Raw genomic sequence first — 63,955 nt, forward strand, 5'->3', positions numbered from 1 at the left:
GGCTTGGGTGTGACCAGACTGTGACTTTAAGGTGCTCAGTGTTGGATCCAAACCACTGTGGCAATGTGATGTAAAACACTGATCTTGTACACACTCATTCCACTGGTTTACATTTGTTCAAAAAACTGTGGAAGGTTCGGCGTAGTGCTGGTGGGTTTTATGCTACATTAGGCATTGATGCTCTGTGCTGGCCTAACATTACACTGGATCCGGCATCATCTGCCCTTCGGCAGCCAGTGCAAAGCCAATGTTAACGCATTAAGCTGGAACAAACTCTGTGTCAGGAGCTCTGGCTGATTTGATGTACATGTCTCTGCTTTGTTTGGATTAAGTTTGTTCTGCTGGCAATCCAGTGGTGCAGAGATCCAGAAGTGATTGATTGCATTTGCTTAAAATGATGTCATGTAAGGAAATAAAAAGGGACTGATTAAGATTTTGTTTAGCAAATAATAAATTCATAATATTCTAGGAATATATAGAGTTTTTAAAAAGAAAGTGTTTAACTAATGAGAAAACAACCTTTTCATATAGTGTTAGTTTCCTCATTAACCTTTAATGATGATTCATATGTAAAAGAAAACCAAACTCAAACACCATGCTATTCTTACACTGCAGATAAAGCCAAAGCTAGAAATAAGAACAGGATTTTTAAACAACAGTATTGTGCAGCTTCTAAGAAGAGATAATTGGTGGCTTTTTCCTGTTTTGTTTTCTTTTTCTTTTTTAGTGACTAAGCATTACTGTCCTCATTTTACAGTTAGTTAAATTGGCAGCATATAAATGTTAATTGATGTTTCATATCTCAGAGCTGTAAGAAGAACCCCTACCCTCACAGTCCAGCCATCCTGCTCTGATGTTTACTGAAGTCAGCAACAGCTTTAGTGGGGTTTGGAACTCATCGTCAACCCCAAGGTCTTCAGAAAACTCATGACTGCGATGCAAACACTGTCCCATACTGTGCCAGATTCTCACCTGGTGTCATTCACCCAACTCCAGAGGCAATTCATCTGGACTATGTGCCTGGGAAAATTTATTGCCTGAGACTGAGCAAGTTCTAGTTTCTTAGTGCTTAATTTTCCTATAACAGGGTGCTGTACGTATATACCATTAGGACAGTGAAAAAAATCAGGTGGGAGTCACTTTCTTCTAATACTAAATTCACCCTTTTGCTGGAAGAAGGAAAACCACGTTGTCTTTAGAGAGAAAGAGAGAAAGAAGCTTCCGCTTCCAAAAGATGCCTTATTACCTTCAGAAGTTAATTGCTTAGGACTCAGATGTATCTCCTGGTATTCCACATTTTATTTTTTCTCCTACAGTTGGAATTCTCTTCCAAGCTGCTAACTCAATTTTTGCTTTTTAAAGCTCATTTAAAACCTTTCCTACTTTCCTATGTCTGTGATTAACACTAATCCACTCTATCCTTTCTTTTCCTACAGCTTTTTATATTCGCCCCTTGCTGCAGCCTGCAAGAATTCTAATTGGCATCTGCTCTTCTTTTTGGGTTTCCATTTTCTCCTTTTTTCCTGCTCCATTTTCTCTCTGTTGCTATCTGGGCTGCTCTATACCACCCTGTTATACTTTCTAGCCCAGATCTGCCTAGTGCTGTAAAGGATTTGATGATTTTCTTTAGGAAGGACTCTAATAATAGCCACAATCCTGCCCCTTTACAAATCTTCCTTACAGTGAAAAAAAAAAGTTCTGCCCTCCAGAGTAAATTCCATTGAAAACCAAAAGTTCTGGTAAAAAAAATATCCCTCTCTGTTCCTGATGGATTGGAGAAATTTTAAAGGAGCAATGTTGTAATTTATGGGGATTTTGAGCATAGATCTCAGAGCTCCCTATCAGACAGGTAACTTCAGCTATTATTTAAAGAAAGCATTTCAGTTTTCCTCTCTAATACAACAAGAAGCTACAATTTATAACAGGAAAATAAGTAAGCCAGAAAGTCCTTGAGGGTCTCTAGTGACTTTGCTGTTGTCAATCAAATTAACACAGAAGATGCTCAAACACTGCTACTTTAATAGGCAGAGGGACAAAACGACTGACACACTGCAGAGAGGCTTCTGAAGAACATGCAACTAGATGCCATCTGAGCTGGATGAGGCTAACAGAAGCCAGAGCCCAGGACTATAATGGGATGTGATGGATTTTGAGTTTTAACTGCCATTTCAGATGGCTTATGCCAAAACTGCCCCTATTCAGCTGGTGCCTCAGCCTGGCTGCCCAGAGAAAAAGCTTTTCCCCCTGAAGCCTGTGTCTGATGCTCGGTTCCTGGCCATGCTCAGAAGTAGCTCAGTTAAGACAACTCTGACAAGCTTGGAGCTACATTGTGCCTTTGACCTCAGAGCCTCAGAAGCCAACCCTCCCGGCACCTCCTTTGGCAATGCCAGGTGCTGCAATGCACAAGCTCCAAAGCGAATTGTTCAGAGCCCTCTCCTCTGCTCTCTGCCTCAGTAAGCAGTACTTTACCATTTACTTTTTTAACAGGCTTTACAGAGTCACAATGTTTACAGACAGAACACACTGTTAGACTGTTAGGGTAGCCTCCTGTACATCACTGAGCATTAAATACTGTTGTCACTTTTCTTTCTGTTTGAATAAAATATGCTCTGTTTTGACAAAAGCATTTCTTGAGTCAGCTCCTCATTTTCCTTCAGTATTGTCAGAAGATGGAGAATTCACTTTCCCTTCAATAGCTTGTTCCAGTGGTTACTCACTTTCTCTGTTACCATATAATGCCCAATATCTAATTGAATTTTTGCTAGCTTTAGCTTCTAGCAACTGCCTTTTGCTATGCCTTTCCCAGTTGTATTACAGATTCATTTAGTATCCTGCATTTTTCAACTTAAAGGTACGTATCCACTGTAATCAAGCCACAGCTTCTAGCTTTCTGCGCAGGCCACTGTGCCATCGCTGCTGCAGCTAGAGCCCTCACAGCTAACTTCCCGTTAGCAGAGGTTCTCCAATGCAGAATGCAGGTGCCCTTTTGTACACTTCCAAGCCAGGTGCTCTGAATTACTGCAGGGCCAGAGTTGTCATCTCTGGGACAGCAGAAGAGTGGACAAGAACAGCTGGTAATTTCTCCTTCCTCCATGACCGTCATCTTGACTTGCTTTGCCAACCCGACAATGTTCTTTGCTTTTAAATACAAAGCCGTACATACATAAGGAATAAAACGCTCTAATTTATTCTGCAGAAGTGCTCATCAAGTGAGAGACAGGACTCTGGGAAAAGATTAAGAGCTTACATTTTTCATTTGACTTATTTCACATAAAATTTCATAGAGGATAAAATGATGGGAGGCAAAAAAGCAATGATATTTCTGTTTTATCTCTGTCTAAGGACCATAAATCTTTCTGAAGTATCATTAATTATAGCAGCACCATTCACAATGCTGTTGTTAAGGGTCCATCAGCAGTCCCATTATAAACCCCTATTTTCAGGGGTTTATAACTTGGTTAGAAGAATTTCATTTCAGGCAAAAATTTTGCTGGGGCAATGTCTCCATCTAAGACAATTTTTTAAAGGTGTAAAACACAAAGTGTTACCTCTTTTGAACTGAATAAGGGAGAGCCCAGGAACTTTATAGGGGTACAAAGCTAGTGCTGTCTTGGATGATTGTAGCTGTACCATTTGAGAATTCATAAGACTGTATTCATAGATGTTATCTCTTAGATGAATTTAGATCACTCCTTTAAAATGCAAGTTTCCAATTACTACAACTGAATTCAAGATCTGGAATATTCCTCTAGTGGCTGTAATCAAATCAGATTTGATTTCTTCTTCACCTGCAGCCAGTCAAGCAAGAACTTAGCAGACCTGGAAAACAGCTAAGTTAAGAAAACTTCAGTGTCTTTAGGTAGCTTGCCTTTTTTTGTGCTGCAGGTATGACTTACATCAAGAATCAGTGAAGTTAATGGTCACATCCACCAAAGCAAGTATTGGCTTAGCAGCAACACAGAGGAATTGCTCTGTCAGGGCTGAGCCAAGGTGAAATGTTAGAGAGGCACTGAGTTTCTCCAGATGTGTAGTGAAAAATGCTCTTCCATAGGCACTAGTTAGACTGGGAGGGCACAGGGAAGAAAGGTCGCTGCTTCGCCTACATAGCAACACGACCAGGTGGCCTTTTGTCTGTAGCAACTTGTAGGTTCATCAAGGAAGCCTGAGAGATATGCCCAGTTGTGTCCTTGCACATTAGGAAAGAACAAGATGCTCAATAAGATGGGATCGACAAAATCATTGTGGCCTTTTTCTAAAGCAATAGATATTAATGAATGCTAACTCCTGGGCAACTTTTTTTTTTTCCTGCTTTAAAGTAGAAAGATTAGATGAAAATGTATTTTGCGAAGAGTGTGCTGACACCCTCAGGTAATCTCCATCCTCTGTCCTCATCAATAATCTAACACTTTACCTTCCCTGTTACATTACTGTCTGCAGTAATGCAATTCACTTTGGTCCCCTTAGATCCTATTAGAATCTCTCACATTACAAAATTCTTCCAGCTCTGCTCTGGGATTGTTTAGTCTTAACTTCTGCTGGCTGTTTTCCTCAGCTACGATTCTTTGCACAGGAATTGACTTTTGTGAATTGCACATTTAAGCTAGCAGTGAGTGTCCTATGGGGTCCCTAAAGCGCTCTGATTCTGCTTTGAACAGTTGAATGTATCTTGTGATAATGACTTCCACTATCTAAAGTACTTTCTTCTATCAGTTTTGATTGTGTTGTCTTTTAATTTCATTGCATGTGTCCTTTGAAAGGATAAATAGGCATGGGTAAATAGAAGAACCCATTTCTACATATCACTTGATCCCTTATGTACCTCTTTTGTATTACGTCTTATTTTTCTCCTCTCCAAAGTAAAACAGTCTTAATGTTTTGTTTGTTTGCCTTTTCTAATATGGAAATCTTTCCATATCTCGTAATTTGTTGCTATTATTTGAGCAGATGTCTTCCTGGAATTCTCTACAGTTATTAATAACAAGACAATCATACTCAGTGATGATATCTAAATAAAGGGCTCAATGTGCAGAAAGAGAAAGGTCTCTTTTGGCTGCTCCGTCAACATTAGGGGCTTAAAGTAGGCAGACATGGCTCGCTGACAGCACTCATAAGAACTGCAGAAGGTGGAAAAATGAGAAAGCTCCTTCATTTCCTCCATTCTTACTGCCAGAATGACTGTGCAATGCTGCTTTGCACCCAGCATAATGCTTCCTAAGTTTAAGGAGAAAACCATTCTTAGCTTCTTAGCCAAAAGTGAATCTCTGACAAACTCAGTGCTGTTAGACTTGGCCTCTGATCTCCAGTCTTACCTGATCTAATTCTGTCTAATGCACAGTAATTTTTTAGATTCTAAACGTTAGAATATCCACTGCTAGCAAACCTGACTCTTCCCATTTTTCGCACTTTACCCGTTTTATAGCATATTCCAATACATTGAAACTCCTGAGGCCTGACCCGCAGCCACACCGCACCAATACAGTATAGTTATTGTGATAATTATTTTAAACCAGTGCAACCTCTCTCTTTTGACAGTTACTCCTGGTTGGCAATGATAGAAATAAGAGCAGAATCGAGTATTTTGATGATACCAGGGCTCCTCCATAGCATGCATGTTGGAGGGGCTGGAGGGCAGAAAAAGTTGAAGCTTTTAAATGGAGGAGATTGCAGAAACCTTAGCATAATGCAGAGCTGTCATCCAGGCTCTTTTATTGCATGGAACTAAGTATAAGTAGCATTACAAGAAGATTTACTTTTGTAAAAGCAAAGGAATTCATGCGCTTTCACAGCAGGGAAACTTCATAGCAGTTAAAACCTCAGGTCTATTAAAGTAGCATGCACTTTTTGTGGTTTTGCTTATCAGTTTTGCTTATTAGCAAATGGATTTGTGCTGAAAGTCAGGGTTTCCCCTCATTGTCCCCCAAATCCCTGCATCATTGCTCCTGCAGTGCAAACATAAGACTAAATCACGCACTTCATCATAATGAGAAGGTCCAGATGGATCCCACACTGCTGCAGAAAGGGCTGGACAGGAAAAACACCGCAGCAGCCGCCTTTCTTTTCAAGGCCCAGCAGGGTGAAGTGGCAGAAACTCTGCAGGCCAGATGGATGGAGAAGCATCTCTGTGCAGAGTGCATAGCCCTCCAGTCTACCCCAGATTTTCCCAGGTTTACCAGAGAAAAGCACTGAAATTCATCGCTGCCTTATCACTTTGGAGCTTTCTGCCCTGCCTTGTGCTCCTTTTTCAAGGGTTATAAAGTACTTCTGTTCCAGGGCACTGCACATGGATATTAAATTTTCATCACAAACATGATGCCATTTTTTATTTCAGCATTTATCTATTTTCTGTTCTTATATGGCCACACTTACCATAATATCTCATACTTCACAATCTTTAACACATTATTTATCCCTTTAAAAAGCATGTATATAAAAGGTACCTGAAAATAAGCAATAAACCATTTTAATACTGTTACAATCTGAGGCTATGGATCTTTGAGAATTTTCTTCTCATTAACTCTGGAAAGCTATTCATAACCTTGAGACTGATAATGCATAGAAAGTTACTTTATCCAAGTGTAAACCCCTCCTTAGTATATATATTAGAGGACTGCAGTTCAAAAATGAGGGTTTCCAAGCCCTAAATACAGAATCCTGTCCTTTGCTAAGACAAAAAAACTTACAGCTGTTACAGAAGTCACATTAATGAAAATAAGGCCTGCATTCCCAGTCATTTATTTATTTTAAAAGATTGAAATTTATAGATGGAGTAAAGATCACTAGTAATAGTTGATATCACTTTTGCCTGCACTGGCAGACAAAAGTCTGCATAGATTCCTTTTTTTAAAAAAAAAATTAAACACTAAAATATTTTGAGAATGCTCTTGCTTTCCAGATCACTTAGCACTAGCTTTCTAGATCACTTGGCATGATTTTTTTTTTGAAATTGTAAAATTAAAATAAAGCAATCCATGGATTGCAGAATAAACCCCCCATAATCCAGGAAGACGCAGTTTACGACCTGATGCTCCACCTGGACGCTCACAAGTCTATGGGGCCGGATGGGATCCACCCGAGCATACAGAGGGAGCTGGCAGAGGAGCTCGCCAAGCATCATAATTTATCAGCAGTCCTGGTTAACAGGGAAGGTCCCACATGACTGGAGGCTTGCCGATGTGACACCCATCCACAAGAAGGGCCAGAAGGAAGATCCAGGGAACTACAGGCCTGTCAGCTTGACCTCGGTACCGGGGAAGGTTATGGTGCGGTTCATCTTGAGTGAGATCACCAAGCACATGCAGGACCACCAGGGGATCAGGCCCAGCCAGCATGGCTTCATGGAAGGCAGGTCCTGCCTGACCAACCTGATCTCCTTCTATGACAGGGTGACCCGCCTAGTGGACGAGGGAAAGACTGAGGATATTTCTACCTGGACTTTAGTAAAGCCTTTGACACTGCCTCCCACAGCATCCTGCTAGAGAAGCTGGCGGCTCATGACTTGCATGGATGTACTCTTCGCTGGGCAAAAAACTGGCTGGATGGCCGAGTCCAGAGAGTTGTGGTGAACAGAGCTAAGTCCAGATGGTGGCCAGTCACGAGCGGGGTTCCCCAGGGCCCAGTGTTGGGGCCAGTCTTGTTCAATATCTTTATCAGTGATCTGGATGACGGGATTGAGTGCACCCTCAGTAAGTTTACAGATGACACCAAGTTGGGTGGAAGTGTTGGTCTGCTCGAGGGTAGGAAGGCTCTGCAGAGGGATCTGGACAGGCTGGATCGATGGGCTGATGCCAATGGCATGAGGTTTAACAGGGCCATGTGCCGGGTCCTGCACTTGGGTCACGACAATCCCATGCGATGCTACAGGCTTGTCGAAGAGTGGCTGGAGAGCTGCCTGGCGGAGAAGGACCTGGGGGTGTTGGTCGACAGCTGGCTGAACATGAGCCAGCAGTGTGCCCAGGTGGCCAAGAGGGCCAACGGGATCCTGGCTTGTATCAGCAATAGTGTGGCCAGCAGGAGCAGGGCAGTGATGGTGCCACTGTACTCGGCACTGGTGAGGCTGCATCTCAAGTGATGTGTTCAGTTTTGGGCCCCTCAGTACAAGAAGGACATTGAGGTGCTGCAGCGTGTCCAGAGAACGGCAACAAAGTTAGTGAAGGGTCTGGAGAACAAGTCTTATGAGGGGCGGCTGAGGGAATTGGGGTTGTTTAGTCGGGACAAGAGGAGGCTGAGGGGAGACCTTATCGCTCTCTACAACTACCTGAAAGGAGGTTGTAGCGAGGCAGGTTTTGGTCTTTTCTCCCACGTAACTAGCAATAGAACGAGAGAAAATGGCTTCAAGCTGCATCAGGGGAGGTTTTGATTGGATATTACGAAAATTTTCTTTACTGAAAGCATGGTCAGGCATTGGAACAGGCTGCCCAGGGAGGTGGTAGAGTCGCCATCCCTGGGAGTATTTAAAATATGTGTAGGCGTGGCACTTCAGGGCATGGTTTAGGAGACGTGGTAGTGTGGGGCTGACGATTGGACTTGATGATCCTAGAGGTCTTTTCCAACCTTAATGATTCTATACATTTAAGCTACTGCTCTCTTTTAGAAGCAATTAGTACAGTGCACTGAGTTTCCTCCCCTCTCTACAGCTGCACTTGTGAATTTGGAAAGAATATTTAAAAGAGTAAAGCCCCTCAGACTGAGGCTGAAATGAATTGCAGTTCCCAAAACAGAAACTCAAGATTATTTTGGTGTTATACGTGACTGCAAATACTCTGAGAACAACTTATCAGCAAAGAAGTTGGGGAATACCCTTGATGTGGTCATAATGGGGATCAAGATCAGTGGCATAGATTTGAATTTGTCTAGTAGTGAAAGCAGAACAGTAGGCCTGAAAAGGCAGTTTCAGGTGTGTGTGTGGTGACAATTCTCTGAAGATGGGACCATGCAGAACATGCCATGTCCACCCTGTGTCTCGCCCACAGAGGACACTAGAACAGGATCCTCAGAGTCAAAAGGGCCCACATGCCTAAAACAGGTCGTAGGTGAAACCCAAGTATGCCTCAAAAGAAAAAAAAGACAAAAGAAAGCACGGATATTCACTCCTATTCAGCCGTTCAGCCCTGGAGCAGTGTAAAACTTGGCTGGTGTCCCCCTTTTCCGAAGGGAAGGCTCTCTTGCCACCTGTCCGCAGAAGGTCCAAGAAATCATGCAGATACAGACACGTCCGTGCGTCACGCACCCTTTTGGATGCCCCACACCAGCTCGCTGCTCCCGCAGCCTGGCCGGCTCCCTCCCGAGCGCTGAGGGGCGGCCGGCCGGGTCAGGAGGGGCCGGGGGGGAGCACGGCACTGCGGAAAGGGCGGGAAGCGGCGCTGGCGTGCGCATGCGCAGCGCGGCCGGGGGGAGCCGGAAGCGCCCCGGTTGCCGTGACAACGGCGTCGGCCCCGCGGCGCGGCTGAGCCGGAGCGGGCCGGGAGCCGGCGGGCCTCCGCTCCGTCCCGCCCGCCCATGCCGCGGAAGGCGCTGCTCTGCGTCCTGCAGCTGGATGTCCGCTCGGTGAGTGTCCGGGGCGCGGCGGGCCGCAGGCTGGAGGAGAAGCCGCGGGTTGCCCTTCCGGCGCCGCTTTCCGCCCCGCTTCCCTCCATCAGCCGCCGCCCCGCTCTCCCGGCCCGGGGGCTCTTCCGGAAGGCTGCTGCGGGCCCTGTTGCCCGCCGGGCGGCCGCCCTCCCTCTGGAACTCCAGCTCGGGCCGGCCCCTGGGCACCTTCTGCCCCTTGCGCGTGTGCGTCCTCCGGCAGCCGCTCCCTGTGCCCCCCGGTTGGTGTTAGCAGTAGCCGTGCGCCTTCTCAGCTCTCGCTTTCCTGTGGGAAAGGCTTTTTTTTTTTAAGAGACCCTGATTCTTGGAAAGCTGCCTGGTGTGGGAAAACACTCTTGGAAAAACAGAGCAAAAGAAATCCGGGGAAACAGCTTGTACGTGGCGTCTGCTCCCTGTGAGCGATGAGGTCCCTGTGAGGGGCAGGAGGTGGCACTGGGCAGCTCTGAGGTGCCTGGGTGTCACATGGGGTGGTTGAGGTCAATAGGTGTGAAAGCGGAAAGTTTTTACATTGATCATGTTAAGGCAATTCCTTGTGAACGTCGCGGAGCTCTTTGCTTATGTTCAAGGTGGGAGTCTTGTAAGGGTCTGTATCATTATCCTGATAAGCTCTAAGGAGGAGTTGAGGTAGTTCGTGCTCTGTTACTCTGGAGTTGTTGGCTTCAGAGGCCCTGGTCACTGCAATACTGAGGTTAGGCCTCCTCATGGGGCAAGTGCTGCTGGAATAATTGTTGCTGAAAGGCGACGCCAGGTGCCATCCAAAAAGTTCAAGTGCAGATCTAGAAAGTGCATACTGGGAAATGGCCCTGGTATTCCTGATTACATAACCACCTTTGTACCCAAACTTGTACAGCTTCTCTGAAACAGAGCTGTGAGTTTTTACACATAGATGGCTAAGGTATCACCCTAATGGTGTTGCTCCGCTGTCTCCTCAGTTAGTGTTTGCCTTCATAATGCAAAGGTCCACTTGGTTCCTGGGAAGGAGCAGACATGCTTTCCTTTTCCTACTGCCCTGAGCTATTCCTGTGTCAGGAGAGAGTACAAGGAAGGTGTTCCTGCAGGCTCAGGCTTCCTCAGTTGTCGGGTATTTGTTATTTGCCCTGCTCTGAAGGCTACAAGTAACACTGGAAAGGGACAGAACTGGAAATCTCCAACACAGATCTGACTGCCCCTTTCAGCACATGTGGGTCTTTCAGTCATATACCTGCCATGCTGTATAATTTCTCTCAGATAATTCTTTTAATAAGTCTGGTTTTGAACCACTTGTTTTGCCTTTTTTTCCCCCCTGGAGCTGACTTTGGCATTTTACTCCTATGATGTTTTGAAAACCTTCCAGCCTAAATTTCCTTCTGGCTAGTTGATGCCCTACTCTTCCACAAATGTCAACACTGGCCTTTCACTTAAATAATTTTCTTCCTTCCTTGGTATTTACTCTTTTGATGTATTTTTTTGGGCACCAGTTCTGTCATTTCACAGTTGATCTTTGTCAGTTAGAAAGGCCTGGTTCTTTTGGTAGTATTTTGTGTGATAGGCTCACCAGTCTTCTGATCAGCTTAGGGGGGGATGCAACTCTTCCACTTTCAATTTGCATTGATCAGGATCGGAATTCAATTCAGCATTCCAGATGGGGTCTCACTGTTGCCTTAGGTGATGTCAGAGGAAAAGTCGTCCAACATTCATCCTGTATGTCTTAATATTAGTCTCTTCACAGCTGCACTGCAGTTATGCTGTCATTTATTAACACAGTCACCATCTTCCCCTCAGCCAGCTTTGAAGGTTAGCCCCCCAAGTGAAAGCAAAAACTGTTGTTAATACACAGTAGGTGCATCTCATATCTATTACTGTGGTCCCGCACACAGGTTTTTCTATATCTTTTTGTTGACCTCTGATGATTTCTGGTTTTTAATTGGAAAAATTTCACGAGAACTCTCTGACTTCTTGTTTAAGGGTCATTAAAAATATTAAAAGGCATGGATTCCAGGATACATGGAGGAGCATTTTTGATAGTAACCCTCAGTTTGATGCCTCCCAGTGTTGCATGTTATTGATTCTACCCTTTCACGAGTTCTGTACCATCTTAAGACTTTCATACTAACTCCCATCTTCTATGTCATAAGTAATAATTTTTCATGTGGCACCATATGATATCCTTTGTTCAGAAAATAGGCTTTCAAGAAAATATCAGGATTTGCTTGATTGACCTATTTTTTAAAAAATATGCGCTTCTGGGCTTTTTTTCTGGTCATGTTTTCCTCCATATCTTTATTCTTTACTTTTGCATATTTAAAACTTCTGATTGATGGCATTATAATTTTTCAGATCTCTTTGTCTGCCTCACATGGGCCTTGCATTTGTTATTTTTCAGCAGATGGTACTGTCCTTGTTTTCATAATATAGGTTTTAGTTATGTATAGATTCATCTAGAAAAATTACGTTCTTTCAGAACCTGGGCTGAAATGCTGCAGTTATTTGCAGCATTGATATCCCTTTTCCTTAGCTGATTCATAGGTAACACTATTATAGTTTTTAAAATGGTCCCTCATCCTGCCTGAACAGTTTGCAGTCAGATAAGAGCTTCAATTTGTCTCCTGAGTATTATGCAGCTCCATGCATCGCATATTACAAAATAGATTTCATGAACTGCAGATATACATGTGTCATTCATTTTTGGAGCTACTTTAAAGTTACATGAACATGTAGATTTGGTGTTCCAGCCCAGGCAATGAATTGTGCAGTTTATCTCAAGGGTAGTAGAAGCACAAGTTTCCACATGTGCTATCTTGTCCCACAAGCTGATTTGTAAGAATTTATTTTCTTTTACAGGATAGCCAGAATAAAAATGGTGCCTGTTGTTTACAGTTTTGCCCTCTCCAATGTCTTCAAACCTCTTCACTTTTCATCTCAGTAAATAGGTAAATATTTGTTGCCTTCTCTAAGGTGAAAGGCACAAAACCTCAGCTAAAAATGATTGTAAATTCTACAAAAATGTCAAGAAGAAAAGCAAGAACTAAGCTAATATGACTTGTGGTATGTAGTTTGGGCGATCTTGCCTTGTATGAATTAAATCTCTCTTTCACTCACTCCTATTTGCACTTGAAACTGCACGAGTGTCATACAAGCTGTTTAATGCTTGACAGTCTGTTTCAATTGGGGTATCTATTATTCTGGCACTTTTCTTGCTGATTTGAAGCCCTCATTTACATGGAGAGAACCCCCTTTTATTCCTCCTTGGATATTTATGAGTAGAACTGTTTTTTAGTTTATACTGTTTCTGTAATGATCTACCACACATTGGTTTCTGTTATTTCTTTCACCTGAGGCTGTTTTTCTGCTGTTTATATAGTTTTCTTTTAGATCCAGTTAGTATTTCTCAAGTAAGATGCTCATTTGGGAGTAGGAGACTGTAACCAAAGCACTTATTTTAATTCCTGTCACTCTCGTCCTTTGTCTTTCTACCTGGCAATTGAAAGTCTGAACACTTTCTCCAGCAACCTTATGTTGGAAGAGACAACCTCATATTTATTATACTGCAATAAAAAGTGAGCAGTAGAACTCAAGTGAAAGGTGACAATTCACTGTCTGGGTAATAGAATAAAACCATGTGGCTTGGAGAAAATAGCAAGTAGTTTTGCAATGAGTTGTGTACATCCTTGCAGTGAAAACACCAGTAAGACCATCACGTGTTCATTGGAAGTTTTAAAACCATACCAACTTCTTCTAACTTAAAGAATAAGAATTGTCCAGAGAAAGTTGAGATGAGTGGCAGTATCTGGTAGCCTAATGAGGCGCCTTCCCTGCCGTGAATACCTTCCAAGGTGGCCAAACTTCTCAGATAAAACTTTGTGTGCCATGTGTCTGATTGTACCAGAACAACAGTTGCTTTTTCTCATTTACATATTAGAAGTCAAAGTTAATATAATATTTGCAAATAAACTTGGCCTTTTTGGTGGCTGGACAGAGTATGGATATCTAAGCATGTACATTTATCAGCTTCATTCTCTCTGTGGCTAGCTTAAACTCGGGCGGGTTTTTGTGTCTTGGCATCATGTAGACTTCATTGTACATGACTCTTCATGTAGAACCTGATGTGACTCTTGATGATTAACTCTTATATAGTCAGTGCATGCCTTTAACTGTGTTAACCTGGGATTTGAATACCAGGGTTCAGTTTTGGTTGAAGACAATGAAGTATGTTTACTTACAGTATTTGGTCCTGATTATTTTTAAATGGTGACTGTTTTTCCTGGTCAGTCTGTACAAACAGAATTACTTTAGAAAACAAATTTTTTCACTCCAATCTGTTATAATCTGACTCTCAGAAATCAACCATTTCAGCCTTGACCATTTAATTTTTATCTTGAAACCAGATGTTACTTCTGTAACTAAAGTTCAGTTTGTTTAATGAATGTGTTACTCTTACAGATAACTTGCCCTGGAGTGCTGTTGAAAGACAAGGAGGAACTTTATCTCAGTGTCTCTGTACTTGGACAGCACAAAAAAACTCAATGTGTCCCTGCAGCGTTTCCACTCTTATTTCAAGAAAAACTAGTATTTGAAAAGGTAAGATAATGTCAAGAGCTAATATAAGCCAAATAAACCCTATACCAAACTCCACAAAAACTCACTGCAAAACCCCTGAGCACAAGTAATCATGCTGAGGATGGCATAACATTATAAATCCTGCTTCTCTTCAGCACAAAGGAGGTGTGTGCCTATATTATCCACACGGTGACTTAAGAATTATGCATACTGAAGATTATAATGTATGATGAGGCCTTTTAGGTGTTTGTTCATCCTTCTGTGAACTTACTTTTTCAGTGTCTGTTTTCCAGGCTTGGAAGGAACTGAATGTTGTTCTAAAAATTATGGCAAGGTGGAGAACAAAGGCTGTAAGATGTAGGAGAGTCAACTTAATGTAGTAGGAAGATAGAATAGCAGCTCAAGCCTTTTTGGTGACATCTTTCTCCCTTTGAGATACTTTTTTCATGATTTGTCACCAGAATTCCCAGGTTGGTACTCTGGCCTTATAATTTATAGTTGTTTATCACATATTCTGAGTCCCTGCTAGCTTCATTATTACTACCACAGGGATAATGAAACATAGTATCTTAGAGATATGATCTAGCTCTTGACTACCTATGAATAATAATACTTTGCCCTTTCTAGTTCTTTTCCTTTAAGCATCCCCCAGCACTTTGAAAAGCATACTGAGTAAACATCGATGATGCTCTGGTGATCTGGGTAAGGTACAAACAGTGATAATTTCACTAGCTATTGAAGAGTAAAAAAAGACCATAGCTCTTTAAAGGCAAACATACCACAAACTACTTAAGAGAAATGTACTGACTACTGTTTTCATTGTAACTTAGGGGAACTCCAGGACACCAGGATCTATCTCCTTACAAAAGAGGCGAACAGGAAAGCTGAGAATAGTATCTGTCGTCTTACAAATACCTATTGAATAGATCTAGATACTGGTGAAGTACTGGTACTTTGGTATTCTCTAGTGTTTGGTACCTTGAACAGTGAAGTGGTCTACACCAATCTGCTGAGACTTTTGTACAGAATTAGGGGGAAGTCTATTAGCTGCTGGATATCCAGTGCAGCATCCTCCCCTATTCCTTGCCATATATTCACATGGGATTCAGATTAAATAAACCCTGAACAGTACTCTCTACGTGAATAGTCACTTCTATGAAAATGAAGCTTAAAGCATTATGAATATATTAAAGAACCATATTCTTCATCTATCAGAATTCTAGTCCATTCAGCAATTTATCTTTCTCTCTTTAAATTTTCTCAGACAATACTTATCTCTACATGTTCAACTCTTCAGAATACCTGCAAATTTAAATATGGAGAGGTAACCCCAAATGGCTAGAAAGCATATGACAAGGACTGTGAGCTTTCAATGAATTTGATCATGTGCCAAATGATAATTTCAGTTTCCTTTCTTCTTCCACTAGGGGTAGGACTCTTGGCAACCATCTGAAGCAAGAAAGAATATTGATTCCCCCCACCCCCTTCTCTTTCCCCAGAGGTCCATTGGATGACTTTGACTGTGCTATTGTTATTATTTATTAATTTCTTTTCCAGGCATTTGCTGATATAGTTGATCCTGGAGACCTTGTGGAGTTGCTGGAACGTAGGTTCTGCTTTTTGTGTACTGTGTTGTATGCATTGATGTTATACATACCTGGGCTCTAAAGACTTTTTGGAGGTTTAAAGTATGTGATCATTTTTCTGTCAGGAGCCTGTTCTCTGAAGGGCTAGTGGGTAACCAATGTAGTATATCATGTACTGAATAAGTAGGACCCTAGCACTAGTGGGTCTTCAGAATAGAAGATTTGTTGTCAGTGCAGGCAGGGGTTTTTTGCTGTCTTTTGGTTACTAGTAACTTACCCAAAATACTGTTAGCTAATAAAATGCCTCTAGAAATGTATACTACATGCTTTAGAACAGGAAAAGGGTTAAAAGTCATAATTAATGGGAAATCCAGCTCGTTAGCCACATAGGTAATGGATTCCTTTATCTGATAATTTATTTGATTAATTTTCAAATAATAGAGGTGTAAACCTTTTATTTTTAAAAAATTATTCTTTTCATTTTTTAAGAAAATTATATGTCTTGCCACATGTGGAGCATAATCAGTTGTAGTGAGACAACACTGACCCTGAACTCAAACTCCAGGAATATGCTCCCTCACACTGGGAGTTAACCTGAAAAAGTGGCAAAGTTTGCATCATCTTCATTAAAAGCTATCTTCAAAGAGCAAACTTGGCAGCAGCTAGAACTTCCCAAGTTCTAAGTCACACTTAGAGTTGTCATTTGTACGCTGCTAATGCCATTGTGTTCATCCATGGTATTTATGCAAGCTGTTCTTAATTTTCTCTTATTGTTGGTGTAGTAGAAATAGCATAGCTATGTACAGTGCTGTGAAGCTTAAATCAGGGAGCCATTTTTCTTGGGTTTTGACTATGAGAATTACTTTCCATTTCAGTTTTTTTTTTTTACTCAACTCATGAAAAAACTTTTTTCCTTTCTAGTTAACACAGCAGTACTGGAACTAATACAGCTCGTTCCTCCAGGTATTGTATCAGTCTCTTCATAAATTATGCAGTTCAATAGGTGAATTTCCATGAGGACATTGCCCATTACAGCACAATCACTTCTTCCAACACACAAACAACATAGCAAGCTCTTCAACAGGAGCTCTGAATATAAAATGTTAATAGATCAAGAGGCTCTAATTCTTGAAAGAGAATATTAACTGAATATTGAAATGTACCATACTCAGGCTTAGGAAAGTGATAACATTTTAAAAATGGAAAATAAACTGAAATCATCCTATGCACACTTATTAACTGCATCACAATTCACTTGCAAAGTGGCTGTCTGTGAAAATTCAGAGTGCGTAATCTTGTTCTCAGAATGACACTTTCTTCTTTCCATTTTAATGGTGACCATTGGGAAAACTGTTACTCTCACTGCAAGTATTACAGGTCTCTTGGGATATGTGAAGATAATAAATAGCGATTTGTCATACTTCTGTTATTGGTTTGTGTGATTATAAAAATCTATTTTAATGAAATTCAAGTGTTCCCATGAATAATGTAAATCTGCATTTTATTGGAAATAAAGTCAAGTTTTAAAGCGGACTCGTTTGGAAACTGTGGTATTAAAAGCATTCTCTGTCACTCGTCCTTAGTACTTTCAAGGAAACGATTGCTTCTCTCAGGTGGCTCACCAGACTGTTTACTTAAAGAAACATACTGAATGTGGGTTTTTGTTGTGGGAGGGTAAAAGATCTCTGATAATTAATCTAATTTCATGGGTCAGAGATAGGTGTGATATGGCCCAACATAAGCTGACAAGATTACTGCAATAGCACAATTTAAATTTTTTTATAATATACATTCAAGGTTTTCCCCTAAAGAAAATATTTTTTTTTTTTTAAAGTAGCAAACCAGGATAGTGAAAAAGTCTTGAGATAATGGTTTTTTTTTTCTTGTGTTTCTTTCTTACTACTATGCCTACTGTTGCTACTACTATTACTATTCTGTAATATGGATTGATGCAGTTTTTCATAAAGGATTGGCTGTCATTAAAAAAAAAATACTGATTTCTTCTGTGACATGGAAGGGAAAGAAAAAGGAAAACTATTGAAGAATTGCCAGCGAAAACTTCTCATAAGTGTCTTTAAAAAGACTGTGTTAACTGTTGTATAAGTTTTGGGTTTTTTTATAACAGTGAAACATACTTTCAGAGTAGATTCTGCACATTTCTGCTCCAGACTTAACTCGATGAGGTTATTTCCTAGTGTGACATGAGTTTTAGAGCCATGCTGTTAATTTTTGAAGAACAAAATTTATCTTAGTTTCTATATGGTCTTGTGTGTGGTATCTGTACTATATGGCTTTGTCTATTTTCCAATTAAAGTATATATTTTCTTTTTAGTAGGAAAAATTCTAGCTACATATGAAGAAAATACAAGAGATTTCCTGTTTCCTGACCCTAAGCTTACCTGTGGGCACCATGGTTTAGATCGTGAGATTTTAATGAAGAGGTCCTCTTCTTTTACAGTGAGTGAATATCTGTGGATTGTATTTATGATATAGCGGGTTTCACTGAAGAAAACCCTTGAACTACTTCAAATAAGAAGTGATTACTTCTTACAGATTTTGCCATTTCAGGTGTTGAATGTACAGTTCCACAGTTGAACTTTGGTGACGGTATAATCTTTTTTCAAAATGCGTCAAGAAATTAATGTGAAAAAGTTAGTTTCCACTCGTTTTGCAGTGTGGCACCATGACATGTCTTCTGTTCTATTTAATCTGTGGTGCAGTTGGTAGTTGAAGGGATACAAGAGGGAGATCTTATATTGACTTAATGGTTCTCAACAGATAAACCATGTAACCCTCCCTTCTCAGTCTCTCTTTGTAGCATTTTGTCTCAGACCTTTTTTGGTACTGTTTAGGACAATGACAGTCAGTACAAATTTATAGTGCTGTGCCACCTGATCTGTGGGCCTCCCTGAGGTGCAAGATCACCACTAAAATTGTAAGTAACAGAAATTTAGCTTAGTGCTGCATGATTGTTTTTTCAGTTCCAAAGCCTGTTTCTTAAAGTCTGTTCAGGCCTTCATGCTCATTTAGTAACTTGCCTTTTCTACAGTTTCCAAAAAGCTATGATAAATGACAACTAATTGGCAGAATGAGTGCAATGAATTAATGTTAATTTTCTGGAGATAAGGGCTCAAGTACATAGTAAATGAAAATTAATTTATCTCATACTTCCCTTCCATGGAATTTGATTGTTGAACCTTAGGTGTCAGTTGAATAACTCAGGAAGGTACTTTGAAGATGATGGTGATGATGCGGGAGATGTGTTTTAGGGTTTGTTTGGTTTGTCTAATTTTTGTTAAATTTTACTAGTGGAGTCGCAGGACATTTGGATTGGAAAGACAGGGACTGAGTTGCCCTGCCCATGATGCCTGGATTAAAAACACATGGCAGGAGGGAAATACTGATTAAAGGTCATGGGTATCTTTTAGCTGGTATAATCTTTTTCCTACGAGGTCAACCTGGAAATTGCCCAGGCACTTGCAATTAGAAGTGCTAATTTGGTGTCTAATGCTGTGTTACATTTGAATGAATTAAAGCTGTGACTTTGTGATACAAAATGTATTGTTCTGCAGCAGCTTAAACTGTCCCTGCAAAAATAGCCACCATTTTTTGGCCATAGCACCTCTTTTATATGGCTTATCCTATGCATGTTAGTGGTGGCTCAAGAGAGGGTGTGGGACTGTATTACTTTTTTATTACTTACAGAATAGGTACTTTTCTGGTGTTGAGAAAGAATAGATAGGGAGGTAGTAATAAATTAGGTGGTATTAGCAAAATGATTTAACATTTTTTGTAAATGCAATATAATGAATCTTTATAGAGGCAGAGCCACTACAGAAGTTTGAGGGGTTTTGTTGGGCTGACTTCTTTAATACAAAAATTATGTATTTTCTTAATAAAGAGGAAGTGCCATAATTTGTGAGCTGTGAGAAGATGTGATCAGAGTCATTTGGATGTGTAGCTGAATGATGACACTGTAGTAGCTTTAAAAAGTTGGCTGATGTAAGACAGAAATGTACTTCATATCCTTGGGAACAGTGTAAATGAAATCCATCTCTGCCCTGGAACGAGGACTGCAGAAGTATCTGTTGCTCTGTTCCATCTCCATCACAGACAGAGCAGTCTAAGAAAGGATTTTGACATACTGACCCATTTGCTGGAATAATAAAGATGCTGTGTTTGATGGAATTGGAGGGAGGCTCCCAACAAGAGCTTGTGGTTTTTCTCCTTGCTTGCCAAATCGGATCGCTGTGAGAGGATTTTTACCTCCAGTAGAAATGTTGTCTCAAATGCCTCCATCTTCTAGTGCTCCCTAAGCTTTACTGCCAAATATCTCATAACTCTGTCAGTCCCAAGCACTGAATGGGAATGCTAAGCAAAAGTAAAAGTGTTAAACAAGGTCTTGAGAATCCTCACATTATTGCTATGCTAGTCAAGCCATGTTCTTCCCACATGAAAGGTTATTTATAGCTAGCTGAGACGCTGAGTATTTTTGACTGACAGCTGTGCTTCAGTGGCACTTTGATTCTCAATAAATTTGTCTTTTATTAAAAAAATAAAGGTAACAGCAGCAAGGTTATGGTTGTGGAGTTCAGATAGGCAGTGACAAGCAGTGTCTGATGAACATTGCTAATCTGCCAGTTGGAAGGAATCCCAAGTTGAAAGGATCAGAACTCCTCCAGAAATCTGGCACTTGGCTGATAATGTCTCTGGCTAAATGTCTTACGAGGCTTACAAACACAATACGCATAAAAGACATGCCTCAAGTTATCTCTCCTGGTCCAGTGTTGCCCAGTTGGGGCTTTTGCTGGCTCTTCTGTATTCCTCTGTAACCCTTGCCTTTCAGAATTTGCGTAAGCCTTGACTGGTGGTGACTTCTTAAAGACATCCTTATCTCCATTCCCCACCCTCATACAGCATTTGCCATGTTACTTAAAACAGCTTATTATTAATTATTCTGTCTTTTGCTAGCATACGAATACGAAACCTTCTATGATATTCACATATACTTTTTTAAGCTACAGACTTGTACTCATGCTCCTTACAGTCAAAAACACATGTAAGACTTGTTTTCTAACTTGTGTTCTTCTAAATATGAACCACCTTTACAGGTTTTCTATTATCAAATTAATGTTAATGTCTGTATCACTTCTGTTTAGTGATGGGTACAGGAGCACTGAGAAGCCTGTTCAGGGCTGCAGACACCATTAAGCTGGAGGCAGAGGAATAGACGCCAAAAACTTTCTGGCTGGATTTTCGTTTACAGATATGTTTGGGGCTATGCAGCAGTCTACGTAATACTGTATTGAATATCCTTCAGCAACCCCTAGTTTGGGAACTGCAGAAAATGGAAGAACTCCTCTGATTGCTTTTGGCCTATAAGTTACTTTTGACATATCTATGCCTATGTATGCGAGTGCCATCCTGTATCCCCTCTCCACAAACCATTTCTCTGAAGAAAGCATGGTTTTGTGTGTTTTTTTTTTTTTTTTTTAGCTGAGCATTTAACAATTCGGTAATCATTCTCAGCCTCTGTGAGATCAGTAGGTGCTCTGTTGTTGCTTTTTATAGAAGACTTACTAATTCTGATGTGTCCTTTTTTAAATTGTTGATAGCACTTGACAATTCATTAGTAATAAAAATGAGTTGATTAAAGGCGGTCAGCTTTAAAATCCCTTTTATATGCCATAACTTGACTTGATTGAATCCTGGACTCTGTTAATTGCTATGACTGAGCTTTCTTGGCATTTTTGTCATTTCATTTCCATAATCTAACCTGGGGCCAGATCATATTCCTCTTTGGGAAATCAGTTTCTGTTTAGGCAGGTGGTAGAGAATATTTTGTTTCTGCAGTAGCCTTCACTCTTGCAGTTCCTGCTAATTCTTAAGAATGTGGGGCAGAGTCACAAACAGACCAGCTCCTTTTTGTTTCTCAGTGATTTTGTATGTTCGTGGGCACAAATGCCCATGCACGCAGATGCCTCAGGGCAGTGAACTCTGTCCGTGTTGAAAGAAGAGAAGGTAGAAAGTTATAAGGACACTTGATTCTCTCTGCTTCTACAGAGCTATATGAGATGTACATAGATGATTCTCACTTGTTTAGAGCATATGTGGCCTTTGGTTCTTTTACATCATTTTTAATGTTGCTGTTTTGGGAAATAACACTTCTGCATCATAATCTCTGCCATTTCCACCCAGTAAATTTTGTATATGTTGGCCAGTTGTAGCTAAATTTAACAGGAAGTTAAAGGTATTGTGTTTCTAGATGCGTCTAAAGTAAAAGAAGGTGAGTTAAACTGGAACTGTTAGTCGTGTAAAGATGGAAGGACCTGCTGGCCATTAGTACATGTGTGCTGATTGACCAGGAGGCCCAGATGGATCCCACTGACTCCAAATTGGTCAGTCTAGGGCTGCCTCTTGCCAGCCACATGTGTAAGAGGGGATTGAGAGGAAGTGGAATACAGTTATAAAACATGGGAGATAATCCACAGAAATCAGACTTTGCTGTAATGATTACAGAATAAAGGGGATTCTTAATCATACTGTTATAAATTAATACTTACTTGCAGTGGAACTAATTTTCAAAATGTTTTTACAAAAAAGATTGCACAATTGAGACTATTTATAAATAAGTTTCCAAAGTTAGCATTAATGAAACTTCTAGAGCATGACTGGAATTTTTATTTGATGCTATATAGCATGGCATGAAAAATCTTTAAAAGTGCTTTTGACAAATAAATGTATTGAAATAAAAGTCAGACCTTAATTGTTGTACGAAAGCAATATAATAATCTGTAATTGAATTGTCAGAAATGCAAATGTTAGCATCTTGACATTTACCATTGCTGTTCTGTCTTTTCTAATTATCTTTATTAAAGGCTGAAATTAACGAAGGAAATAGCTGAAAATTAGGAATGGTTTGTTACATTAGGTGACATTTACTTCTTTGATACCCTTTATCTTGAGTTGGAGCTTGATGTTCAATTATTGTCTCTCTTCTAGGGAATTGCACCAAAATTGAGATTTTCTACAAGTTCCCTTATTACAGAAAGTCTGTTAAGCTCAGGAAGGAGTCACATACAGGTTAGCATAATTTAATTGTTTGCAATTTAATTTCTAGATTTAATATCGATAGCCTTGGTTCCAATTTTTGCATGTGCTGCTCACTTCAAACTTTTCTCATTCTTTTGTTGTGGTTAAAGCAGTTGTCATGGGTGCTTGACAACTTGATTAAATTCTTAATCAAGTATGAGTAAAGAGTGGGTTTGGTGCATGACAGTAAAGGCTGAGAGTTCCTTGAATCTGAAACAATTATCAGCTGCTATGTTCTATGATCAGCTGAAGTGTCAATCCCTGGTGTATTTGTAGGTGGCAAGATGACTTCTCACCATTTCTTACTGACACTTAAGGTGGGACAGTGAAAGCTAGATGAAGTCAGAAAAGGTACATTATCAAACAAACCAATTAATTGTTTTCTATAACAATATCACTAATAGTAATGCAAATGAAGATTTCTGTTGAAAAGGCTGTCACCAATATTAATCTGGAAATGCTGCTTCTGCAATGAGCAAAGTTAAAAGTGAAGTAGCTGGAGAGACAGGAAAAAAAACCCTCTCTGATGTGTTTGTTCATTTAGTAGCACTCTTCTGTGGTCTCATGGATTGGAATTTTGGTTGGGTTTACTGGCACAAGCTGTCACATAGAGTTACTGTTATGTCATCTTCTTTTTGCTAGACTATTGAAATACGGTGCAGCATCATTAAAATGTTGTTAGGAAGGCTTGTGTGCAAAGAGGATTAAGAGACTTTGACCTGTTTGTGGCATTGCTAATTAGTTCACTGAGAAGTTTCTTTCAAATTTAGCAGAAGAAAACTATTGAGACACTTAGGTAAAGGACAAAAAAAATCAGTGGAAGTTTTCGCACAATGACAATTAACTTCACTGAAGTGTCTTCAATAAGGGTAGTTTGATTTAAAATTAAAAATTCCTTAAAAATATTTAATACGTTACGAATGGCATATCAAATTTGCATGTGTTGCAGTGAAAGTCTGCGTTCATGATTGCTGTAAGCCAGAAGAAGGACAGCCTACTTCTGGTGAAATTGAAATTCATTTTAGAGAATGAGGTCTGGTTTTGTTTGGGCCAGTTCCATACTCTGGCTCAATACCAGCTGCACAAGTGCTAGTACAGGTGTGAGAAAGACAGTGGCATGAACAGTCCGTGTGATGCCAAATTCAAACTATGTTGATGTAAAACAAACACACAACCTCAGCCTCGTTCATTGTTAGGTGTAGAGGGAAAGGCTTGAAGGCAAGTTAGACTTTTTATTTCTGGGTTTCTCTAAACTGAAGTAGTGCCTGAAACATTCAGATTTAAGAGTAATGTCAACTTCCTCAAGCTTGAAAAAGAATTTCTAGCAGGAAGAAAAGTCTTGCTATACCATTATTTTTGATCTTTTACGATGTGAATTTGGGCCAAATCTGACCAAAAAGCCTAATTATCCATACTGCAGTATTCAAAGTTAAAACATGCTGATGACTAAGTAGCCTGGTAAGGGTTGTATAATCTAGAGTGCCTTGACCTATAAAGCTTGTAGAGTAATTCAGTGCTCATTTAATGCCAGGAATTACAAAGGAATGATAATGTATTTCAAACAAAACTTCAGTGTTGGAAACAGTTTCCCAGAATTTGAAATTGGTCACTGAAGACATTAATAGTTATCTGAAGGGGGCGTCAGTCGTGATTGTCAGGTAGGCTTTGCCAGTAACAACAACACAACAGAAACTAAAACAGCATCACTGCTATCCTATGTTGTGGGAAGGGTGGTGGTGAGGTTGGCTGTTCCTCCACTTTCCTGTATTCTGCTGTATGTAGGTATTTTAAAAGCAATATCAACTCAGAGATAGACTTTTAAGGCAATATTTAATAATGGCTTGATTTTATAAATCTTAGCTACAATATCCATATTTCAGTTGTCAAGTGCCAGTTTTACAAATTTACAGCTGCTTTGTCTCTTCTTTTGCAAAAGTATTCACATGATTTGAGGGGATCTTTGGAAGATGGTCTTTAAAGTTTTGGGGTAGGTTGTTTTTTTGCGGGGGGGGGGGGGGGGAGGAGTCGTGTGGGTTTTTTTTTTTACTAAACATAGCTTCTTGATTATAACTATTTAAAGAACTAGTAAACTCACCATGATCCAAGAAAATATAAAGATCAGAGAATGTAATTACACTTTTTGTGATGCTTTAGGCAACTCTGAATGAATATAATTTAAATTATTAAATAGAAGTCTGTTTAAAATACATCAATTAAAAGGTTAAAAAAAATTTAAACAGATGAAAAAAATGCTTCAAATCTGTGTATGTCCAATCCAGGTAAAATTAGTGTTAAATGAACTTAAAACAAAATTCAATTTAACTTTTACAATCTCTGCGCACTAACTGTATGAGACAGTTAATTGGGTAAGTATGAGATAGTTAAGGTTAACATCTAACATGTAGTAATCTGTGTTTTAACCTCCTTCTGGTTTCAGAAAAAATGGTAAATAGGTTGTTGTTTTTTAAATTGCTGTTTGGTTATAGTTTTGTGAGGGGAGCATCAGCTGACATGGCATTTATTTCTGTTAAAATTATTAGTTCCCTATTTGCGTTATTTTCAGTGATCTTTGTTCTGCATGATGTCAAACCAGATAATTTCTCTTTTCCACTTTAGGGTGATTTGAACTGGGTACATCACTCAACCACAAATGGAAAACTGCAAACAAAATTACCAAAGAAAAATACTCTCTCACCTGAGAAAAGCAGGCATACCTTAGCAACAAAGAACTATGAGCAGCCTACTATAGCTTCTAAATCACGTTCTCCATCTCCATACACAAAAAGACGAATGTGTGAGCTATCAGAAGAAGCCAGGCAACGACTGGCCCATTTAAACCTTGGTCCTTATGAGTTCAGAAGAGAAACTGATAAACCTCCATTTGTAGTTAGACGGGTTTGTATCCTCTCCAAAGTGCTTCCAACTTAAGCTCAGATCAAATATTGTTCTTTCACTAAATACTGCACGAAAAATTCATTCAGCTCTTAGTTTAGATGAATAATATTTTTCTCCTTAAAAGTCTGTCACATAGTGATTTAAATATAAAATTAACTAAAATAAAATTTCTTTTATCTGCATTAGTAACAGACAAAGATCAAATTCTTTCATGAATATCTTGGTTAAATTCTCTGAGGCCCCATTTCTTTTCTTCCAGCGCACTAGACAGGATAATAGGTGTATAAATTCAGCTTGGAAGTAATTGATACTAGTATTATAAATTCCTGAATGAGATTTTAAAGAAAGGGTGTCTAGTCACATTATGAACAGTTACACTTCCTCTCTTTCAACTTTTTTTGTGTTGGCGTCCTGTGATCTTTGAAACATTTCCTTTGCTCAGAGCTACATCTCTAACACTTTGACTTAGAGTTCATAACCAACCTGACGTTAGCACCCACATAAGGACTTTTTGCTAACCATATGTGAAAAATTGTTCTGAAATTAGGTATTTATTTAAAGAAACTGTGTTAAAGTACTTCAGTGCTTCAATACGAAGGGGCCAGATTTCCCAGCCTCTTGGAGGATCATATTCTCATATAATTTTTTCTCTTTATTTGTCTTACGATTGCAGCAATCCTTTATTTTTAGAATACCACTTCGAACACATAGGGGACAGAGATGAGATTGTTCTGATTCTGTGGTATGACATGAGTTGGCTACAGTTCTGGACACTTGTCATACAACCATAGAATCATGAAGGTTGGAAAAGACCTCTCATATCATCAAGTCCAAGTGTCAACCCAACACTACCATGTCTCCTAAACCATGCCCTGAAGTGCCACGTCTACACATCTTTTGAATACCTCCAGGGATGGCGACTCTACCACCTCTCTGGGCAGCCACAGCCATTGAGATAATTTAGTGTGAATTAGTTTGCTTCTCACTTTATTTAATTTTTTCTAGTTTATATACAAATGAATTAATAATATCATGCCAAATCTCAGAATTCTTTCCTAAGGTTTATTCTACATATAGGTACATTTTAGAAATTCAGATTAGCCTTAAGCTATTAATCATTCATCAACCTACTGTTTGTCTCTCTCTCAGCTACTGTTCTTTTAACTCCTTTTAATCAAATCTTCTGGTTTTTGGTCTATAAGTGAAGTTCAAAGTTTAATTATAGCATCTTTAAACACTGATTATTGATTTTGATTGCACAAAAAGGGAAAAAGCTTGCCTGTTAATGTACCATATCCCAACTATCATGACCTTTCTAGATTACGAATGCTCCTTCTAGGGCATCTTTACTGCTAAGGATGCTTTTGGCCTGGACATTTTATGTTACATGAAAATTTAAACGAGATTATGTTAAATGTAACATTTTTAATTAGGAAGAGATTCAGGTCTCTCTTGGTGAGATCTGAACTGTTTGGAATAAATAATGAGATACCAAGAATTGTTTAAAAAGACTGCAGACTTTATAGACGAAGGAGAAACTATCTGCATTTTTTTCTTTGAACAATATGATATTCAGAGTTCTCTAGACCTTTCTAGTACTGTTTCTGTTTATGCACAGTAATGCTAATAATACACATATCTTGAGCAAAATGTTGTGCAAATAGTTTTAAATAGTATTTAAGAACAGAGTAGATTTAATCTCATGAACGAAAACAGGAAAAAAAGAAAATTATACATCTGATACTGAGCTTTTTAACAGTATTTTTGCTTCAGGTTGAACAACCAAGTCCTGGTATTAAACTTCACACCTGCTGTCCCACACAAGAAAGCACAGTGGAAGCCTGGACCAAGGTAGACCATGGTCAGTATTTTCTCCTATATACCTCATTAATGCTTTTGTTTCCTGCAGGAGTTTAGTGAAGTTGTTTTGGTTTGGGGTTTTTGTTTCATTTTTTAAATTTATTTTAAAAAAAAGAGTTGGTCTATAATGGAGAAAAAGATGTTCTTTCTTCCTAGGAATAGGAAGAACACTGAATAAGCTACTGCTGCAAAAGGTGGTTTTGAATAGTTCTTTACCTCATAAAACTTGGAACATAGTTCTACATGGTATGAAAGTGGGAGTACAAGATTCCAAAGCCCAGGCGAGTGGTGTGTTTCACTCCACTTGTTTTGATGAGTTGGATAGTGGAGTAAATCTGCACCACAGTCTGCGGGTGTGTTGATCAGGCTTGGAGCACTGATCATTTTGAAGTTCAAGGGCTGTCTCTTCAAAAATTAATAATGTTTATTTCAGCAGTATTTGTGAGTAATAGATCAGTGACTTACCATTGTTAATGCTTTGGCATTCATTGGTATCAGCAAGTGAGGGTTTAATAAAAGGTGTGGGACCAGAAATTTAAGGAAGTACCCTAAAACTTGATTTTATTGAATGTGTCTGGCAATATGAGGATTTTAATGAGTCACATCAGTACTTGTTTGTTATGTGTGCTCTGCTTCATTTTTATTGTGCCTCCTCACTAATTATAAATTGTTATATAGCAAATCATTATGCACTTGTTATTTTACATTTGTTCTTTGTAGTAGCACTGGGTGCAGGATTTTAAAGGTTTCACATTCCCTTCGGGGTCATATTTAGCAATCTGTAGTATCTGGATAATGTAACAGAACTATTATCATCTGATACCATTGCATACCTGAGTTGGTGGTTTCTGGCCACTGATTAGGAGACTGAAATCAACCTCACTGCTAATATTCAGAGGATTCACTGGTCACTTGCCTGTGTCTTGAGGCTTAACTGTAACTTCTGAAATAAACAGGTTCCTAGGATTAGAAGTCTTAATAGTGACAGTACAGTTTAGTCCTGTTTTTGCTTTTGTGCAGGCAGCTAATAGAGGGGTGTCTCTACATTGCTGTACAGGATAGAAGTACCTCTTTGGGCTTGGGCACAGTATGAGGGTTGTTCAACACAGGCTGATAAAACTAATCAAGAAGCCAGAAGTAATTTAATGCCATTCCCTCAGGGCTGAGGTATATATTGACAATGGTGAAATGTCCCAACCAGATATGGACCTAATAGTTTCCCCACCTATGTTTCTATGGGCTTTGTACTTGTGTTTGTGTATCAGTGGTGAGGGAAGGAATGAAGAGGTGATAGAAGGAGGGGAGAGGTGGTCATTGGGAAGCTTGTTCAGAGAAGATTAGTAAGGTAGTGTAATGTATGTATGAATTTTTGGGAATGGTAGAGCTTGATTTTTATATTGATTTGGGCAATTAATAGCTTAACAAAATGCACCACTTCGGTCTATGCAGAAGACGGTGCTTAACGTTGTTATAAACATTGTATTCCATTAAATGTGAAGTCATTGCTTTTGGCTAAAGAAAGTGATTTCCTGAAATATTCTGAGGAGACTGTTTAGAATTTCACAATGTATAATAATAATAAATTGCTTTAGTACTGTTTGGGAGGAAAGGTAAGCTATTTTATAAAATATTTCATAAAATTTGAATTTCTTCTGGGATACAGCTTTTTTTCTTTCTCCAGATCCTTCTCTTCTTGGCAGCTACCGACCCAAGAAAGCCAAAGTGAGTATTTTGAAGTGCTGTTTTTTACAAATTGTTTTTTTGGGAAGCTCTGAGCGAGAAAGATTGTCCTGTGTAGGTATTTGTGAAACTTCATCTACTATAGTATCAAAAGCAAGAAAAGGGACATTTTAAATCTTATCTAACACTGTTTAGGCCTGCTGACAGGTTATATACAAATAGAAATGTGAAACTTAGCACTCTATGAGATATTCATGCCTGTACATACAGAACTTGCTTCTCCTTGGCATTAAGGCTTGTGACAAGGCTGTAGAAGAGCCTTTAAAGGCAGTTTGCATTTGCCTTCCCAGTCACTCTGAGAGCATGCTTCATTTTGGAACTGTATGCAAAGGTAGTACTGGTACAACTGGCAAGCCACTGTACTGTTATTTCTCATCCTTGCTTTTTCAGATTTTAGCTGCTTTGTGTATTAAATAGATCTGAAGATTAAAGTCAGGGTTCCTTTGTTTTCTGGTGTTTTTTAATTTTTTCCATCCTGTTCCTGAAGTACTGCAGAAATTGTGGTTTAGGCATTTAATTACATATGCCCTGTTAGGCTTCCTAATGGCTGGAAAAACTGATAATAACAGGGAGGAGGAAAGAAGGGAAATTAAGAGGATAAACCTTGATATGTGTTAAGTGCACTTTTGTCAGATTCTAAACTTTTATTACCAAAGATTGCAGTTTTGTGTACCATGTGGATCTAATATTGTGTCACCTCTGGATTGTTCCATGGCTGTAAATGAGAAACTGTAAAGAAAATAGAGAATTTCTACTAAATATGTAATTGGGTTTTTGTGGGATTTTTTAATTATGGCTGTTTTAAAGTTCTGTTGTCCCCCCACCCCTCTGCCCCCCAGTGGGAAAGTAGATTTTAGGAGCAGTCATTGTTTGGAGAATGCAGGTAGCTGAGCTACAGGTTAATTCATCATGTTCTTGATGCCCTTAATCACTGTGATCCTCACAAAATCAGAGCTGAAGAGAATGTATTTCTTTCTTGCCAGAAATATGATATGACTTTGTTTAAGAGGAGCTGTTTCCCAAAGCTGAGGAAAAAATCCTGCAGCCTATAAAAAGCTAATGAATAACCTGATTACTGTTGGTCTGGTTTTGTTGCAGTTTTTTTTTGTTTGTTTGTTTTTCCCTTAGCTTTGGGAAACAGCTCCTGTAAAAGTCCCCATTCCAGGTAAAAGGGGATAACCCATGGAGATGTTTTAATGGTATGTTTCAGGTTAAGAGGAACCATGAAAGGAGTACCTAGTAAAGGGAAGAGTGAGTAGAAGATGGGTAGATGGGCCCTAGTTTTCTCTTCAGGAACTGAAAAAAAGGAGGAAACAGTCTTAAGACGAAGGGTTCCCACACTGAGGAGAGGTCTGAGGTTTGTGTTGTTTAGACTCTCAGGCATCATTCTGAATCTGTGAGATTCCTGGGAGGGGTAAACCTTTACACTGTGCAGTCAGAAAAGGTGATAATAGGCCTGCTACAGTAGACTTTGCTATAAGATGGTGTGTTAGATACCAACAGACTCCTCTGACACTTGTTGATTTAATTTAAACTATAGCTTTTTCTATGAAATGAGTGTCCTCATTCTTTCCCCAGCAGGCAGATTTTCCTGCATGTATGTGCAACCTTTAACCTTTTGGTTTGAAAAGTAAAGCATGAAAACTGTACATCTTGATATTCATAATAAATGGTAGTAAGGTTTGGTGGGTTTTTTTTACAGGCAAAATCTACTCATGGAAAAGACTTGAACAGTTCTGATGTTTGCCATGAGGATGTGATCTCAGATCGACCCAACAGACAGTCCCATTCCAGTTCATTAGAGCGTTCAGCACCTCCAGCATTTCAGAAGCATTCTCTGAGTTCTGTGCTAAATCGATCTTCTCTAAGAGAAAGGTAATGACTTGATTTTGTTTGTGAAATTCTGGAATTATTAATATGAGCAGATGATAGCGGTACTTTCATGACTATAGTTGCATGTTTGGAGGTGTGCAGGCTGAAGAGACTGAAAAATCTTTCCCCAAGAAATATGCTGTGGTTTGACTTTTCCTCAGGTGCTGTGTTTGCCATCACCTCTCTGCTTAGTGAATACAATCCTAATACTATGTCAATGAAAAGGATCTTTGACATCTCTGTTGCTAACCTTCTCTGAAACAATGAAGCCCCAGATTTCAGGCTGCAAATGTCTAAAACAGAGAATACTTAAATAAATAAATAATCACTATTTCAGAGGTGATTAGAATCTCAGGAATGTAAATTTAGGTACATGTCAAGTATGCTTTACCAGAGGCGCTTGGAAACGTTTTTTCCTTCAGGCTGTTGTTCAGCCTAGTGTTTGTAAGCACATAATCGTGGCTATTCTGTAGTCAGATGTGTGACTAGTGTGTGTAACATGCTTGGGCTAGCTTTATTCTGGTCAGTGTGTTATTTTCCAATCTTTCTGCTCTATTGATGTTGTTTTGTTCGAGTTGAAGTGTGGGACTCTGCAGCAGTTGTGTATCTATTAATTGCTATATTTAAATTAGTTTTCTTAGTAGTCTCCATGGACCTTAGTGATACTGGGGGGGAGACAGTTTCTAATATCCCTTAATTCAGTGGATTTCAATCCCTGGTTAATATTTTGGACAAGCTTCACAGCTTCAGTGTCTGAGGGTGGGATGGAAGAAATGTCAAAAAGTGATCAATTTCTTTTCCTGCTTAAGTCCTCCAGTCCTTCAAAGTGAGTATTCCCTGCTGAGTAGAACGTGTCGTTGGTACACAATGCTTCTACTGTACATTCAGTTTAGTAAGTTACTAGATGGCTTTCTGGGAGCAGAAAAACTATATACAAAGCTGGGCCTGATAAAGCAAATAAATAAAAGAGTTGGGAGAAGCTGAGGATGAAGCTGATGTCCTGTCCTGAATGTTGAAATGTTTGCTGAGGCCCTGCTTGGAGATGTACTTTGGCTAGTTCACACTCATTCCAGGCTGTTTCATTCTTGTTACCATTGGTACCTCAGTTAGTTAATGCTCATAGGGTGCATTTTATAGCCTTTTTTTCAAAACAGAAAAATTGTCTCTGTTTTTTTTCTTTAAAAAGAAAAGTGACAGATGTCTGGTGGGGATTGAATTTTTAATACTTAGAAAGATCAAGTTGGTGTTTTAACATCTTCTGCTTGAAAACTTGCTTGTTTGTTGTTCTGTGTAACAGTATTTCTTCTGAACTGTTATACAGAGATTAGGATATATCTGGTGTTTGGAGGACGTTTCTTTGTCATCTTGCCTATCTCCCCACTCTCTCCTGACATTGGTTGTGCATTAGTTACCCATGTCTAGGGAAGAGATATTGTAATGGTGACTTTTTTATCCTTCTTTTTTCAACTGGACTCCTTTGCGGGGGGGGGGGGGGGGGGGTAAATTTTAAAATTAATTATATTTAAAGCTGATAGGGTCCCTTATATTGAGTCTTGTAAGTTGTGAGCTGCTGTTACATGCATAGTAATTTAGTCATCTGCCAGTTAGTCTTGAAATCATCTGAATATTCTTGCTTTTGCTTTTTATAAGCCCTTCTCTGGAAGAGATTTGTGATCTTGTGAAATTATGTATTTTCTTCTTATTAGAAAAAATATTCTCTGCTCTTTAGAGATGTAACACCTCTTTATGTTAAAGATGTATTTACTTTTGTCATCAGAAAAAATTCAAAATAAGTAGGTAAAGGGTATAGTCTAAAAATTTGATCTCTCTTTCATGCTGCTGAGATAACAATGGCTTTAGCTGACTATACTGAGAGCTATAGTTGGAATGACAAACATGGATCAGAGGTCAATGTTTGGAAATGCATGCAAACGCTGCTGTTCAAATCATAGAAACACAGAGAAAATCAGTACTACTGAAAGTATACCAGTGTTAGTGTATTTGCAAGAATACAGTCTTATCTCACAATATTTGGTGTTTATTTCCTCAATTTTATTTTGAATTACAAAGAGAAAGAGCTTAGCATATCCAGGCTATTTTTGCTAATGCTAGTCAACCCACAGTCAATATCAAACTTGACTTCCCACCTCGACCTTTAGTTCCCCTTTTCCTCTTTTATTTTATTTTATTTTATTTTTTTAAGTAATATGAAGTGAATGTCTGCCTTCTTGGGCCTACTTCCCAGAGCACTGCTTAACAGTTGTTAAGTCACTGCAATACTTCTCAGTGATACAGAAATTGGGGTCTTGTATAAGGTCCTCTGAGCCCTTTTTCCAGCACTTTCCAGTCTTTTCTATGAGCTTGCTAGTGAGACCAAAAATCAACCCTCTACCCTTTTCCACTGGGTTTGAGCCAGAAGCAGAACTGTCAGTAGATTTACTGCTGAAGAAGTCAGCAAAGTTTTGAATATCTCTTTTTCATACTTTATTTTTACATTTTTCATTATTTAGGTCACCTAGGGAAAGCATTTGCTAGTGTTGCAAACTGACACTAAGCTGAGTGATGTGGCTGTACAACTCTACTTCTCATTTTGATTCTAGCTCCTGTGCAGAGCAATGGTACATGCACGCTCTTCAGTTCCTGCCCATGAGGTGTGGCCAGCTTCAGTCAATGCAGTTGACTTGCCCCCACAGACTGCTTGGTTGTGCATAGACAAGTATCCTTTTGCGCATAGATAAGTATCCTGTATGCTTTGTGAAAGAGCATTAGCACTATATTCTCTCAACGCCGCTGCAGGAAAGCAAAATGCAGATCCAGTCCTTGCTTTCATAGTGCATGTACATCCTCATGCCCTCCTAGAAGATGGTGTTTTTCTTGGGACTTACAAGGTAAGCCTTTCTTGCAGCACTGAAAACTGCAGTACTTTTCATAAAGAAAGGGAGAAACGGTGAGGTAAATTCTGTAGGGTAATGACAGAAGTCCTCTGAATGGATCTATCTGCTGGCACAAGAGAAATTCTTTTCCCAAGAGACCATAACAATCCTAAGAGTATTTGACCATTCTGTTACGTTGAAAGGCAAAGCTACTTCTCATGCATTTGGGATCAAAGGATTCTTTTTCCTACTCTGGGCATGGCAGGCTTTTGCCTTTTTTTTTTTTTTTAAGCATTGATCTGAAAAAAGAATAATTTCCAGAGTGAAGTCCAGCTCGATGTCTTTTTTTATGTTCTCCTGGTTATACTGCTAATATGTGATCTTACCTATTATAAAATTTAACCAAAACCAAAGTTCTGTCTGAAGTAAGACAGAGGTTAACTGTATGGATCGTGGCCCTTCTGTAATATTCCTCTATTGTTTTACTAACATCTTTTTATGTTATCTTTTTTCAAGTACTAGGGAAATACCAGCATGAAGTTAGCTACTACTACTGATAGATATAATGTATAAATACTAATGAAAGATTAGATCCTACGTGGAGTGCTTGAAAATTCCAGTTATTGGAAGCTTTGGCTTCAGTGATCTTGAAATGTCACCCCAGGATCTTGGGTACTAGTTTTGTTGCATAGCAAAATCCAGACAACAGGTAGTTCACCTAATATTTTAGAGTGGCTTGCATCCTAAGACAGGGTTTAATTCTGTGAGAGTCTGTTTAAATTGTGAGAACTTTCTACTACAAAGTGGAACACTGAAAAGTTGAGCAGACTTTTTAGGAAAAAAGCTTGCTCTAGGGAGAGGCTGGAGAGGCTGTAATTAGGTTTCCTGTCTATTTCTAGCTATTTAAAAGTCATTATTGCTGATTTTTTTATTATTATTATTTTGGTAGTAAGGTTGTTCTTGAATCTTTTGGGTTATCAGTCTCACCTCTTGGGGAAGTTTCCTTAATTTGCATTCTTTAAGTTAACCTCTGGAAATCAACACTTGAAGATCAGTTATTCCATACTATATTCTGCAAAACTGAGCAGTACATAAGCCTTGCTTCATATTTTTGACAAACATCTGTACTATTTGTCATTTTCATTGGTTGATTTTGCTGCAACAGTAGGTATATTTGAAACTGATTGCTGTCAAAGCTGTTTTATGTATAAGTGAATTAATTCAGAGATGGTAGAAGGTAATGGAAAAGCTTCCAAAGAGGATAAGGAGGTGCAGCCCATTTACGACATACTAATGGCGTAGTACCAGAATGACTTGAACCTTTTTGGGGCAACTGCTCAGCTGGAGTATTGGGCCTTCCTTGAAGTCTCAGAAGCTGTCTGCCCTTTGGGATTCACTTTTTACATGAGGATGATGTATCTTGCCCCAGTTTTAAGGACCAGATACAAAGCTTAGGAGGGAAATGAAAGCATTTACATTCAGTGCTGCGTTTTTAAATTAGTATCTCTAGTGCTTCAAGGCCTAACTGTAAAGAGGGCTTTTGAAAGTAAGAGAAACTATTTAGAAAGGATGAGAAATTTTTACTTTAAAATTTCTTACTGAAGAGGGAGAACAAATGGGTACACAGCTAAGCTGTCAGCTTCTGCTTCCAAATATATAGGCTGCTGTGCTTTGATTTAAGGCCTTGTCTATGTGTAATTGTTCCTGCTTTGTAGTAGTATCCTGGCATTGTGAAAGCAGCATACTTCCTCCACTTAAAATCCTTGCATTCTTACAGTATTTGCGTTTTGATATGTTTTCATTACAATTCAGGAACTGGTATGTACCAAAACAGTCTCTAAAACACTTTTGGACCAGTATAGCTGCATCTACACCAAGGTTCATAGCCATCAGTCATTTTGAGAAAAAGCAGAACAAAATTGTAAAACTATTTAAGTGTAGCCCAGCCTTTCTGTTGTGCTTCCATACAGACCAGTATGCACTGAGAACCAAGTTCATCGTACTGAACTGCCACTTCATGTCCTCTTAAATGAGAATAAAGCAATTTACTTCACTTACTGGGAATGCTGCATAAATGCCTACTTGGGTATAAAATCTGTGAGGTTTATTTCTATTTCAGAATTAAATATATTTGGTTTTCTTGAGAACCTCTCTTTTTCCATGTATAAGTTCTTGCAGATTGTGGATTTTCAGTTTATACTTAGCTTTAAGAGTTCTTTATTCCTCTTCTCCCCAATTACAGTAGCGTTCTCTCCAATTGTGAATCTGGTACTACAGTACTTCATTGATTTCTGTCCTCTGATAGTTTGTCCTTGTATGTGGTTTTGCTCAGCATGAAGCCTGTGTCTTTGAAGCTGATGAATTCTTCATGGAGGCCACATGCACCGAGTTGTTCACAAGGCTAGGAGGTGTGACAGTGGGGGAAGGGGCCATGGTAGGCATTGCAAATATTCTGCGGGCGGCTTTTGCATTAATTCTAGTGATATGAAATGTATTCGTGTATCCTGCTGAAATGTGATATTAATATTTTTGCTATGTGCAAGTGGATGATTGGATTGTCTGACATCTGAAAATTCCTATTTATTACAGCTCTCAAGTTCACAAGCTGCTGTTTGACTAGAGTACATGGGTGGATGTATCCAGTTTGTATTTCTAATGGAGTATTTCATCCTAGTGGATAAAATTATACATGAAAATAACTTTAGCACAATCTTTAGGCTTCTTTTTTTCACCAAGGTAGATTTTGTCTGTATGACCTTAAAAAAAATCCTTATCTCATAAAAGAAAATAAATGCCTTTAGTCACATTACAAGGGAAAATGGTTCTGTTTCCTTGATCATGCTCGACACAACATCTTTGAAATTAATCTTGAGAAGTTCTATGATTGATCTGGCTTTTTCTAGGTCACTGAGCTATATTTCCAAAGTGTTTATACAATCTATTGGAATCAATAAACAATTTAAACTGATGTAACTGCAGAATGTTTGCAAGTCCCAAGGAAAATTGAAAGTATGACAAAGAATAAAGCTGTAGGAGTTTATTTCGTTTATCAGGACAAACAGTCATTGAAATGAAATGACTTTCCTTTCAACATTGCAATATGATAGTGATGCTTTAATCACATAAATAAGTAGCTAGCCATTTAAAAAACTCATTCTTGGTGATTTTGGGCAAATGGAATCCCTTTATTTATACTTTAAGAAGCTGTGCTCTACAGCCTGTTTTATAAAATATTTCCAGTAGGAGAGTTACAGTATCATAAAAAGGTCTCACTTCAGATTATGGTTGTAACATTTCAGGCATGATTTTATTTTAGTTTGAGTTTTGGCTGGTGTAAATATTAACATTGTGACTTCAAATGGGGATTACTCTAGTTATTACTAAAATTAGACAATAACAATACTAGGAAAACTAATTAAAGAGAAGCTGATACTGTTTTTAATCACACTTAGGGGTTTGATTTTTTTTTTCCTTTTTTTTTTTTTTTGTGTGTTGTAAATTAAGTTTGGGGTATGTGTGAGTGGCTAACATTTCTTATACCACAGCGCACACTAGTGGATTGATCAATAAAACCATCTGAAGAAGGAAATCTAATAGTTCTTGAATTAAGTACTTAAATCTTCATCTTTCAGACATAGCCATGTATTTTCTAAATGAATACAATAGCAAGCTGGGTTTTCTTTTTTCCAAAAGTAAATACATTTATCTCCAAGGACATTTGTAAATTTAAGATTAGTAACAATGATCTGAAAACTTACATATGAAGTTCATAAAATTTATTTCCCAAAGGCAATCTATTCTAACTTCTCTTCTTAGTGCCAGCAACCTGGATGTTGGAAGAACAGCAGCTGCTGTGTAGATAAGATTCCATGACTTCATGGGTCTATTTTTTATTTGTCAGATGGGAAATGACTCACTCTTACTGCATCTGGGATGCCAATTTTTAAACATGCGTTTTGGAGGTTCTTTAATATTAGTAAATGTTCGTAAATGCTAATAGGAAGTCGTAAGATGATAGCCCCTCTCCAGCCCCTTTCCTTTACTCTGTACTTTAAAAAAAAAAAAAAATTTTCTCAAAACACCGCTCATTATTGGAACGCGTGCGTTGCAGTGCAGTATGTCAAACTGGGTTTGACTGTGTTAGGGAAATTTGGTCGTCAAACATTGGAACAGGCTGCCCAGGGAGGTGGTGGATTCTCCATCCCTGGAGATATTTAAAAGAAGGGTAGACGTGCTGCTTGAGGATATGGTTCAGTGGTGGACTTGGCAGTGATAGGTTAGCAGTTGGACTCGATGACCTTAAGGGTCTTTTCCAACCTTAATGATTCTATGATTCTATGAAATTGATGTTCCTGCCTACTCCAGGGACTTACACTTCTATTTCTTTAAAGGCAATGCTTTCCCTCCCTAACAAAATTTGCAAACCGTTTTGCTTTCTTTTAGGAAAAGTTACATGAGATCTTCTATTGCAACAGATCGTTAGAGTCTAGTATGCAAAAGAATTGAACAGTATGGATTTGCCATACATGCTGTTGCATTTGCAATTAATTGTAAATGTTCAGGATGCTAACACAAATGTTACAGCCAGCTTTGAGAAAACTCTTGCCTGTAATGATCCAAAGATAAACAATGTTAAATGTCATTAGAAATATGGAACATACATCCTCCTGTAGATTATATGATTCATCCTCCCAAGATTGTGTTATTTCTTGGCACCCTTCCTTGAAGAAAAATAGAAGCATTCAGAAATAGGTGGTTTGATTTAAAGAAACTCATAAATAGGCTAAAAATATTGGGGGTCTTTAGAACAGAAAGAGAGGTTTTGGAAATGTAAGCAATAATAAGCAAGTCCAAATAAGTTGATTAGATACAAGAAAATAGAAGAAAGTTACTCAAAAGCAGAGGACAGGTTCCTTTCTTCTTATATTTCTGTCTCTCTCTGGTAATAGAAGGAATGATCCAGAAGATTGCAAATTGCTTCCAGCCCTGCCTGTAACCTTCAAGGCAGCCTGGCACTTCTCATTTTCAAGATCCTGCTTCCATTAATTTTAATGTTGCCAAGTTACTTGTTTCAGACTGAAGCTTTCTGTGTGTACTTGGTTTGTTGTTTCTGGAAGGAGCTGTACAGTTCTTTAGCTGTATTGAAATTTCTGGAGGTTTGATGAAGGTAAACTAAGCCAGGCACGATCAGATTGGGGGTTTCAGACTGGATAACAGAGGGGATGTGATAAACTGGAGAGAAGAGAGCAGAAGAGCTTGCAGTCTCAGTCCCACAAACCCATCCTGAGCCCAGAGTAGAATCTCAGGGTTCAGGGTCATGATGTTTCTCCACTGAATTGAATTTGTGAAGCCGACTAATAAAGCTTGTCACTTTCCCGTGCTCCTAATCCACCCAGAGTATGGCAGCCCAGTACTGCTGTTGGCTGTTGTTCCATTAGCTCAAATAGCAGCAGTATGGCTTGCCAGCTCACAGCTTGCCTGGTGACCCGTATTCATATTAGCATGATGCCACATCATGAGGTTTTGTTTTCTTGGTGCAGTCAGGTTCTCAGAGGTTAGGAAACATTGAAATGAAGATGCACAATCATGATATGGTGCCCTGTTTCTATCCACTGTGATGAGACTGTGTAAGTAAACATTTCATAAGTTTTTCCCAAAAATTCTTTCCTTATGTTGATATCTCTCTTTTTTTTTTTTTTTGTAATAATACATTTTTGATTGTACTAACATGTGGAGGTTGGTGTGTAAATGATCGTATTCTTAAAATCTTAGCTGCCTCCCTTAACGGTCTGAGAATAACTATTGATATGAAATTTCTGCCAGCATCTGAACTTGATGAGAAGGATAAAGGTTGTTTTGATTGTTTTGGTGGTTTGGTTTTTTTGTTGTTGGTGGTGCTGGTTTTTGTTGCTGCTGTTGTTGGGTTTGGGGGGTTTGGTTAGTTGGTTGGTTTTGTTTTTTTCAAAGAGGGAAAAATGTGCTGCAAAACATAAAAGGCTAAGATCCAAAAATAGCTGTTGGTTTTAAGTCACTTATATCAAGAAAGCTACCCAGTTTTTAATGTATAAAAGCAACTTAAAATGCAGTTCTATCTTGTGAAATAAAGATTGTTAATTTGTATTTTTTTTAATTCCATGGGTTTTCCAATTTGCATGGATTGCAGTTATCTTCCTGTTGATTTATTACAGTGAAAAAAATTTCATGTGTGTAATACTTCCTTTAAAAAGAGGAAAATGAAACCTGATCACCTGATAACTCTATAGCTTTTCTAATCTGTGGGGACAATACAAACATTACAGAAATATTACTGCAGTTACAAAATCATCAACATTTTCTGTGTTTCGCATCTTCTGTTGGTATTGTGGATGCATACTGTTTATGCACTGTTTTGAAATGTTTCTTTACTTGTACCCCAGAGGAGAAAAAGAATCAAATCTAAGCATTGTGTATGTTCCAGATAGAAGGAAGTAATGCATGCTTCATAATTTAAAAAAAAAAAAAAAAAAGTCAAAAGCATATTTGAGCTTTTCAACAAGAAAATATTTCTTCTGTTCTTTTTCCCCTTCCTCTTGCAGATTTGGCTCTGGTTGGCCTTCACCAGCAAATGGAGATGAGATCCATAAAAGAGTGAAAAATATTTTAAGGACACACAGTGCTAGACAGCGCCTAATATTTGTAAGTTTGACTGCAAACTAAATCCTTTCTTTTCTCCAAGATGGCTGAGGAACTGTACCTACAGTCTTGGATTTATTATAATATTTTCCTTTGAGACAACCTTGATTGTAGAAATATGGATTACATATATGAGCTGATTTCAGTAGCCTCCTTATGTGTAGCTGTTATGTGCAGCTGGTAATGGTAAACCTCTCACAGGGTACTAGGAACAATTATGTGGGTTTTTTTTTTTTTATATCTGGTTTTCCACTTCCAATTTAAGCAAAAAATATGTTACAGATCTGTAGAACGTCAAGGCTTAAAATGTTGTGCAGCTGTACATCAGCAGCTGCTTGTGTCCAGCTGTTTGTAGAGCTAATATTATTCTTCAGCTGTGTGCTTTTTTTCCCTTAATTACCTGGCTTTCAATAAACAGAGTTCTTTATCTAATGAGATTATGCCCGAGATCAGAATATTTTGTCCTTGAGTCTGATGGGATTTTGAAGTGTGATTTTAGACACAGAAAAATTTTTGCTATTGCTATTTTTGAGAAACCCGGTTGTGGCACAGGATCTCTCTGGCCAAAGTATTGTACAAACTGAATAACAAGGTTGTTCATCTGCAAAGAACTTAGGGTCTTAAGTGTGAGGTGAAGTAAAAGAAAGGTAAGGTAAAAAGATGTAAGGATGAGAGGTAGGTAAGATTAAGACTAGGAGCTCTGATGAAATTATTGTTTTTGTCTGACAATCTGACACACAAATGTTACTGATCAGTTAAGAGACATGAGTCTCTCAAAGTAGAGAACGGTATCTTTTTTTTAATTCGGTTTCTCCTCTTAGAAAAAGGAGTGTTGACAGAAATCTGCTTTTGGACGTTGCTGCAATTTTAAGTTGCTGCTGTCCCCAGCTGCCCACCTTTCCCCTCTGACGTAGTTTACTGTGTCAGTGGGAAGCGTGATAAAGAGTGAGAGAGCCGTGGCCTCCCCACCTCACACTCAGCACAGAAACGGCAGGTGTAACACTGGTGCGTTGGCATATGAGCTGTGCTGGCTGGGATGCAGTGACTCCACTGACTACAGTAAACCCATGGCAGAGGGGAGGGTTGGGGCAGAAGTGAAGGTTGTCTCAATCCATTGCTGCAAGAAGTACTGAAGAACATCTGTCTAGCGCTGAAGGTTCGATTTATTTAGTTATTTATTTATTTCCCCAAATTTAGCCATCCTGAGCAGCTCCTTGTGTTGCCTGCATGCTCTCTTAATCTGATTATTTTCTCATTTCTGTTCAATCTTCATTTTTAGCTTAGTTGTTGTGCTTTTTGTTTTAATCTCAGAAAAACCTTTTTTCATGCATGCTAAGACTGTTCATGCTGTACCTCCCTGCGTTTGTACACCAACATTATGATCTTCTGAGCTGCTGCCTCTCAAATAGAAGATACCCATCACATTTTTCTGTGTTTCAGCCACTCCAAAATAGGTACAAATCATGTCAAATGCTCCTCTGATGTTTCAGCAAACTTAAGATAACAAATTGGATTTCATGACGGTCCAGCACCTGCATGTAATGAAAGTTTGCACAACCTGAACTATCTCCAGTGGTCCTTGACTACTTTCCTTGAATAGTAGACCATGACTTCATGATAAAAGATTTACTAGTTTGTTAGGAGAGCTGGATGGCTGGTTATATGGTCTCTCCATACAGCCATAAAGACTATTAAAGATAATAACAGGTAAAGGAGAATTTGATAATTTTTCTCCTATTTACTTATATAATTTAAAACATTTTACTCTAGAAAGACTTACACGTATACTGGCATTCACTTTTTGCTGCGATATTGCACAAATGCACACAAATTTGCAAGCATGGTGTTAGATTGTTGAAGCACGGTGCTTCCTGTTGGCTTTCTGTTAGCACACCTTGTCACTTCCAGTATCAAACACTTGCTGAATACTCACAGGGATTAATAATCAGAGATAATGCTTTTCTGTTTCCTCTACTGCAGGAAAACCTCATGTTTCTGCCCTAAAAAATCCAGATATCAGGGTGTTGGGTAAGATTTTTTGAGTCCTTAATTACCACCCTGGTCAGAACAGTGCTGGAAAAGGACCATTTTTCTCAGTCCCTTTTATTCCACTGAGCAAAAGGAATGGGAGGATGTTACAGAGAAATCTCACCGTGTTTGATAATCGCGTACACCTAACTTGGGAAAGCTGTGCTAACAGCAGCTGACCTGCTTAAAAAAAAAAATTAGGTCTACTTGCAGTGAGTACTGTAAAATACACCGGTATTGGTTGTGCTTCCCCAGATGGACCAAATCTAGGCTGTGTTGTTATGCAGTGGATGGATGAGGTAAACGGGTCATCTTGAAAGTGAGGGAATAGTAAAGCAAGTGCATTGGCAATGTGGTGAGTAGATTTTGACTCCAGACTGGATCCTCTTCCGAACTTTGAAAGGTTAAAAAGTATCTCTTATTCTGTTTCATTCCAAAGAGCCTAATGCTAAATAACCATTCCCAGAAGCATCCAGCTGTGTTTTCCAAAATTTCGTTTCCATAGCACTGTGTAAAAATAATGTGACTGGAGCTCTGCTGCAGATTCCTTAGGGTGTCCACTGTAGCTTTGTGCTGTGACATTCTGACAGTATCGTAATGTTTCCATCTTTTTTTGCTTTCCAGAACATAATTCGCCTCTGGCAAATGCTGCAGAATTTTATTTACCACTGTACCCCATTTCCTCTTCGGTGCTTTGCAGTCTGACTGCTGAAGGAAGAGAGTTTTCCTGTTTACAAACACACTTATTACCTTGTATTTCACCACAATAAATCGTGTTAGGTTTTTCCTCATCCATATGCCTGCCATTCAGCTTGCTCTGCATCTTCTTGCCATGTACCACTACGTTTATTGTAATTTCTCCCAGTTTTGTGTTACCAGCAAGCTGATTATTTTTACTGCAGTCTTTTTTTCCAGTTATTTCTTCTGTAGCATGAGAGATGATTTTGTTTGCTAATCCTTACAGCAATTTTGCTAAAAGCATCACTTAATATCACCTCTTAAGTAGTGTCTTTGCTCTTCAAAGTAGAGTGAACATGGTTGTGTATGGTGGAATGTCTACCATCCTGTCTCAGGTGAGCAACTTGCTCCTTTCCCATAAGGTGCTCAGTCTCCTACTTACCTAAGAGGGCAAGTATGAGCTAATAATTGTGTAGATCACATTTGGAAGGTAAGACTCCCTACTGACAACTCTTAAGAATATCATTGACGTTTCATTAAGTGTACCATAGATATATTTTAAAGTTGGGTAAGCACAATCTCAGCCCTGTGTATGGAATCTAAGTATTCAGATGTGTAGCATAACTTTTGTCTGGTAAAATGCATTAAATGGAAAATGGTAGCTCATTATAAAAGCTAATAAATAATAAGTTTTAGGTTCTTTTTCCCATCTTCTGCAAGAAACAAAAGTAAGGCAGTGAGCAGTAGGTTTCATAGCATTTAACCAACGTGTTTGTTGGGGACTATTGAAGCTTGTGTGGTCTGCATAGTTTTTTAGATCTACACTGTCTAGAAATTCGTTCCAGTTTATTACCTGAAAATTATTAGTTGAGTTGTACTGAACTTAATTAAAAGTGTTCATAAATGGCATTTGGCTCATTACACTTTGTCCCTTTCTCCCCCAAGAAATGTAAGCACTTTAATAGTCTTCTACTAAATGGAAAGAAAGCATTTTTGAAATTAGATCATTGTAATCAGAAACCAAGGTAATGAGAATTTGATTTCTGTTTTTTCAGGATGAGAGTAACGCATCAAAAGGAGACTTGACTAAGGCAAGAGAATCTTCGCACAAAGAGCCCTTATACATGAGTGAGCTGCTGAGCAGGTATAGTGTTTTTCTGACCAAGACGGAGCAGTCATACTCATGATATTGCTGTTTAAATTTAGCTAAAAATTTCTCGTCCTATTTTGAGCTATGTAATGTATTACACTGGGAAGAGGCTTCTGTAGGAGTTAGTCCTACCAAGCTTTTTCACCTAAAAGCAAAATACAGCTATCATTATGCCTTTCATGCTCTTTGGCGCTGTGTCAGTATAATCTTCATAAAGCGCTGATTTTGGAACTAGACTTGGTCATAAAAATGATCCTTGGGCAGTAGTTTTGGGATTTTATCAAACAGAGAGCAAATGTCACTTTAAAAACAAGCAATTGGTTATTTTTTCTTAAAACTTTGGGAGTGCAAAAATAAATTGAAGTTTGTTTAGTAATATGGTTTTGGGCTGTTTTGTTGGTTTGGGTTTTTTCCCCAAACCACATATTTGGAAAAGAGAAACATCTTAAAAAACACAGCAAATATCTATTGTATGGTTTAGTGATTCAGCATGCCATATTTCAGAAGACATCATGAAACCCTGAGATCTTAAAAATAAGGTTTATGTATGTTAATTACTCTGTGCGCTCCTCATATGTATGACTAGGGTTTCATTTCAATATTTTACTTAAAGACACCAATTGAATTGATTTTGACAACCTCTGTGTAGAAATTATCAGTATTGATGTTCTCTATGTATGCACACAGTACTTCGTAGAACATTTTGGGTACTTGTTGGAGAAAAGATACTATGTAATGTAAAGCATTTTTTGGATTGTACAGCTTTTTTGTTTTTCCTTATATTAAGAAAGAAGTCCTAGAACTGTGGTGCTAAATTTGAGAGGTCTTGACATTAGCAAAAAAAGATTATGTTTTGATAATGAGATATGCAATATTTTGTAACAAATGCTTCCTGAATCACCACTGTATATTACTGAAAGGAGGGCAATTCAATACAGATATCCCAGTGAACTTCTGCTTGTAATTAGTAAGCTCTAAAAAGTTCATTTATAATTTGTTGGCTTTTTAAAATGTCTGTAACTTGTAGTCACCTCTGCGGAAGGGATCTAGGTAGTCTTAGGTTTTTACATGTACGAAAAGTTGCTACTAAAGTTGTTACTATTTCTACACCTGTGCTCACTCCTGTGTTCTGTGTGTAGCCTTTTGCTCCTTTATCCTGACAGCTACTGTGATTAAATTGTGTAAGATGTGTTTGTGAGAGAGAAAGTGCAAGTTTTTGTTCTGAGGCAGCTTTGGGACTTTGAGATGGATGCAGAAACTGCAGACTATGAAAAAAGAAGAAACAAATCCTAATACTACAGGATCAAGAAGTGATGAGATATGAAATGTGGCACTCAAGTTGGAAAAGAACTGTTCCTTGGGTTTAGGGGCTGGCAGCACTCGTTCCATTCACTGAAGGGCAAGACATAAAAGGGTTTGAGGACAGTGTGATTGCTGAGCATTTGCCACAGTGCTCATAAACAGGATACAAGGACAGAGACAGAGTTCATAGAAGGACATGGTACTGTCGACCAAATGTTGGCAGTAAAGTAGATGATTGAAAACCACTGGGAGTACAGAAAAGGTCCATGTTTTGTGAAATATTTAGTATATGATTCACTCAGAAAAGAACTTCTGGGACTCTTAAAGGAGATGTATGAGGGAACAAAAGCATATGACAGGTATTTCAGAGCAGGGAGTTGTGTGCAGAAATCCTGCTGTTAATATGATTTGTGAGTTAATTCCCAGATTGCTTAGCTCAGGTTGTCAGCTGGTTTCCAGTTGAGACAGGAGAGGAACTCTTCCTTAGCTTGGCTGTATCTTTGTCCACACCAGTGCTTAGTATCTCATGTGCAAGGACTGGCTAATGAAAATACATATACACACATATCATCCCCCCCCAGAAAGAAGGGAACATGAAGCTTATGTTTTGGGCTTTTTTTGAAGACTTTGTTGGTACCAGAATATGGAGCTTGCAAAAGTTACTATTGTTTTTTTGAGTCTTTACTGCAGTTAAAGTGGTTGGATTTTTAGTGTCTCTATGTAGATAAAGCTTTTAGTAGAAGAAAAGGCAGGCACAAGGCTGACTGCAGGAAGCGGTTTCCAAGAAAGAGTGTCAGAGCTGTTCGTTGTAGTGTTACAAGAGCTGGTTCTAGTGCTGTGCCTATTTGTTGGACTGAGAATTCTCTGTCAGAAGTGAGGTAACACGAACTGCAGAAAGGAGGAGGTAAAACTTCAGTTGTTGATTGGTCCCCAGGGTATTGACTTGTCTACATTTAACATGGGCCTGTATAACTTTTCTATTGATTTTGCTGTTTGGTAGGTTGGTTTCTTTGTGTCCAAACTGTGAAGCACAGTTCGCCATCTCCAGGATGATAAAAAGGTTTACATTTTCTTCAAGCTCTTGACTAACTTTAAATGTTGGAGCTTTTTTTGAAAGAGTGTGAAAGTGTCCTTCCCCTTTTAATGTCGGAGCCACATAAAGATGTTGGTCTTGGTTTTTGTGGTGTAGATTGGCAATCACCATAATACTTGAATGGTTTCCATGGGATAGTGGAAGCTTAGTAATGTGAATTTAGAAAACAGATCCTACATCTTCCTCTTCTTCCCTCACCATTCTTAAAGTGAAAATCTTGTGTTTTGATGCAGCTAGCTAGAAGTATATTTGTGAGTCCTTTGACATAAGGTTGCTTTCAATTTTGTCACAGGTTTTCACTGATACTAACTTGAGAACAAAGTTTTAAGTACTGGTTTGACCGTAGGAGTTTAATAAATTATATGTATAGAAGAAAATATAAAGCTTCCCTGTGAAATGTAAGCCGTTTCCTAAGCGAAGACAGTCATTGTAAGTTTCACATTTCCAGTTCCATTTCCCTGACTGACAACATTCACGAAAGGCTGAAGATCACTCAGTCCTAATTTTTAAGTGTCTTAAATGCCTAAATATCTGAGCAGATGTGAAAAATGTCACCTCAGTAGTCATTTTTTTCCTTATGATTTTTGAGATACTTGTTTCACGCTTTATTACAGGAAAATGGCTCATTTCATTATATGACACAAGCCTTTGTTTTGAAAGTTTCAAGAGGAGGCAAATAGTCATGAAGTTCAGATATGCATATTTCAGATTCGTCAGTGTTTCATAATGATTTTCAGAGAATAGATTTCACTTCATAGATCTAGGAAATAATTTCTCAAAGCAACTGAAATATGATTTGTGTTTAGTATTAAAACAGTGACACAGAAGATGGGGTGGGGAAGGAGCACTCGATTGCCACTATATCATAATGTATTTGGTAGAATACTTAATCCAAGATGCTTCCGATAGAGCACTTTACAGCTGCAACCACAGTAATTTAATATACCTCTGATAGATTGCCTTCATATTGAAATAGCTGCTTGTGGTTACATTTTGACCTTCAAAGGACACAAAAATCCTACTGTGCTGCTCTTGCACAGGCTTAGTGCCTAGTCACACTGCCTATCAAAATACAGCAGAATTTACTGCATGCTCTTTGAAAATTAATTCTCTTTCTGTTTGGGAGGTATTATCAAGTGTACTCAGAGAAGTTGGGGAGAATTTCTGTGAATGAATAACATGGGGCTCCCATGTCTTAGAAGTAGCTGCAGGGCAGTTTTTTAATCAATTTATGAAAGGTAATCCATGATTAGCAAGTTCTACGTGTGGATTTCTGCTGGTTTTGTGCTTCTGATTCCTCTTCCTTATCTTGATTTGATCATTATTTCTTACCTTCTTTCTGTTGACAGTTCACCAGTGCAGCAGAACACTACTGTTCACTTGGATAATGGTGAATATTGGTCTAGTTGTGCAGCTGTATACAAAGGGAAGCCTCACAGAGCAGTCTTTGAAGAGAGTCTTGAGAAAATATACAGAAACATGTACCAAAAAGCTTCTGGCACTGTTTTGGACCAAAATACACACTCTTGATAGCAATTCAGCTGGAAATGCACAGTACACAGTGTTTGTATTTGTAATGGAACCTATTTTTATGTAACGAATATTTTTACTATATTTTTAAGGTGTAATTATGGTTGGGCAGGCTTTTGGAGAAATGGAGTTTTGGCCTGGGGTGCCAAACGGAAACTGTTAACATCCCCCTGGCCACCTACCCCCCCACCAAAAACTGCCCAGCCTCTAAGTCCCTCCACAGTTAATCAAGATGGTTGTCATGCTTGCTCCTTTGAGACTATGAAAAGACAGTCATTTGAAGACTAATAGGTCTGCTGGACGTTCCTGTGTGACATCAACTCAGGCTTCAGCTGCAGCCAATTCTTATTTCATAATTAAAGCTATTTAGTAACATAAACAGAACTGGTTGAAAAGCAATATGTCCTAGTGTTCAAAGAGGGGGTCTAAAGAGGGAGGTGAATGTAAGCGTCAACTTAAAAGCATCCCATCTGGATGAAAGGGAATTATCTTCTAGAAAATTGCCTTTGGATCACTTATTTTTGAGATGGGCAGAAGCTCTGATACTGACCTATAGACATGCTTTCAAAGTGGTTTCAAGCACCTTTAGTCACAAATTTTCTAATACTGACAAATTTTTAAAGAAACCCACCCAGCCCAGCAGCCTTTTTATCAGAAGAAAGGTTGTCTTCACACACCCTGTGCATTTGGAAGTTTCCACGTTCTCTTGAATGCAGCTATGACATTTGCCAATATATGTGTAATTTTAGAAAATACGAATAAGAAAGGAGTGTGGAGGGAGAAAGACTGGAGCTAGTCAGCAAGCTCCTCATATACCCCATCCCGGCCTTCTGAAGTTCCTGCATCACAATCCCACCTCATTTGGAGCCTGTCCTTCCCAGTCTGCTGGGATCCTGTTGGCAGAAATCGCATCGTTTTTGCTAAAGGCCACCAAATGTTCATCAGCAGTTCGATGCTTTCCCTGGGGATGGAACCTTTTCAGCCTTGCATTGAGCAGATCCCACATTAGCAGACCGGGGTGAATTGCCCATCCATTGAAAAGCAGAATGTTTTAAAAGGGCAAGTGTGTCCATCTCCTGCTTCCTTTCAGAATGGGGGAAAGAACAAATGCCTGTTCTGGCTCCTTCCCTGACTGAGCTAACAGATTCAGTTACACCAATGCCATTTCACCTGTTATGATTGGATAAAGGATAAAGCTAGCAGTACAGATGGCAGAACATATGACTGTAACCTGCCAGCATGCCTAGATAAACAAAAAGTTGGTCTACTCTGCCTTCCATCCTTTAATGCTGAGACAACATAATTGATTTGAGAAAGCAGTTGGTGAGCAATTATGCTAGTGGGAAAGCACGTTGAAAGGCAGTGTGCTTCTGTTTCAGGAAAGGGGACTCTCAGAGGAAGTGTCTTGCATATAGACATTTCTATTCCTTGTAACTGTTAAACCAGTTGAAGTGGATTAACACTGATAACTTCCTGTCCCTGGTGCCATTTAGCACATTAGTGCTTTCAAAGGGCATTAGTTGCACAGTCTGATGGTATGTAGTTGTTGAGTCACTTTATGAAGTAGTAGTACGCTTTTTTTGCAGAAGTGAAAAGTTAAACTTACCCAAGCTGTGCCACTAAAGGCGTGGTGGCCATGGAGTACTGTGCTACCGGTATCTGGTATTTGTTCATTAGCCTATTCCTGTGACTCCGTATTAGTCCATAAAGGAGTAGTTTCTTTCTCCTTGCTGCTCAGGAAAGTAGATATATTCAAATGGATCCTAAACAGGGAGGGCACATTCTGAGAGATATTTCCAAGCTCTTGGTTTGAAATGAATCCACTGAAATCTGAAGGTTGCTGCAGTTTCCTGTATGTGTTTGAGCCATAAGATTTACTGTTGTTCTCCTGGTATCCCACAGTTTTCATTCAGTATTCTCTGTGTTTTCCCTCCCAGGTGTCATAGCTTAGTAAAAGTTGCAGTCATATGAAGATTGGCTGCTCCCCTTTGGCCTAATCTGGTTCAGTGCCATAGAAGTACTATTAGATTTTTTATCTTCCTGAGCAATCCAGCAGATTTTAGGTTTCGTTTGTTCAATGTGTAAGGAGGCCTGAATGCTGAGGCTTTGGTTTTCTTGTATGGATGAGTAAGGACACAAGCTGCCATGAACTCGAGATGCAAGGAGGGGATGAAGAAGGATGGAGGCCACTGTGAAAAAAAACAGTAATATTTTCGAGGGGTCCAGACGAATGGCTGGGGTATCTGTTTGATTCCCCTAGCTAAAGAAAGGAAGCATATGGTAATATGGCAACCTTCAGTTTTTCACTGAAGATGAAAAATTTTTCATCAAAGGTGAAAACTGGATGGGAGAAAAAAAAGTGTCATATGTTAAATTTTGACCAGTATGAATACTCTCACTGTAGCCTTTGTATGCAGCATAACAACAAATGAAGCAGATGATAGACTATGAGTGTCTTTGGCCCTGCTCCAGCTGCGAGGGGAGATGGTGTGTATAATGTCTTTCTGAATCAGCTGCTGCAGGATATGTGTTTCTCTCTTGGGTCAGAGTCATTCCACAGCTTATATGCTGTGATACAGCAGAGTGTTGTCTTCTAAGCACTGTGCTGGAAATCCAGTTTGGTTAATGGAAAACTTTTCTATGAAATGTGACTTAAGTCCCAAATTACTCTGATCTGTCCATAAAATCTGCAAGCTGCTTTGTTTTCAGAAGCTTTTGGCCCCTTCCCTGTTTGCTCAGCTAACCCTCCTATTAATATGCTCAAGTGCACTGAGCACTGCTGCTCCTTTGCTGCTGCAGTATGTGATAAGTATAGGTTCAGGCAGTGAACCAACATGGTAATAAACTGTAATTGTTTAGTGCACCTTGCCTTCTAATACAATTTAAATCCCTTCTATCAAATGCAAATTTTTAGGTTCCTGAGTAGAGCTTTAAATAGCATTTTCGATGCTCATTCCTTATCTTTTGCTATCCACAAAGTGGTCTGTTAGTGACAGTGGGATGGCATAATTCCATCCCCGTCATTTTACCTCATAAAAGAAAGCTGCGTACTCAAATCTAGAAATAATGGGCTAGATTAAGAGTGAATTAGTGTTTTTCTGTAGTCTGTCTCTTTCTCTTGCCCTCCCAAGTTGTTAGAACCCATGAGTATTCTCACCAAATGCTATTCACCACCCAGTGTTGCTTGCACTATGCAATCAGTGCAATATTTTAATCACTTTCATTTTAATAAGTCAGAGTCTGCTTCCTACCTGGTCCCTTCCCTCTTTCCTACAAATAACTTGGTATGGTTCAGGATCTTGGGGTGGCTTTAGAGAAACTGCCTGTTTTGTTGTGTTGAGCACAAGCAGGTGCCTGTGTCCAGCAGAAATGCAAATCCTCTGCTGAGTAGTAGTTGCTTTGGAAATCACTCAGTCATTGACCTGTTGTGGATTAAAGGCAAAAATTCAAACTCTTTAATGATTTTCCTTATCTAAGTTTTCAACTAGAAGAAGGGAAGCTTAAATTGGTCCACTGGGGGCAAGAGGCAGAGAGATGGCTAAAGTAATGGGAACAGGTAGGAGCAGCTGTGTAAGGTAGATGGGCAGCAGTGTTTATACCCCAAATCTGAGCAGCCTGGAAGATGATGAGGGCTGTTCTTTAGATTGTGTATCATGTGTTTGGATTTTACTGTTCCTTTGGAGGCTGCAAAACAGTGAGGGGAGAAAGAAATCTACCTATAGGTGTTGGGAATCTATTTTTTGGGTAAAATAATGGAACTCTTAACTCTGCTTAGTATTAAACAGTCCATTCCAGACTCCCTGTCATTGTAACCTCGCCTGTAAAATGGGGAGTTTGTGCTCTGTTGAAGCTTAATTAAATGACTGTGAAGTGCTTTGGGATCCTGAGGTGAATGTTACAGAAATTATTTTATGGCAGCTGGCTGAAAAGTCCCATCTCATCTCCAGGTTACTAAAAAGGGCTTTATTTTAATTTTCCTAGGTTTATTATGTTTTAATCAGACAATTATTAAGCAACTCTTAATCTTATCAAGATAGAAACCTATTAAATCTAAGAGATGGCAGAAAAAGATAATGAACTGCTTTACTATGTGTGCTTTTAGGAGCTAATCTTTACCATGGGTATCCTACTCAGCTTCTGTCTCCTGAATCATCTGGGTTCATCATACTTACACTGATTGCTCTCATGATCTTTTTCGTTTTAAATACAGATTGTTTTTTCGTCATCCTGATGTCTTAGTGCTTTCTACTATGTGTACTAATCAGCACTACTAACATCTACCACATCATTTGTTCTCACCCTCTCCCCAGGAGCAAGGGGTGCAATGGTGTGCGCAGCTTGACGCGAAGAGTTTGTGTGGTGTGCCATAGGTTTGTCAGAGAAAGTAAGTTGGAAGGAATCTCTGCCTTTTCAGTCCGTGTGCAAAGAACAGCTTATATAATTCTGCTCTTCCTAACTTTTATGCTTGGGGAGTGTTTTCTAAAACACTGAACTATGCAACCAAATTCTTAGCCTTTTAGCTATGGTCACATAACTGTATAAATCTTGTAATGTGGAATCTCTGGGTCATAGGAAAGGCTACCATGATGATAACCACTTCAGTGGTTATGGAATGATCATTATCAGGATGCTGAGAGTATCTCACACGTTTGTTTAGTAGTCAAGGAATTTGGGGAAACTTTCAAATCAATGCAACTTAGCTTCTTGGTTCCAGTGAAAGCAATTGAAGCTAAGAGAGAATAGCTCTTCTGTGGATGATCTTAATGAGCTATCTCAGTGGCTGAAATGATATCTGGTTTAGGTGATGGTCTCTGGTAGCAGCAAAGAACTAGCCTTTGCCTGGTTCCTTACAGTTTCAACAAATAAACCAATGTTGTGGGAAGCGATCAAGAACACCTAATATTCCTGTTTGTGTTACACGGTGAACTCTTAAGCACAAGCCCCTTTGATTGCATTGGTTTGTACTGCTCTCTCTGTGGAATTCAAAACATCATCAGCCAAAGCCCTTAAAAGATGCGGCTGTAGCTCCTTTTGTTAACAGTGTTGGCTTGCCAAAGACACGCAGTTTGTTCCCTGTTTGTCTTCAGTGAGAAATTCTCCGAAGTGCAGTGATAATTTGTCTGGATGGCAACATGAAGGAACTGTAATCTTTCTCTTTGCTTGATCAATGTGGAGATTGTGCTTTTTCTTCATGTGTATTGCCATTCAATTCTGGGTGATTGTTTCTGACCTAGCGGAGCACTCTCTGCAGTCTGAGGAGTGGTGATGTGAGCCGCCTTCTCACCTCTTCAGGGAAAGGAGTTTGCTGTTGCAAAACAACATCCCCCTTGGTTCATAAGAATTTACTGGTCCTGAGGATGCAGCACAAAAATTTTGTTCTGCGGTCAGACATTTGTGTAACCCTGTGGAGCTGATGCCACTGAACTAACAGAGCTTCGCACAAAGTGGGGGTGGGAGGCTGAAAGCAGGGGCAGACTTTGAGAGTGGTTTGATGTATGGCACGCCATGAACTACGCATTTGTATACCATGAATTGTCAGTGTATAAATTAACCTGTGAAGCTTATGAGTAACAAAAGCACCATTTGCGTCACTGAAGAGCGGTGAATTCTAATGCTTGTATTTGTATTGTTACGCTGTCTTGAATTTTTGAATGTTTAGCTAATTGTGTTGTTACTAAGACTTGTAGTTGTATGAACTGTTTCATTCAGTACTCCACTAGTAAACATTTTCTGAGAGGTTGCTTTCCCAGCCTGCCTTGTTTTCACCACAGTCATCTAGTGTTTACATACATTTTAGCCTCTGTGCCATTTTTGAAGGCTTTATTTGTCTCATTTACGTTTTTGGTTTGGATAATACTTAAATATGAAATCCATCTGGGAAACATATTGTATATTCACGTTGAGGGGTAAAACCAGTTTTTAATTAAAATTTTATACAGCACTTGTATTTCACTTTGTCCTGTTTTATTATGAAACACTTCAATCTTCTTCCTAAAACACATATGTCTTGTGCGTTTCAAGATGTTCCTTGTTGCTCATGCAGAACCAGTTTCTGAGCTCTGTCAGCAGAGTGCCATATGTTCTGGGGTTCATTTAGCTTCTCTGGCGTTTGTGTAGGCAGCATATTGGATGTAATGCAGCTAAGCTCTGCTCCATTCTTTTCTTTGTAAACTTGTCAAAAGATGAAAAAAGCAGGGAGAAGAAAACACTGAATAACACTTGTGTGATCTGAATTATCAGTAAGTTATGGTAACTTGGCAAATCAAAACTGAGGTTTCTCGTGTACTTGAGGATTTTCCTTAATTGCGGCTTCTGCGTAGCCTTTAAAGCGATGCATCCCGCAGTGCTACCCGCTATTCCACCAAAATGAGAGCTGAGGATTGAGATATAACCCGAGCCATTTGGGAATGACAACCATTAAGTGCTCTTCATTTTGCATTGATCTGCTATTTTAAATTTTTAAAAAATAAGTGAGTAATAGAAGATGGGCATGTGAAGGGATTGTACTCCTCTCTGTTGCCTTTGTGGAAAGTAACTCTCCACTGTTTAAATGCCTGGTACTGCACAGAGTGGTACTGAACAGAGGAATCCCTGATGGTGCCCTGCTGTTTAGAAAACAAACAAACAAACAAAAAAACCCAAACCAACAACATAATTTTTCTCACCAATCCATCCCTGTTCCTGTTTCTTCCCTGCCCCCCATAATCTTGACCATGAGCTAGTAGGTACCGTCAGTCTTTAATATACCACTGTTTATTGATAATAACTGTACATTGTCAGATACTGATCTTATCTGCCAAAGGTTTTCAGAACCATCTTGGTGACTGTGACAGAGGACCAAAGTATTTCTGTGATTCCGTAACTACAGCTTAAAAGAAAAAAAAAGGAAAAGAATGAATAAGAAACTAGCAAAAAAGGAATACATGTTAAACTCTTTCCCCTTTGCAGAGGTATGAGGCCGGAGGGAAAAGGCTTCAGCGGCTGCTTGATACGAGTGTGTGGCGGGGGGAAACTTCTGCAGTTCTGACCTAAGGTCGGTCAGAAATAACCAGCTGGAGCGACATGAGTGTAAACCTGGTTGAAGTGACAGGCAGCTCCGCTCCTGGGACTCTATTTACATATGTTTAAAACAAACAAAAAAAAGCCGCCTTTGTTCCCCGGGAAAATCTATTTACTTGGCATTCAGCTCATGTATAAGCTGGAACTTCTCTCATGGAAGATGTAGAAACAAAGCAACTGACATTTCTGCTTTGATGTGAGGCTGAAGTTAAGATTTGATTTTGAAATATGAAAGTAAACTGAAACTACCTCCAATTTAAAGGTGGGATTTTAATGACCTTAAAAGTTTTGAGAAGTCTTTTTTTTTTTTTTCCTCCCCTTAGGGACCAGAAGAAATTATAACAGTAATCTTACTTATAGCTGTAAGTCTACAGAGACAGTGGCTGTAGGTTAATGAAAAATTGACACTGCTACTTGCCTGTGCTTCCAGCAGAATTTTTTTTCTTCAAACTGATGTGAACTATTGCACTGCGTGAGTTGGTTATGAGTCTCACATATTAAATTGAATGCTGCTTTTTGTGGAAGCTACAGGAGCGAGTCACAGCTGAATGTTTTAAACATTCTGTTTTGAAAAAATGCAGCAAAAATTATGGATTTCTTAAAATGGTTACCCTGGTCCTTCCCCACACGCACTCAGAAATGAAGCCTGCGTTGTTAGTCTAAACGAAAAGTGGGTCGGGGAATTGTCCCCGTTGATCTCCATCCCAGTACTGAATCCGGGGGCTGTCAGCCCAACCTGGCAGTAGCCCAGCAGAGACCACACCACAGAGCAGTAACTGAGCGTTGCAAGTGCAGTTGCTCTTACGTTTTGGGTTTCCATATGTGCGTGTACTCTTACGTACTCATACGCACACTCGCCGTTGCGTGGCCCTGGGACTCCTCAGGGGCCACCCCGTCGCTCACAGAGAGTTGTTCACGTGCCCTCTCCAGGAGCATTTCTGCAGTGTCTTTTGGGACAGCTTGTTTCTCGTTCCTGGGAATTGCGCACAAATGGCACAAACTCAGCAGCTCAGACTGAATTTGTTTCGTACTCTGACAACTTCATATCTCTGTTTGTTGTCCTTGGCATGGTGGTGCCATCTGGTCCTGCTTGGACGGCTTATCGATAATATTGCACTGCATGGTATTTCAGTTTTTGCTTATGAAACCTTGGGCCGTGCTTGAATGGCACAGTGATACCTTGCTGCCAGGCTTTGACCAGATGGCACATGCTTAAATAACATCCCCCCGTGCACTGTGATGGAGATGGATACACAGGGGTGTTGGAAACTGCATTTGAGACAAGGGGAGGGAAGGCATGAAGACAGCTTCAGGTATTATATGGGATCTCAGGTCAGGAATTAAAGAGCCATTGGAGAATTCCCTGCTCCACTTGAAGGACTTTAAACCCATAACAGACTCTTCAGAGTGCCCAGTTCTTGGGTTGAGGGGCTGTTCTGGGGCAGAAGCGTTCTCCATCTCTCCTGTAGGAGTTTCAAGACTCATTGAGTCACAGAAAGGTGCAGAAAACACATGACTGAGGGTCAGGGTACACTTGGGAAAAGGCAGTGCTGTGTGCAGTGGAATTTGGGGCAATGATGGGCAACACCAATAAAGACTCCTCCTTGAGAATTTCCCCAACAAGGGCATCTGTATTTTGGTGTTCCCAGTGGATTTGCTGTCTTCACTGGGGAGAAGGGTACGTTTGGGTGATGAGGAAGCCGTCATCTTCCACTCCTCTGAAGAACAGGCAGTGATGTTTCCTTGCAACCATCCACAGCCTGGAAGGGTGCCTTCATCGCCATTGCAGCAACATGCTGTTGGGGCAGCAGCTCGGCAATTGGCTTCTTCACTCATGTTCACCTGCTTCAGTGGAGGTTGCACAAAATTCTCAAGTTGTTGCAACACCAATATTTTACCTATGCTAAAAAAAAAACCACTTTCATTTGTTGCTCCCTGTGTTGCCTTTATGATACCCTCGTGTACATCACTCTTACTGCTCAAGGTAAACAAACTAAAAACTGTTCATACTTGGCTTTGGGAAATCACCAAGGTGGGTGACACCTTCCACATTATGCTGGCATTAGTCCGAAATGGGGAAAATAAATGAACCCCCTTAAATATAGTTACAGGACTGTGAGATGAGAGGCTTGAATTTGTTTTTCTGCATCTGCTACATTTTGTCCTGTGCCGCTTCTTTTTGGCTTTATCCCCTTTTTGCCTTTCCATGATTATAAAGCCCCATTTCTCTGCAAGCACTGCTTATTATTGTATTTATGTGGTGTAAGTTCATAAAGAACAACTGCTTAATGTAACAGAGGAGGCTTGATGAAATCCAGCAGTTGAAAGCTGGAGCAAGATGCAGTCACGCTAGAAATAAAGTGCAGCTCCTTTTTTTGCTAACGTAATGAGTATTTAGCTTTTAGAACACCTTAGCCAGAAACCGGTTTCTTCTTGGCTTGCAGTCTTTATGCCAGGATTGACCATTGTGCTAAAAGAAACACGGCTAAGCTGGCAGTTTGATAAAGAAACAGGCAGGGATGTTCTGCCACGTGCACTGTGGTTATGCTCCGTCAAAGATCCCAAATCCTACCAGTAAATGCTAGGTCCGAGTAGAAGATGAGGCCTTCCAGAAGCTGGGAGTCTGGTCCTACTTCAGTATGCAGGGCCTGGACATGAGCAGCCTGAGCTCTCACCGCTTACGAAACTACAAAGTGTCCCCAAAGTACCTGGAGATGCATCTCCAGCTTAAACAGAGGGCCAACTTGCTTCTCTTATTAGCTCATTACATTTCAATCTACAGACAAGTCAAACCATGCTTTGGGGTATGTTCAGGCTTTTCTTATTTGTTATAAATTTTTGAAGCCCTATGCTGCGTTGATGACTTTTCTTTTTAATTAAAAAAAAAAAATCCGGAAGACTTTGTTATGTAGCTATAAAATGTATGGTTAAATACCAGCCGATTTAGCAAGTGTGCTTTTGCTGCTCCACAGAGATACACAAATGCACACTTGGAAATCCTCTTGCCGATATGTCAGCATTTTAAAACCATTACAGCAGGGTTATTTTCTTTTGCCTGGGGTTTAAAACAATGCTTCTAACCTGGTATCTGGATAGGATAAAATGAATCCACTGAAGGTAAGAAGTTAACTTTCTTATCTGTGAGAGAAATGCTTCTTGACTATGGAATTCAAAATTGTTCTAAGCAACTTTCTCCTCTCCCCACCAGCAAGGAAGAGGAATAATTTGCTGGTGTTGGAAACACTGGGCAGTGAGAAGCAGTAAGTGAGCTGCAGTGCTAGGGAGGAGGCGGGGGAATGCCTTCCAGGCACAAGGCTGTGGAGGGGAGTGGTGGGATTCCCATTGCCAGAGATGTCACAGCCCAGAACCGGGCATGTGGGGAAAGTCCTGCAGAGGCACGGCAGTGGGTAGATGCACCAAAATGGGGCTCAAAAGATAATTTGATGGGTATGAACAAAGCAACGTAAAGGCAAAGCTGATATTTTTTTCATTACTATTTGCAGTCAAAGTAGGAGGGAGTTCTGTTGTGTTCTTTGGTGTATATTTATTATTATTTTACTGAAATGAAGGGAAGGGAAAATAAGGAGAGAGTGCAGAAGAAAGCAAACTAACCCATGTAAATGTATTGAGTTTGTTCCTTTTCCTCATAGGGGCCAAAAGTTCTGGGACCTTGTCAGCCCATGTGTCCCCTCCTCTCCCTCAGATCTCCATGACCTTTACCCTGGTGAAGTTCCCCTCTACAGAATGCAGGGAGGACAGTGCTTCCTGCAGGGATGAGATCTTGTGATGCCAGGTAGGCTCCCCTTTAACCCAGGAACAGTGCCTTCCAGCTACGATTCACCTGGGCAGGTGCCCGTCCGCGCACACCAAGGCTGCGTGCGCTGCTCCCTCCTTGTCCCAGAAAATGAGCACAAGGAACCAGAGAAAATGCGGTGCCCTGTTTGCAAACTTACTCTCCACCCTGCTAAAATGCATGCAGTTTCATTTATTTTCTTTGTAATAAACTGTGCCCGCCATAGCGTATATTCTTTTAAATAACATTTTTAAATATTTTCCGGTAAATTAAAGTGATGACATGTTTGTAGGGTTCATTGTTAATTTCATTTCCTTTGGCTCAGCCAGCCAGATAAAATGCAATGTTATTAATCTTTGTTTAAAAGAAGATCCTTTGCCGAACAGTAATAAATGATCTTGATAGATTTGTCAGGAAAATGAATGATAATCATTTGCAGATAGACACAAGCCTAGTATGGAAGATTAATATGAAAATATGTATTGGCATCATTAATAACATCTGCTGCCAATGGACTTGTATATTGGTTACAGCTCTGAAAGCGATGCGTTCTTCTTAGGATATTGCAATTCATCATGCGCTGCGAGGAGGGAGGCTGTATAGTGCTCCTGGGGCGATGACAAGCTGCTCCCCAGGAAAGGCTCGCGAGGAGCCCGATGCCGTGCCACAGCCACCATCAGATGACCCTGTCATTGCTAAAGCCCTGGTTCTGCTGGGCTCCGACTTCCCACATGCAATTCTTCATGTCACTGCTAAAAACTCTTCCGGGCCCTGTGATTTTGCTGATTCCTTGCTTTTGGGGCTATGGCTTGCTGGCTTTGCAGGTAGCCTTGTTCCCTTGGGAGCTCTGCCCTCACGGTGTGGGCTGAGCAATGCTAGTGGAGCAGCTGCTCCGGGTGCAGAGCAGCTTGGGCTGCAGCAGCTGCAGCACCTGGTGTTTGATGTACGCTTTCGCTCGGGGTCTGCGCACATCCCACCTCATGTATCTCTGAAAAGGTTCCTCCAGAGCCCGCCACAGGCATTTAAGCACTTGTATGTCTTCAAGTGATGCAGCTTTAGGAAGTACCCCTGCTTCACTGGATGCACAACACATTAGGAGATAAAGCTCTTCACAGGTGCAGCATGTGACTGTCATGGGCCTTGGCTTTTTTAGCCTTGATCGTCCCTGTTAGGAAAAGAGCATTTTATTTTGGGCTTATAATCACTCCACCTGCAGAGCCTCTGTCAGGGTTTCCCTCTTAAAATCCTCAGAGCATATCTGAGATGGTGCAAAGGGCTGCACGCTTACAGCAGCACTCTTTGCCACAGCATCACCCCTGCAGTGGCAGGAAGCTGAGGATCATCCCATCCCACCCCATCCCATCCTGTCTCTGCCCTTGTCCCTATCCCTGTCCCTGCGGCTCCTTGCCATGCCAGGTGATCTCATGTACATAAAGACCTGGAACCCTGAAGTACTGCAGGAGAAGTGGAAAGGACCTTTACAGGTACTGTTAACAACCTACACTGCAATCAAAGTAGAAGGAGTGGAACCATGGATACACTACACTCGAGTATAGAAAGCACCATCATGGAAAATCGTCAATAGAGACTCTGAGACTGCTAAATTGACTTTAAAATATGTATAAGTTTTTCTGTAAATGGGTGTTTGCTTTGGTGTGGAAACTTCTCTATAGGAAAAGAGGAGATAAGTGCAGAGGATCCAAAAAAGGGTGATTAATTTTATAAAATGACATTGCAGGATAGGATGGCCTTAGATATGCTCTTGCTAAAGGAACATGGAGTCTGTGGGTACCTGAAGGATAAAATAGATGATTGCTGCATACATATCCCAAATGTAACTCAGGATGTCGGACATGCTTTAAGTCTGTTAGGACAGGTAGAGAAAGATGCTCACAACATTCAACTAGATATGCAGGAAGATTGGATTAGTAAGATGTTTAATGATCTGGGATGGAATCTCAGCTCGTGGGTGAGATCTATCATAAGCACGGTGTTGCTCTTGCTGATTGTAGTTTTGATAATCCTCCTTGTCTATTCTTGCTTAAAGAAGGTTCTAACAAAGGAGATGGCAATGAATCGAAAGGTCACTCTTGCACTGGCAAATGGAAAATATGGTCCAGAGAATTTTGATAGGGAAATCCCTATCGCATAGAGGTTGATAAGCGTTAATACTATAGGTTAACTAGAGGTAGGATATTGAGTACTAGTTTGTAGTGAAAGTATTGAGAAAATTAATCTCAAAACTTTCAAAGGGGGGGGAAGTGTAACCAGGGTAATGAAGTTAACCAAACATGGATGCTGCTATACCGTCCAACTGAACATTAAGTCTGGGGACAATCAGTGTATTCGTTAATCTGTATTTTAGTCATTAGTTAATCATTACTGCAATAGATAACGTGTTTCTGTCAGAACCCCTCTCCTTTCAGACTCAGAGCCTAATTTTTAGATCCAAAACCCTCACTCCTAGTGCTTAGGGTCCAAACCTCTGTTTTAAGGATTAAATTAAAGCCTCACTTTTAGGTAGCAATGATTTAGGGTATAAATGGTTGGGAGTTACTAATACAATCTAGTGTAGCTCAACTAAGGCTGGGACCTGGAGCCAAAACTGAGCCAAGATAAGGAGGCAGCCAAAACAAGAACAGCCTGCACGATAGAATAATGAGGTAGCCGAAACAAGAACAGCCTGCATGATGACTAAACCTTGTTGCTTTAGGGAGTCAAAGAGGCCTCACGATTCAAAGAACCTAAACAAAGTCACGATGACATTTGGCCTTAAGAAAAGCAGACGTACAGAGCCATAAAGATAAGGAACTGCAGAGCAGACACTAAGCCAGAACAGACGAGCCCTCAAGGACAGTACATGCGTAATCTCAGAACTGAGTTTGCACGAACACAAGGATTAACTAGCGGACACAGGGAGGAAGAGTATGTCCTTCACCCAGAGACCCCTGGCGACCACCTGGAGACACCAATAGGCATACACAAATAACATCTGAATATGTACATCTTTTATCAGAAAGCTAATGAATATGTATATGAAGCATGTACTTAACTGGCACAAAGAGATCTGACTGCGTGCACATTAGGAGGAGCGATCCCTGTGCATCCTGTGCCGCAAATAAAGAACACCTGCCTTTTAACACTACATTGGTGTTACAAGGTTCATTCCTGATTTCGGTGACAGCCTCGCAGGGCAAGGCTGATGGGGAGCTGCCGGGGCGAGCAGGGTCCCACCTGCCACAGGGAAGCGAGTGGGAGCAGGGGCTGGAGGGACTCGGTGTGTTCAAGTGTGACCCATGGGGAGAGGTAGCATAAACCAGAAATTATCCAGGCTGGGAAGGGGGGGCTGGAAGATGCAGGGAAGAGCTGCACATGGATGTAGGCAGAGGGAATGAGTGAAGGAGATGAGAAGGAAGGAGCAGAGGGACTGAAATGAGGAATAACATGAAAAGGAAAGTCTCGTCCATTCCCAGTTTTCAGCCAGGAGGGAAAATATAATCTCTTTTCGGTTTGGTTTTAATTTTTTTTAAGGTAAATATGGTGTTTTCCTAGAAAACACAAGGAAAGGTCAAGATGTTTTGAGACGACTTTGGCTTATTTCAATGAAACATTTCAGACTCCCCCTCCACAGTGACTCTTTTTTCTTTTACTTTGCTTTAGTAGTTCAAAGCAAAGTAGTAAGTCAAATAAATTTCCCAACAAAATGTGTTTCTCCTGTGGGGCGCACATCTGGCAATGTGGAGATCTTCATTTCTTCTGTGGGCCAAGCTCATGGATGCAGTCACATCTCTCGAAGTGCATTACTTCATTTAACTGACATAGATATCATAATTTTAAAGGAACCCTCATCTTCTAGGGTCCATGGGGTGAGATGGGGAGGGGAAGAGGTCAGCCTCATATATCCAAAAATTAAAACTATTTGTGTCATTTAAAAAAAAAAAAAGGCTTAGTAAATTTCGCCTCTATTCTCTGCAAAACTGAAATTTTCTTAGGGCAAAAGAATAATCTCAGATGTTTAAAAAACTGCCCCAGTATTCCTCATCCTGCTCCACACTGTGGATGTGTGGTCCAAAAAAGCCAATAAAGCCATTGAGCTAAGTGCTGCTGAGGGGCTCTCTGGCTCAGGAGCACTCAGCACCTCGCTGCTCTCGGCAAGAGCCCTGGTATTTCTAAATGCATTAGAAATGCGTCCATTATTATTAGACATTTACCAGCTATTAATCACAGCTGGTAACTTGATTTCCTCTAAATGTTTTGAGGCACCCTCTGATCTGGGCACCACCTGCTCGAAATTGAATAGCGGAAAGGCAAGGCAAGCTCTGTGTTGTATGCCTCCTCCCGCAGGGATGGACGGGAGACTGACGGGGCTGAAATCTCCCTTATTCAAAGAAAATGCACTTTTTCCTCTTAGAAAAAGCAAATGCTTGTATTGACCCGCATGAGCACAGACCCCCATCCTGCGTGGCTGAGTCAGTCTCCTCCATCCTCTTCCCCAAACTGAGGCTGAGTGGGGGGATCGTGACCTGGGCTCCCTGTGCCAGGAGGGCCCAGAGCATGTTTCTCTTCTCCTTGCTGGATGATGCCTCATTTGCTTCATCTTTTTGGCATTGTGCC

At 39.8% G+C, this 63,955-nt stretch overlaps 1 protein-coding gene across 5 annotated transcripts; it reads left to right on the forward strand.

Annotated features, from left to right (window-relative positions):
- The first annotated feature begins 9,471 nt into the window (after positions 1 to 9,471).
- On the forward strand, positions 9,472 to 59,804 carry SPATA6 (spermatogenesis associated 6). Of its 5 annotated transcripts, none has more exons than XM_064455133.1 (13): positions 9,472 to 9,543; positions 14,002 to 14,139; positions 15,676 to 15,724; positions 16,626 to 16,667; positions 18,037 to 18,161; positions 22,707 to 22,787; positions 25,413 to 25,691; positions 27,465 to 27,552; positions 29,233 to 29,273; positions 30,994 to 31,166; positions 40,612 to 40,711; positions 44,470 to 44,558; positions 59,199 to 59,804. In XM_064455133.1, exons 1-13 carry the CDS (start codon positions 9,496 to 9,498, stop codon positions 59,323 to 59,325), a joined length of 1,380 nt encoding a protein of 459 aa, XP_064311203.1. In that variant the 5' UTR covers positions 9,472 to 9,495; the 3' UTR covers positions 59,326 to 59,804. The 5 variants fall into 5 exon arrangements, with proteins under 5 accessions (XP_064311203.1, XP_064311202.1, XP_064311204.1 ...); XM_064455132.1 differs by lacking the exon at positions 59,199 to 59,804 and adding an exon at positions 48,309 to 54,436; XM_064455134.1 differs by lacking the exons at positions 44,470 to 44,558; positions 59,199 to 59,804 and adding an exon at positions 42,020 to 44,463.
- Positions 59,805 to 63,955: the final 4,151 nt, after the last annotated feature.

Source organism: Phalacrocorax carbo, chromosome 6 (assembly GCF_963921805.1).
Source record: "Phalacrocorax carbo chromosome 6, bPhaCar2.1, whole genome shotgun sequence".
NCBI lineage: Eukaryota > Metazoa > Chordata > Aves > Suliformes > Phalacrocoracidae > Phalacrocorax > Phalacrocorax carbo.

What these genes read in the sequence shown, in the direction of transcription:
- SPATA6 (XM_064455132.1), top strand. Translation starts at nt 9,496, where the DNA reads ATGCCGCGGAAGGCGCTGCTCTGCGTCCTGCAGCTGGATGTCCGCTCG. An exon ending in CAGGAAGGAGTCACATACAG is followed by an intron (nt 22,788 to 25,412) that starts GTTAGCATAATT and finishes TTTCCACTTTAG; the next exon opens with GGTGATTTGAACTGGGTACA. An exon ending in ATGAGTGAGCTGCTGAGCAG is followed by an intron (nt 44,559 to 48,308) that starts GTATAGTGTTTT and finishes TTCTGTTGACAG; the next exon opens with TTCACCAGTGCAGCAGAACA.